The sequence below is a fragment of the Coregonus clupeaformis genome, unplaced genomic scaffold (genome assembly GCF_020615455.1).
Source record: "Coregonus clupeaformis isolate EN_2021a unplaced genomic scaffold, ASM2061545v1 scaf0096, whole genome shotgun sequence".
Classification (NCBI taxonomy): domain Eukaryota; kingdom Metazoa; phylum Chordata; class Actinopteri; order Salmoniformes; family Salmonidae; genus Coregonus; species Coregonus clupeaformis.
In genome coordinates this window covers 347550-419638 of record NW_025533551.1, presented here as the reverse complement: position 1 = coordinate 419638, position 72089 = coordinate 347550, and the positions used below count along the sequence as shown (strand labels likewise).

Genomic DNA, 72089 nt, shown 5'->3' with positions numbered 1-72089 from the left:
AAATACACAAGGGGGAAACAAGGCACAGGTGACCTGGATCAAGCTAATTAGGACACATGAGGAAGAACTAAGGCAGAGGGGAACACAGATGACCTCTAGAGGCCCGGAGACAAACAGGAGGCAGGAAGCTGACACACACGAGGAAGAACTAAGGCAGAGGGGAACACAGATGACCTCTAGAGGCCCGGAGACAAACAGGAGGCAGGAAGCTGACATCACTTTGACATTATGTGGTATTGTGTGTAGATTGGTGAGATTATTATTATTTTTTAATACATTTTCAATACAGGCTGTAACACAGCAAAATGTGAATAAGTCAAGGGGTATAAAAACTTTCTGAAGGCATTGTATATTTCCACACTATAAGGTTGTAATAATACTGTGAAATTGTAAAACATTTTGTGTAAGAGCTGTTTAAAAAGATCGCCTGAAATTTCAGCCTGCTTTGGAGGGATGGCGTTTTGGCCTGCCTGGGTCAATATGAGGCAGAGATGTCGAGAACTTACTTGTTGTGAGTAACAATATATTAATTATCTGGAGGTACAGTTTTCATGGGAGGTTTTATTAACATTCTGAGAACAACAATTATAGGTTATTTGAAAGTAATTAAATAATCAATCAATCAATCAATCAAATTGTATTTATAAAGCCCTTTTTACATCTACAGATGTCACAAAGTGCTATACAGAAACCCAGCCTAAAACCCAAAACAGCAAGCAATGCAGATGTAGAAGCACGGTGGCTAGGAAAAACTCCCTAGAAAGGCAGAAACCTATGAAGAAACCTAGAGAGGAACCAGGCTCTGAGGGGTGGCCAGTCCCCTTCTGGCTGTGCCGGGTGGAGATTATAATGTTCTGTGAACATGCTTCAATAATACTTTTAATAACACTGCTAGCTTAGGTTAATGGTTTTGAACTCCAAGCAAAAATAGGACACATGAAAATTAATTTGGTCAGACATTGATCACGCAAACAGATTTGTTTTATTTGTGGCATGGCGTCAGTGAGATTCAGGTGTGGTCAATTAGTGGGCGTGGCCATCACACCTGAACACACTTCAAAAGATAGAGGATAAAGAGAATGTTGTTGACGTTGAGAACGGAATGTATAATGTATGTTTTTCAATAACATTGTTAAAATGTTCTTTGAACGTTACTAATGTTTTCTTGTGGTTTTTATAGAAAGGTTTCTTAATGTTCTGAAAACATTACTTTAAATAGAGCCATGAGGAAAACCTGCAGAAAACGTTATACTGCTGAAATTCCAACAGAAGAACTTTGTTTCTTAACTTTCTCTGAACGTTCTGAGACATGACTTTAAATAGAACCATGAGGAGCATGCATCCTATTTGCAGGAAGGCCAAAATGCAAAGCGTTACATTTGGGTCAAAGCCAACACAACATTTAATTGAGTAACCCTCCAAATGTCCAAGCATGGTGATGGCTGCATCCTCTTATGGCTGTCATTGGCAGGGAGCAGAGGAGTTTTGTCAGCATCAAAGGGCAGGTATGGAGTGAAGCAAAGGTCTTAGGCCTGCTTCAGTCTGCATGAGACCTGACACTGGGAGAGAAAACAGTTTCTTACCAAGTCAAGACGGTGGAAACTCCTGAGTGTGACTAGGATTTAACTCCTTTTTATTTTTGCATTTGCTGTTATAAAATCAGTGTTTTCCTATCGCCAATGACAAAGGACAGATTTAATTACAGGAAATACAACAGCATACATAAAAATGAATAAAAATCGTATTCACAATGGGGCTGTCACATTTTTGACTGCAATGATCCGCAAAGTGTGCAAAGTTGGTAGAGGCCTATCCTAAAATAAAATAATATTTATTTGACATTTATTTTTATTTTGAAATTGTGAAGGTTTTGCAGAACATGGAGCAGTGAAACAAGTTAATGAATTTTAATTCCAGGATGTAAGACCACAGAAAACAAAATTTTACAAATGGTATGTGTTGCAACAGAACACTGTATTCAAAGCTCAGTTATTGAACTCAGTGGATTTCAATAGCTCTGTGAGTGTGTGAATGCTTCTAGACAAAACATACCACACCTCTAAATGATCACAGATAAATGCTGTAACTCAACACACCCTATATCATTTCACCTCCTTCAGCTCCAAGTCAAAATGTACCTTTTTGTACCCATCCTCGTGAGTGTGCTTCTTCCCAAAGGTAAGAGGACTATCTAGGCCATAGCCTACGTTTAACATGCTTTTCGATTATAATTTATTTTAAATGTCAAAATAGTACACAAAGAAAATCTCTAAATATGGCTATAGCCCATATCATTTTTGTATTACTTAGGCTACCTTTGGCTGCATTTGGATTAATTCTGCTTTGAAGATCAAGTTCAGCAATTATTATACTTTTTTTTTGCAATTTCAATTTAGCCTATAGCCCACAGTTTAGAACTATAATGAAGAATAAATAAATATATAACTCAATTTACCTTTTGAATGACAAATGCATTTCAGCCAAAGAAAACATTGTCCACGTTTTAGTCTATTATATCCCTGATAATTTATGAATGGAATTTCTAATAATGGGATGGTGTAACTTTTCACCTTCTCAGCATATTCACTCAAGTGCTTTGAGTGCATACCGGGAGTCTCGGGAACATGCACGGATAAGCAGATTGACTGTCCTAATCCAACCCAATGTGGAAACACGCGGATTACATCCTATGCGGGTAAATTAATGGAAGGTTAATTTAGCTCATAAATGTTAGCCAAACGATAAAACAAATATTTTTGGTTCATTTTATTACGTTTTAAAACTTTTTTTTCTTTTTCTTGACTCAACCTCTTCTTTCCATTTCCAGGTGATACAAAAGTAGTAGATGTCAACGCGAAGTCTTGCGCCGTGCCAACTGAGTGTTTCAGTGCAGCAGTGAACTTCGGAATCTCGCGCACTACGATCACCAGCAAATGCTGCAATACGGACCTCTGCAACTCCCAAAGCGTCCCTGGTAACTATCTCAATGAGAATGTATAGGCTATGTTAGTTTATAATAAATGCTACTATTAAAACATTCGATTTGATAGCATGTTGAAAGGTTGAACTGAAATTAATATTTTTAATTGATAGTTCTATGAGGAAAGTTTTAGTTGATGAATTAGACTAACTCAATTCTTAAATTGAAATACAACCAACAGATTTATTTAGCATAATTATTTAACGGCTGCCAAGTGTTTTCAACATAGAGGAAGAAGAATACTCGAAATAGGCAATTATAAGGAATAGAATGAATCTATTTTGATTTTGGTTTGTGGTGAGGTGGGAGTGAAAAGTGCAATCACTTATCCTGTAGAGTCCACTAAACCCACTCCTAATGGCAAGAAGTGCTTCACCTGCACCGGAACGGACTGCACGAGCGCTCTGAGCTGCTTGGGAGACGAGGACCGCTGCATCTCAACAACAGGTAGTGTGTCAGATTAATCGCGCACCGTTACCTGCACATTCTTTACATTCCTAAAGCCTATTTCTTTAGTCTCTAAGACTGGTATCATAGACTAGACATAACATAGTAAACGTAAATCCGGGACACTCAAATTAGTATGATATGTTATGTTTGGTTTAGTTACATCAGATAGAAGGTTAATTAAGGCAAAAACGTAAGGAGGGTGGTTGGTCAGGGTGGATGGGTGGGCATATAATGCTAATGTCTAGCAACCCAAAGGTTGCATGTTTGTAACTCATACAACTTTAGCATTTTAGATCCCTTCCCCTAACTTTTTAGATAACCCTTGCCCTAACTCCTAACCTTAACCCTAACTGCTAACACTAACCCTTACTGCTAGCTAACGTTAGTGTTAACCATCTAGCCACATAGCTAATGTTAGCAACAAATATTTTGGAATTGAAATCAAATCAAATTGTATTGGTCACATACACATGTTTAGCAGATGTTATTGTGGGTGAAGTGAAATGCTTGTGCTTCTAGATCCGACAGTGCAGTAATATCTAACAAGTAATATCTAACAATTTCACAACATATACCCAATACACACAAATCTAAGTAAGGAATTAATTAAGAATATATACATATATGGACGAGCGATGTCAGAGCGGCATGGACTAAGATACAGTAGAATAGTTTAGAATACAGTATATACATATGAGATCAGTTATGCAAGATTTGTAAACATTATTAAAGTGACTAAGATACAGTAGAATAGTATAGAATACAGTTTATACATATGAGATGAGTAATGCAAGATTTGTAAACATTATTAAAGTGGCTAGCATTCCATTTCTTAAAGTGGCCAGTGATTTCTAGTCAATGTCCATAGGCAGCAGCTAGTGTGCTAGTGATGGCTGTTTAAGAGTCTGATGGCCTTAAGATAGAAGCTGTTTTTCAGTCTCTCGGTCCCAGCTTTGATGCACCTGTACTGACCTCGCCTTCTGGATGATAGCGGGGTGAACAGGCAGTTGCTCAGGTGGTTGATGTCCTTGATGATCTTTTTGGCATTCCTGTGATATCGGGTGCTGTAGGTGTCCTGGAGGGCGGGTAGTTTGCCCCCGGTATTGTGTTGTGCAGACCGCACCACCCTCTGGAGAGCCTTGCGGTTAGGGGTGGTGCAGTTGCCGACTCAGGCGGTGATACAGCCCGACAGGATGCTCTCAATTGTGCATCTGTAAAAGTTTGTGAGGGTTTTAGGTACCAAGCCAAATTTCTTTAGCCTCCTGAGGTTGAAGAGGCTCTGTTACGCCATCTTCACCACACTGTCTGTGTGGGTGGTCCATTTCAGTTTGTCAGTGATGTGTATGCCAAGGAACTTGAAGCTTTCCACTTTTTTACACTGCGGTCCCGTCGATGTGGATAGGGGGGTGCACCCTCTACTGTTTCCTGAAGTCCACGATCATCTCCTTTGTTTTGTTGACATTGAGTGAGAGGTTGTTTTCCTGGCACCACACTCCCAGTAGGCTGTCTCGTCATTGTTGGTAATCAAGCCTACTACTGTTGTGTCGTCTGCAAACTTGATGATTGAGTTGGAGGCGTGCTTGGCCACACAGTCATGGGTGAACAGGGAGTACAGGAGTGGGCTGAGCATGCACCCTTGTGGGGCCCCAGTGTTGAGGATCAGCGAAGTGGAGATGTTGTTTCCTACCTTCACCACCTGGGGGAGACCCGTCAGGAAGTCCAGGACCCAGTTGCACAGGGCGGGTTTCAGACCCAGGACCTCAAGCTCAATGATGAGCTTGGAGGGTACTATGGTGTTGAATGCTGAGCTATAGTCAGTGAACAGCATTCTTACATAGGTATTCCTCTTGTCCAGATTGGATAGGGCAGTGTGCAGAGTGATGGAGATTGCATCGTCTGTGGATCTGTTGGGGCGGTAAGCAAATTGAAGTGGGTCTAGGGTGACAGGTAAGGTAGAGGTGATACGATCCTTGACTAGTCTCTCAAAGCACTCCATGATGACAGAGGTGAGTGCAACGGGCGATAGTCGTTTAGTTCAGTTACCTTTGCTTTCTTGGGTACAGGAACAATGGTGGCCATCTTGAAGCATGTGTGGACAGCAGACTGGGATAGGGAGAGATTGAATATGTCCGTAAACACACCAGCCAGCTGGTCCATGCATGCTCTGAGGACATGGCTAAGGATGCCATCTGGGCCGGCAGCTTTGCGAGGGTTAACACGTTTCAATGTTTTACTCATGTTGGCCACAGAGAAGGAGAGCCCACAGTCCTTGGTAGCGGGCCACATCGGTGGAACTGTGTTATTCTCAAAGCGGGCGAAGAAGGTGTTTAGCTTGTCCGGAAGCAAGACGTCGGTCTCAGCGACGTGGCTGGTTTTCCTTTAGTAGTCTGTGTTTGTCTGTAGACCTTGCCACATACAATGGGGAGAACAAGTATTTGATACACTGCCGATTTTGCAGGTTTTCCTACTTACAAAGCATGTAGAGGTCTGTAATTTTTTATCATAGGTACACTTCAACTGTGAGAGACGGAATCTAAAACAAAAATCCAGAAAATCACATTGTATGATTTTTAATTTACAGTTGAAGTGTACCTATGATAAAAATTACAGACCTCTACATGCTTTGTAAGTAGGAAAACCTGCAAAATCGGCAGTGTATCAAATACTTGTTCTCCCCACTGTACGTCTCGTGTCTGAGCCGTTGAATTGCAACTCCACTTTGTCTCTATACTGACGTTTTGCTTGTTTGATTGCCTTGCGGAGTGAATAACTACACTGTTTATATTCTGCCATATTCCTAGTCACCTTGCCATGATTAATTCGTAACTTATCGTACGTTTTGCAATTTGTAACATATCATATGAATTGTAATTCGTAACTTATCATACGAAATGGATTATGGACATCCACAAATTAATACATACAATACGAAATGTAACATATCATACTAAATGGAGTTCCCAGAATTTACGTACAGAATAATACGAAATGCTCTGAGACCACGTTGCAGAGTCTGCACATCTCATATGTATGCTAATATGCGTACTCTGAGGAATTATTGATATTCTGTGTGTTTATATAGTCCTGGCCTCTGATAGCATGCAGTTACCCTGAGCAAGTAATAACTGAATGTAGAGTATTTTAATTGAATGTGTCCTGCACTGCAATGAAAAGTTTCCCAATCTCCAAATAAACCTCCAACCTGTGGCATAACTGCAGCAACATAATTACTCCATGGCCCAACGTTTTAATTACGCCATGTGGTGATGTATCTTGGCTGTCAGTCAAACTCCTTAAAAGTGAAACTAACATGTAAGTTTAGGCATTCATTCCCAATGGTTAAGGTTAGGGCTAAGGGAGGGTTAAACTTAAGTTTAGGCATTAATTCAGAGTGGTTAAGTTAAGGGTTAAGGTTTGGGAAAGGCTTAAAACAAAAAAACAAAAATCAAGTGCCTAGCACTGGGATTGAACACGCGACCGTCTGAGCCAGAGACTGCGGCTTAAACGCCCTATCCCCCATCACAACAACCTAGCAACCCTACTAGATGGTAATAGGTGCTCACATTGCCCCTAGTGGACAGTATAGCTTCACATTTCGCCAGGTCCAAATGTAATCTGGTACCTACAGAATCAGCACCTCCTGGAGTATTCCATAAGAGAATGGGCTGAAAGTTTTATCCAATGTGCACTTATCAGGAGTTGACTGGACTTGCGAAGCATTGAGTCTTGTGAATATCAGTAACATTGTCTTTTGTGTGCTGCTAGTGAACGTGGGTGGCGAGAAGATGACAATGAAGGGATGTGCCTCCAAGATAATCTGTATGGGAGAAGTGTCAGGAGCTCTGGGGCCCGCCATGGGCGTGGACATGAAGTGCTGCGAGGGCAACCTGTGTAACAGTGCCCAGGGCATCGGACTGAGCCTCCTGCTCCTGGTGACATCCATGGTCTCTGTCGCCCTGTTCCACTGAGAGGCACCATGCTTTCACCTCCTCTCCTCTCCTCTCCTGGCCATGGCCGCGTACTGTTTACTAGTTTCATCGTAACTGGAGCCTCCCTGTCATTGTACACCCCCAGCCCATCTCCCCACTCCCCAGCTCCAGTCTCCACTATTCACCTGTTGTGTGTGTTAATAATGGATGTTATTGAATAGCCCCCTTTCACTAGACGCTTCACATTGTGTAGGGTTAACTCAACCTCTCCACCTCCACTAGCCACCTGTGGAATGCACTATAGTCATTTCATTTTAGGGACAGCTCTCGCAAAAAAATACACCCACAACAACCCACACCCACACCTACATCCATCCCATAACCCCTACACACACCCACACCTGTCCTCTTCTCTCCTCAAGGTCCTATGAGTCAGTGAGGCATGGATGTTTGGCGAGGCATTTGCCAATCTAAACAAGTGTTGTACATTGCTTCAAATCATTGGCATTGCTAGCTTTCACATGTTGCTAACATTCTGAATAATGTAAAAAAGGCTATTGAATCCCATTTTTAACCTGGCAGAAATATATTTTAAATGAAATATGTCACTGGATGTGTACGGTGTTATTGTATTTGCTATGCCTAATTGATGAACAAGATGAATTCTGCAAATTAAAAAGATTAAAAGTATATGAATTACTGTATAGATTTTCTGACTCTTTATTCTCACAACCTCCTGCTTCCAAGTCCAATGAGGCAATTAATAAAAATTTAATAAAATAAATTCCACAATATTATTTACAAGATTTAGTTGAGGTTTAGGATTTAGTGAATGGTTTGTCCCAAATACAAGGCTTTCAGTTTTTGAAATACTTATAACTATCTTATTACTTGCCACCCATTCTAAAACTGACTGCAGCTCTTTGTTAAGTGTTGCAGTGATTTCACTTGCAGGGGTAGCTGATTTGCATAATATTGAGTCATCAGCATACATAGACACACATGCTTTACTCAGTGTAGGTCATTAGTAAATATTGAGAAAAGTAAGCGGCATAGAAATCTGCCCTGGGGAATGCCCTCCTTTACCTGGATTATGTTAGAGAGTTTTCCATTAACATGCTATTTACAGAAAGTTGTGGCTTGAGCAACTTATTTACAAGTAATAACTTTGAGAACTCTGCACCATTGGCATTTCACACTTTAGTTGATCACATTACAGTAATACATTTACATTTCAATAAAATGTGTAATGCGTAATGTGTAATTAATAGTACAACATTGTTCAGTTTTAAAATGAACATCAAAACATTTGAATAAGCTAAATATGAGGAACAATATCATATTATATATCAAAACTTCAGCTGCAGAAAAGGATGATGGGAAATATGCAATTTTTTGTGCACATGTGTTTTTGAAAGTATACTGTAAATATATTTTGTGGACATTTAAGTTAAATATACTTTTTTTAAAGAAATGAAAGATATGAAAAAGGATACTCTCAAGAAGCATGTTCCTCAACTGTGCAATAAACAATCGTTATCATTGTCAACTTTCTCTGCACTCTTCTGAACAGCAATTCAGAAAATACTTCAAAACTCATTATTGGCAATGAAACTAAAGTGCCTTGCAAAAGTATTCACACCCCTTGGATTTATTCACATTTTGTTGTTACAAAGTGGAATTAAAATGGATTTAATTGTCATTTTTTGTCAACAATCTACATCAAATACTCTATCAAAGTGGAAGATTTCTATAATTGTTTTGGAAAAGATTGATAGAAATGAAATAACTAAAATACAGTCGTTGCATAAATATTCAGCTCCCTGAGTCAATTCATGCTAGAAACATTGTTGGCAGCGATTACAGTGGGGAGTCTTCTTGGGTAAGTCTCTAAGAGCTTTACACACCTGGATTGTGCAATATTAGCCCTTTAATGTTTTCATAATTCTTCAAGTTCTGTCAACATGTTGGTGCTCATGGCTAAACAGCCATTTTCAAATCTTGCCATAGGTTTTCAAGCAGATTTAAGTCAAAACTGTTACTTGGCCACTCAGGAACATTCACTGTCTTCTTGGTAAACAACTCCAGTGTAGATTTGGCCTTGTGTTGTAGGTTATTGTCCTGCTGAAAGGTGAATTCTTCTCCCAGCAGGTTTTCCTCTAGGATTTTGCCTGTGCTTAGCTCCATCCCATTTATTTTTATCCTGAAATACTCCCCATTATTTGTCGATGTCAAGCATACCCATACCATGATGCAGGCACCACCATGCTTAAAAATAAGGCGGCAGTTACTCAGTGATATGTGGTGTTGGATTTGCCCCAAATATAAGGCTTTGCATTTAGGCTAAAACTTTTTTTAGCAGTATTACTTTTGTGCCTTGTTGCATACAAGATGTATGTTTTGGAATATTTTTTCTTCTGTATATTTGTATTGCTATTTTCACTCTGCCATTTAAATCATTATTGTGGAGTCACTACAATGTTGCTGATCCATCCTCAGTTTTCTCCCATCACAGCCATTGAACTCTGTAGCTGTTTTACAATCACCAATGGCCTCATGGTAACATCCCTGAGCAGTTTCATTCCTGTCCTGCAGTTCAATTCAGAAGGACAACTGTATCTTTGATGTGTCTGGGTAGTTTAATACATAATCCACAGCAGAATTATTCACTTGACCATGCTTAAAGATATATTCAATGTCTGATTTGATATTGTTACCGATCTACTAATCACTGCCCTTTTATGAGTCTTTCAAAAGGCTGTCCTGGTCTTTGAAGTTGAATCTATGCTTGAAATTCAACAGTTGACTGAGGGACCTTACAGATGTTGTATGTATGGGGGACAGAGGAAGGATTAGTCATAAAAAAATAATGTCAACCCCTATTATTTCTATGATTTGTTAAGCCACATTTTTATCCTGAACTATACTGAACAAAAATATAAACACAACATACAACAATTTCTAAGATTTTACTGAGTTCATCAGTCAATTGAAATAAATTCATTAGGCCCTAATCTATGGATTTCACATGACTGGGCAGGGGTGCAGCCATGGGTAGGCCCGGCCTACCCACAGCAAAGCCAGCCCCAGCCAATCACAATGAGTTTTTCCCCACAAAAGGGCTTTATTACAGACAGAAATGTTAAAGTGCACCTGTGTAATGATCATGCTGTTTATTCAGGTTCTTGATATACCACACTTGGATGGATTATCTTGGAAAGGAAAAATGCTCACTAACAGGGATGTAAACAAATTAGTGCACAATTAGTGTATATTTTTTTCAGTATAATTTAGGCTTGCCTAAACAATACTGAATACTTATGCAAAGACTATATTTGAGTTGTTATCTAAATCTTATTCATCTTTATTTTATAAATCTTATTCATCTTTATTCATCTTTATTTTGACAAATTAAAATTAAATCAAATTTAATCCCAAATTTGTAACACAATAAAATGTGAAGAAATCCAAGGGGTATGAATACTTTACAAGGCACTGTATACTTACAGTGTACTTGATCACTCACAAGTAGAGTTTCATTTAAAGAAATCAATACTTCAATTTAAAATCAACTCCAAGTTTAATTTGAATGAATATACTAAATTAAATATACTAAATCACAATTAAAGCGTTTGAAATTGAAGTACAGTTTTAACGAGTGTGATCAAGTTTAATGATAGTGAACATATAGTATTCTTAAAGACTGAAAAACAAATAATTTAAAGTACACTTCTAATAAGTGTATAGAAGGTTAATCATAGTATATTTATAAAACTCTAAAAGACTGAAAAAAAGTTCACCTTTAATACGTGTATTGAAGTGTGATGATATTGTATTTATAGTATACTTAAGATATACTAGAAAAATACATCTCGTATTTGAAGTATATTATTATAATTTTTTGTATATTTAAGTATACTTTAGTATACTTATAATATATTAAAATATATAAATTTTTTCCTCTTGGGGCAGGATGACTAATATCTGACAACACCTTTTTAATTCTATGTGTTATGCATTTTGCTAGGATTTTTGCATCACAATACTGACGTGTAAAGGGCCTCCAGTCTTTTAGATAGCCTGGATCTTTATACTTACCACCTGGGTCCTATTTCAGTAATAGTGAAACCAAACATTCTTGCAGAGGACCTGATAGTTTTCCATTTCTATAGGTGGTTAAAAGGTTTTATATACTGTACCTCAACTGGTATGTTTTCCCTGGCTTAAAGGCTTTACTTGCATCAAGAAGTTCCTCCTCTGCAATTTGGCCTTTACACAAGTCTTTCTGTACAGCTGTTCATTAAAAAAACTTCATTCAAACATATGTTTAAAGTACTTTGCTTCCTCTTTCAAAAGATAATTTGGTGAATCATGGTGAATCATTTCGAACAAGTTTCTGTAAATTGTTTTTGGTAGCATTTCTATGTTGAAGATAAAAAAAGTATTTGGTGCCCGATGTTACCTTACAGCCTTATTCTAAAATGTATTAAATAAAACTGTTTCCTCATCAATAAAAAAAAAAGGGAAAAGTGAAGAGACTATAAATATGTGTATTTTATACAAAAAAACAACAACTAAACAGTACATGTTGGATATTATTACTAGGTTTGTTTTGTTAGTGAATTGACAGCTACTGTCCTATTTTATAAAAGGCAAGATGTTATGGGTGTAAGATGGCACATTGATGCCATCTCTTGGTAAATGTTAATTACTGCAACACCAGAGTTTTTACCGGTGTGCTTGATATACCCGGATGAATTACAATGTGCTGAACAAGACTGGTTACTCTCATCAATGACTCTGTCTCGTCATTTAACATCCAAACAGCTACTGGTGTTACACATCTGGCTAAAAGACTACTGTGGCTCTGTTGGCATAACTTTTATAGATCACTTTGACACCTTTTGGAAACAGAAGATGCTCTACAGGAATGACGGAGTCCATCCAAATCATCTTGGTGCCTGGACCGTGCATTTCAAGGCTGCATTGAGACAATGACTTAGCAATGACCCAAGCCCTGCTCAGATAATCCCTACCATTGTGTCACTGAGTCGTAGTGCTGCTGCAAATGTACATTGTCCGAGGGGTGTTGAAAGTCATAATGTAAGAAACCTAATTTATGTTCCTCTAACTCACCTGAATGCCTCTGTCAATCCAACAGCTATTGCCAGCAGTAATCATGCACCTATGAATCATATCTTGGAAAACCAAAGTTCCAAAGGCTGGGCCTAATATAATGTATAAGAGATCATACAAGAGGTTTTGTAGTGATTTCTATGTTGAAAATGTAAATCATATTTGCTAGTCTGTTGTGTGTAATGAGGAGCAACCAGACTTTGCACTTGACGTATTTATGAAATGGCTTATTACAGTTACTAATAAGCATGCACCCATTAAGAAAATGACTGTAAAAACTGTTAAATCCCAGTGGATTGATGAGGAATTAAAAATGTGTATAGTTGAGAGGGATGAGGCAAAAGGAATGGTAAATAATGCTGGCTGCACAGCCGATTGGAAAACTTACTGTAAATTGAGAAATAATGTGACTAAACTAAACTAAAAGAAGAAGAAACTGTACTATGAAACAAAATAAATGATATAAAGAATGCTAGTAAAAAGCTTTGGAGCACCTTAAATGAAATCTTGGGCAAAAGGGCAAACTCAGCTCCATCCTTCATTGAATCAGATGGCTCATTCATCACAAAAACCACTGATATTGCCAACTACTTAAGGATTTTGCATTGGCAAGATTAACAAATTTAGGCATGACATGACAACAACAAACTCTGAACCTACTAATCCATTCATAACTGACCAAATTATGAAAGACAAGCATTGTAATTTTGAATTCCGTAAAGTGAATGTGGAAGAGGTGAATAATTGTTGTTTATCAACAATGACAAGCCACCTGGGTCTGACAACTTGGATGGAAAATTACTGAGGTTGATAGCGGACTATATTGCCACTCCTATTTGCCATCTCTTCAATCTAAGCCTACAGGAAAGTATGTCCCCTCAGGCATGGAGGGAAGCAAAAGTCATTCCGCTACCCAAGAATAACAAAGAACCCTTTACTGGCTCAAACAGTTGACCAATCAGCCTGCTACCAACCCTTAGTAAACTTTTTGTTTTACCAGATACAATGCTATTTCACAGTAAACAAATTAACAACTGACTTTCAGCACGCTTATAGGGAAGGGCACTCAACATGTACAGTACTTACACAAATTACTGGTGATTGGCTGAAAGAAATTGATAATCAAAAACTTGTGGGAGCTGTTTCATTGGATTTCAGTGCAGCTTTTGACAGGATCATTTATAATCTACTGCTGGAAAAATGTATGTGTTATTGCTTTACATCCCCTGCAATGTTGTGGATCGAGAGTTACCTGTCTAACAGAACACAGAAGGTGTCCTTTAACATTGGCTGAGAAGATGCCTTGGTCAATCAATGTAATCTATACATGGCTAATTACAATAGCTAATGTGGTTAATGAGTTGGACTGTATTTGTAAAAGTATTCTTGAAATATTATAAATTCACTTTTTTTGTAAAGAAAATGCAGGAATTCAAATTCAAATACCATTTAAATACCACATAAAATGTACTTAAGATGTATTCAAAGTATACTTGTTTTTGTCTTTATCTAATATACTAAGAATAGTACATAAAGTGTCCCAATTTAGATAGTTTTAAATGTATTTAATATACTTAAATGCCAATCAAATACAAATTAAATTGACAGATGCATTAAATCAATAAATAATTGTTCCAATTTAGGTAATTTAAAATATACTTAAAATATGTTAATGAAGTATTATTTTAGTATATTTAAAATATATATGTTCTGCTTGGGTGATCAGACAGGTTTTTGACATGGAAGATACATTGGAGACAATATAAGACAAGTACACTATGAAAAATATAGGAAACTAGGTCTGGTATTCATAGCAGATTTTGAAAAGGCTTATGATAAAGTATGAGTAGAATTTATATATAAATGCCTGGACTATTTTAATTTAGGAAAATCTCTTATACAATGGGTTAAAGTTATGTATAGTAACCCCAGGTGTGAAATAATAAATAATGGTTATTTCTCAGAGAGTATTCAACTGTCAAGAGGAGTAAAACAAGGTTGTCTACTGTCGACATATCTATTTATTATGGCCATCAAAATGTTAGCTATTCAAATCAGATCCAACAATAATATAGAGGGGCTAGAAATCCAGGGCTTAAAATCAAAGGTGTCATTGTACACTGACGACTCAAATGTCCTTATTCTAAAATGGATTAAATAAATGTTTTCTGTCTTTTATTTTTAATAAATGTGCAAACATGTCTTAACCTGTTTTTGCTTTGTCATTATGGGGTGTAGATTGAGGAGGAAAATTGTTTATTTAATCAATTTTTTTAAAGGCTGTAACGTAACAAAATGTGTAAAAAGTAAAGGGGTCTGAATACTTTCCGAATGCACTATAGAATCTGATGGGATGTATAATGTACTGTATATAATAGGTAGAGTTACAGGACTGGAAAAATACAGAGCCTCAATCATCAATAAAATTCAAGTACTCAAGAATCTGAAGGTCAAGTAATTATTAGTCACAAATGAGCTGCTGTCTCCGCTGGTCAACCTCTTCTCAGGAACGTTTGTCATCTGCAAGTCACCACAGTTCCACCTGTTGGTTTGTACAAGGAATTATAAATTTACATTTTGAATGGATACAAACTAAGCACCAGATTTTGTCTGAATAGTCTAGATCATTTCATTGGGGATTAGGATCAGATTCTGGTAACACAGTAGTAAAATTAAGTATATTCAATTAAGTATTCTAATTCCTAATTATATGGTAGTAAGCCTGTCTGGAGAACCTATCCAAGTGAAAGTGGTATTTTTGAATTAGGCATGAAAATGGAAGACACAAACGTGTGCACGCACATGTCAACCAATTCCTTCTTTACTCTTTGGGGCTTGATTCAATCCGTATTGTGGAAGGTCAGCATTTTAGCACGATTGAAATTTAAAGGTATTTTCAAATTGAGCCGTTATATGCAGCGTTTACCATGTAGCAGGAATGCACGTTTGACATGTAGCAGGAAGCAAATGTTTAACACACACATGCATATGTTTGTGCCTTACATCTGTCTTGCCTAATTCAATAACACCACTTTCCTTTTAATTTGGATAGATTCTCCAGACAGGCTTCTGTGTTACCAAATGTTTTGTCTGTTTTGCTAATCCAGCTCGCAGCAGGGTGCTCTCTAAACAGTGTCTCTCTCACTGGATTCCCTGGCATATAACAGCAAGGGTTACCTACCGGTGTCGGAGCCCACTCCAGGGTTCTGGCAGCGTCTTGGGCATTTTTCAAAGGGTTGACTATAGGAGATTTGCGCTGCATCGAGTTGGGCATCACCACACACTTTTGTGAGGTTTTATTGCTTGGATGTCAATGCTTCCAGTGAGCCCCAAAGCATGCTTACGGCTGGAACAAGGGAAAGTCACTAAGCAGTGCACCATGTGCGCAATACCCAGACTGCCGCATCTGGCGGGGTCAGGTTTGGGTGGTCTGCCATGGGCCGTTTCATTTAGTATCCTTTGTGGTCGACTTGGGGCGTGATTCACCATAGTATGTTGTACCGAAGTTGACCGACTGAAACGTAATGTTATGACTATAACTGCTTTTCCCTGATGAAGGCAAACGAGGTACAACACCTGTTTGGCCCCCCACCGCCCGTTCCTGGGCTCGGTGAAGAGTGGTATTATATTGAATGAATGAATCCGAGCCTCACACTGATCACCTGTGGAAAGTGTGATTTCCAGCGAGGTGCAGATCTCTTTGGCCTTGTCAGGCGTGATTGTATATCCTTCAACCGAAGTCGCGAGAGTGCGACTCCTCATAGTATGTTGTACCTCGTTTGCCTCCTTCAGGGACCAGTAGTTATAGTCATAATGTTACATTCGTTGGTACAGCCCAAATCATCCTCATACATTTCTGGAGGGTCTATTGGGAGAATATGGAATGATTAGTTTACAGCCACACACAGAATATTTCCCACGCCACTTTGCACATGGAAGTCAGGCTTTCCTCTTGAACATATGACTACAGTACCCAGAATATGAATATATCAGATGTTACATAGACATACCATGAGAGGGAGCAAGGGGTGGTGTGAAAAGAGAAGACTTACACAAGGCCTTCGGTTTGATTCACTACTGTTCTCTCCATAGAGTGTACTCACTCACTCCCCAACAATACATAGAATTATGAAGACACATCCTGTGTAGGCTACTACATGCAACGCATAGCCACTGAAAGAGTGATAGCATTGAAGGGTCAGGCTACACTCAGGAGTGTAATAAAAGTGTTGCAGCATTTGTGTTGAGCACATTCTTTGCTTGTAATCTGTTAATTATTCACTGTTACATTTCACACTTTATCATGTTAATAGATGTGTGATGGATATTTTTATCATGTGTCTTAGTGTCATAAATAATCATTGGTTCCTGCCTGTGCTTGGTAAAGATATGAGGTAACCAGTATATAAGGGATCTAACGGGACTGCCCCGGAAGAGCTCCTGACCGACATGTGTACTTGGTGCACTGAGTTGGTTGGAACCTCTCCAGCGCGCTGATAATAAAGAATGATTCCTTTAAGATTGACTTTCAGTGTCCCTGTGTAGAATTCCCACAACACATGTTTTAGTTGATGCATTCAGGTGCTATAACCAGGGGTAAGCCCAGTGAAAGTTGCACCCCTGGCTATAACCAATATCTATGTATGAGGTCCTACAGTTAGACCACTTGCTACTTCCTGACTGAGTCACTGCTCAACTTGAGCAGAAATGCCATACATGACAAGCGAGGGAGGGGCACTCTAAGTTGATTAAGTTGCAGCCAAATGGACAAAAGGCATGTGTCATCGCTGAATGGCCATGGAAACAGTTTAATCTGTTTTAAAAACATCACAATCAAAGGTGTGCAAGCGCAATATAATATTATCTTCCTGGAGCAAAGTCCCTCAGCCTTACAGCAAACAGACTGTCAGGAGTGCTGTATGTGGAATGTGTGGGAATCAGGCGCAGGACACAGAAGCTTTGTTCAACAGTCTTTAGTAGATCAATACGAGCAAAAGTGCCCGGAGACGAGCGATACGCACACAGGCGTAAACGAACAGGAAAAATACTAACGCGCACAACAAGTGCGAAAACCTCTCCTAAAACACAAGGAGGGAAAACCAGTACAGACACGAAGACAGGAAGCTCAATAACACACAACACATGACTAACAAAACGAGAACTTATAGGACACATAATCAACGCTAACTAACCACAGGTGTACAACAATCAGACAAAAGCAAACGAACATAGAAACATACAACGGTGGTAGCTAGTACTCCGGGGACGACGACCGCCGAAACCTGCCCGAGCAAGGAGGAGGAGCAGCCTCGGCAGATTCCGTGACACAGACCATGCATACTGCCCCTGCCTGGAAGTGTACTCATCACTATAATTACATGAGGTTATAAACCTGGTCAAAGGCCAGACTGTTGCTTAGCAGAGATGCCAGGAGATATAGCCTACCTTGGCTCTGGTGCTATGTCAACTATTATAATCATATAGTTATTATAACTGCATACACTGTGATGAGACTATCTGTGATTATTATCATTACATTATTCTCTTCAGTATTATACAATGCTGATATTTACTATCCGGATCAGGATCTCTGATAGCCAGACAAGCTACGATACAATACAAGTAGCCCAGTGTGCAGCTCTTTTTACTCAAAATGGCAGAATCAAAGGAATAAAAGCAGGCCAGTCACTTATCTGTGCACCTGCAGTATGTCGATATCGTCAATAATGGATGTACTATACATTGGTATTACATATTAGCCTGTAGCTCAGCTGGTAGAGCACGGCGCTTGTAACGCCAGGGTAGTTGGTTCGATCCCCGGGACCACCCATACACAAAAATGAATGCACGCATGACTGTAAGTCGCTTTGGTTAAAAGTGTCTGCTAAATGGCATATTATTATTCATATCAGATAAACAAATGTACTATGGAAGCTATGAAAACAGAAATACATGACAGTTAAATGCATGACATGACAGTGCATAGTACCTGGATTCCTTCTGGTCCCCCTCCATTGGCAGAGCTTTTACCTGCTGAGAAGACAAACAAACAGCAGTTAGAGATGGAGCTGTAGTTTACAGTATTTAGGCTTCACAATTATGAAGCACTAATCTACTTTGATTGTCTATACTCACACCTTCATTGAAAGCATTGCCTTAGATTACAGGCATGATGCTTAACATGCACTCATGACTGTAAGTCGCTTTGGATAAAAGCGTCTGCTAAATGCCATATTATTATTATTATTATTAGTTTAGTTGTCAATTCAACATCTATTCCACGTTGTTTCAACGTAATTTCATTGAAATTACTAGGCTATGATGGCGCCGGAGGGGATGGCTGCCGTTTTATGGACTCTTAACCAACCATGCTATTTTGTTTGTTTTTTCGCATTGTTTGTAACTTATTTTGATTTGCTCCAGACACCGACAGGGTCCTCATCCTCATCATTTGCAGTAGAAAGAAAAGGAGATATCGCGGCAGGAGATCAGGGTGCTTGGTAAGGAGCCGGCGACGAGTGGCTAATCTGCCTTTGCCTTCGATACTATTGGCCAATTTACAATCGCTAGATAATAAAATGGACGAACTACAGGCACGAATATCCTGCAAACGGGACATTAAAAACTGTAATATATTATGTTTCACCGAGTCGTGGCTAAACGATGACATGAATAACATACAGCTGGTGGGTTATACACTGTATCGGCAGGATAGAACAGCAGCCTCTTGTAAGACAAGGGGTGGCGGTCTATGTATATTTGTAAACAACAGCTGGTGCACAATATTTAAGGAAGTCTCAAGGTTTTGCTCATGATAAGCTGTAGACCACACTATCTACCAAGATAATTTTCATCTATATTCTTCGTAGCTGTCTATTTACCACCACAAACCGATGCTCGCACTAAGACCGCACTCAATGAACTGTATTACGGCCATAAGCAAACAGGAAAACGCTCATCCAGAGTCGGCGCTCCTAGAGGCCGGGGACTTTAATGCAGGGAAACTTACATCCGTTTTACCTAATTTCTACCAGCATGTTAAATGTGCAACCAGAGGGAAAAAACTCTACACCACCTTTAACTCCACACACAGAGACGCGTACAAAGCTCTCCCTCGCCCTCCATTTGGCAAATCTGACCATAATTATATCCTCCTGATTCCTGCTTATAAGCAAAAACTAAAGCAGGAAGCACCAGTGACTCGGTCAATAAAAAAGTGGTTAGATGAAGCAGATGCTAAGCTACAGGACTGTTTTGCATTGAGGAGTACACCACATCAGTCACTGGCTTCATCAATAAGTGCATCGATGACGACGTCCCCACGGTGACTGTACGTATATACCCCAACCAGAAGCCATGGATTACAGGCAACATCCGCACTGAGCTAAAGGGTAGAGCTGCCGCTTTCAAGGAGCGGGACTCTAACCCGAAGCGTATAAGAAATCCCGCTATGCCCTCTGACGAACCATCAAACAGTCAAAGAGTCAATAAAGGACTAAGATCGATTCGGTACAACACCGGCTCGAAACTCGTCGGATGTGGCAGGGCTTGCAAACTATTACAGACTAGAAAGGGAAGCACAGCTGCGATCTTCCCAGTGACACGAGCCTACCCGACGAGCTAAATTACTTCTATACTCGCTTCGATGCAAGTAACAATGAAACATGCATGAGAGCATCAGCTGTTCCAGATGACTGTGTGATCACGCTCTCCGTAGCCGATGTGGATAAGACCTTCAAACAGTTGAACATTCACAAGGACGCAGGGCCAGACGGATTACCAGGACATGTACTCCGAGCATGCGCTGACCAACTGGCAAGTGTCTTCACTGACATTTTCAACCTCTCCCTGTCTGTCTGTAATACCAACATGTTTCAAGCAGACCTACAGTGCTATGAAAAAGTATTTGCCCCCTTTCTAATTTTCTCTACTTTTGCATATTTGTGATACTGAATGTTATCAGATCTTCAACCAAAACCTAATATTAGATAAAGGGAACATAAGTGAACAAATAACACAACAATTATATATTTATTTCATAAACAAAGTTATGCAACACCCAATTCCCCTGTGTGAAAAAGTAATTGCCCCCTTACACTCAATAACTGCTTGTGCCACCTTTAGCTGCAATGACTTCCTGTAGTTGTTGATTAGTCTCTCACGTCGCTGTGGAGGAACTTTGGCCCACTCTTCCATGCAGAACTGCTTTAACTCAGTGACGTGTGGATTTTCAAGCATGAACTGCTCGTTTCAAGTCCTGCCACAACATCTCAATTGGGATTAGGTCTTGACTTTGACTAGGCCATTCCAAAACATCACATTTGTTGCTTTTTAGCAATTTTCATGTAGACTTGATTGTGTGTTTTGGATCATTGTCTTGCTGCATGACCCAGCTGCGCTTCAGCTTCAGCTCACAGACGGATGGTCTGACATTCTCCTGTAGAATTCTCTGATACAAAGCAGAATTCATGGTTCCTTCTATTAAGGCAAGTCGTCCAGGTCCTGAGGCAGCAAAGCATCCCCAAACCATCACATCACCACCACCATGCTTGACCTTTGGTATGATGTTCTTACTGTGGAATGCAGAGTTTGGTTTTCGCCAGGCATTACTGTGCATAGTCCTCTCTCGGGATACTCTGTCGGAATCAGTCCAGCCAGAGGGATTCTCAGTTCATCACGCAGATAGGAAAAAATATCTCTCCGGGAAGCAGAAGGGCAGAGGTGTGTGTTTCATGATTAACGACTTATGGTGTAATTGTAGTAACATACAGAAACTCAAGTATTTTTGTTCATCCGACCTAGAATATATCACAATCAAATGCAGACCGCATTATCTCCCAAGACAATTTTCCTCCATTATAACCACGGCCCTCAAATAAGTTATTCACTCTGCAAGGCAATCAAACAAGCAAAACGTAAGTATAGAGACAAAGTGAAGTCGCAATTCAACAGCTCAGACACGAGACATCACAGACTACAAAAGGAAAACCAGCCATGTCGGCGAGACAGACGTCTTACTTCCAGACAAGCTAATCACCTTCTTCGCCACATTGAGGATAACACAGTCGTACCGACGTGGCCCGCTCCCAAGGACTGTGGGCTCTCCTTCTCCGTGGCCAACATGAGTAAAACATTTAAACGTGTTAACCTGCCCAGACGGCATCCCTAGCCACGTCCTCAGAGCATGCGCAGACCAGCTGGCTGGTGTGTTTACGGACATATTCAATCTCTCCCTATCCCAGTTTGCTGTCCCCACATGTTTCAAGATGGCCACCATTGTTCCTTTACCCAAGAAAGAAAAGGTAACTGAACTAAACGACTATCGCCCTGTCATCATGAAGTGCTTTGAGAGACTAGTCAAGGATCATATCACCTCTACCTTAACTGCCACCCTAGATCCACTTCAATTTGCTTACCACCCCAATAGATCCACAGACGATGCAATTGCCATCACTCTGCACACTGCCCTATCCCATCTGGACAAGAGGAATACCTATGTAAGAATGCTGTTCATTGACTATAGCTTAGCATTCAACACCATAGTACCCTCCAAGCTCATCATTAAGCTCGAGGCCCTGGGTCTGAACCCCGCACTGTGCAACTGGATCCTGGACTTCCTGACGGGCTGCCCCCAGGTGGTGAAGGTAAGAAACAACATCTCCACTTCACTGATCCTCAACACTGGGGCCCCACAAGAGTGCATGCTCAGCCCACTCCTTTACTCCCTGTTCAACCATGACTGCGTGGCCAAGCATGCCTCCAACTCAATCATCAAGTTTGCAGACGACACAACAGTAGTAGGCTTGACTACCAACAATGACAAGACAGCCTACAGGGAGGAGGTGAGGGCTCTGGGAGTGTGGTGCCAGGAAAATAACCTCACTCAACGTCAACAAAACAAAGGAGATGATCGTGGACTTCAGGAAGATTCAAGTTCCTTGGCGTACACATCACTGACAAACTGAAATGGACCACCCACACAGACAGTGTGGTGAAGAAGGTGCAACAGAGCCTCTTCAACGTCAGGAGGCTAAAGGAATTTGGCTTGGCACCTAAAACCCTCAGAAACTTTTACAGATGCACTATTGAGAGCATCCTGTCAGGCTGTATCACTGCCTGGTACGGCAACTGCACCGCCCGCAACCGCAAGGCTCTCCAGAGGGTGGTGCGGACTACACAACGCATTACCGGGGGCACACTACCCGCCCTCCAGGACACCTACAGCACCCGATGTCACAGGAAGGCCAAAAAGATCATCAAGGACATCAACGACCTGAGCCACTGCCTGTTCACCCCGCTATCATCCAGAAGGCGAGGTCAGTACAGGTGCATCAAAGCTGGGACCCGAGAGACTGAAAAACAGCTTCTATCTCAAGGCCATCAGACTGTTAAACATTAGAGGCTGCTGCCTAAAGACATAACTAGAAATCACTGGGCACTTTAAGAAATGGAACTCTAGCGACATTAATCATGTTAACATATCTTGCATTACTCATCTCATATGTATATACTGAATTCTATACTATTCTACTGTATCTTAGTCCATGCCGCTCTGACATCGCTCGTCCATATATGTATATATTCTTAATTCATTCCTTACTTAGATTTGTGTATATTGTTGTGAAATTGTTAGATATTACTTGTTAGATATTACTGCACTGTCGGAGCTAGAAGCACAAGCATTTTGCTACACCTGGAATAACATCTGCTAAACACGTGTATGTGAGCAATAAAATCTGATTTGATTTGTTTTGACTCTGTGCCATTACCCCCTGTATATAGCCTCGCTATTGTTTTTTTACTTCTGCTCTTTAAATATTTCTTATTTTGATTTCTTATTTTTGTAGGTATTCTTTCTTAAAACTGCATTGTTGGTTAAGGGCTTGTAAGTAAGCAAGTAAGGTCTACACCTGTTGTATTCGGCGCATGTGACAAATAAAATTTGATTTGATAGGGCTCTATCACAGTAAATGGTCTCTAAACAGATGGTGACAATGTAGGAATTCATAATTGACTACCCAACTTTAGAAATCTCTCTCAATGGCCTCTAAACGTATAAGTTCCATGAGTTAAAGTCTGTTAGGAATCAGGCAGCCTCACAATTGACAAACATCTGTTTTAGTTTCAGCTATGGGTCAGAGAGACATGTAAACATGTGGGTCAGAGATCAGGGAGATATGCCTCAAAGCTAATATATTCCCCCTTTCTTCCTGTTTATATTGCATACAGTTGTGGTTTCCCTCTGTGAGTTGTGACTAGTAAACCATTAACCGCATTGAAATTTAGAACTGATTCTCCTTCAGATACTAATGGGCCTGCATTGTTTTTCTATGTACTACTACTGTTATACTCTGTTTCTAAAATGATCCTTACTATCCACCTCAGATTTGGCCCTTAGCTTAGCTACCAAATGCTTTGTGCCATAGACAGACTGATTTACAGGTGGGTGATACTACACAGAATTGAGCAACAAACAAATGAGACTTCATTGGTTTACTGTACTGTATCTTAAAAGAACTGCTAACTATTTGGTTGGCTGACAAAACAGCATTGAGCTGGTAAAGCTATTTCAAAACGAAACCAATCAATTTAAGCCAAATACGCCATACAGAGCAAGGACATGTGGGACAGATAGTAAGTATGCACAGACCCACAATTCAGGCTGTTTTACCCTTTTTCTTCAAGAAGTAGACTGCCACAACAACTGCCACTCCCACAACCAGCAACACTATACTCACAATCCCAGCGATGGCATCAGCAGACAGACCTGGAGTTAGAGAGCCCTCCGCTGCAGAGACCAGGAGAGACCCATAGAGAGATGAGAGAAAGGCTACACACAGTGAACAATCAGTACTGCACATTACAGTGCATCTAGGTGACAATTACAACACAGTAAATACACCTAAAGGCATGAAATGCAAAACTTATACGAATTAATCCTCTTGCATCAAGTTTTCTGTATGGAACATTCTTACACAGCATATCAGCAGCAGGTTTTGAAATAGATATCATTATGCAGATTACATATTTACATAGTCAAATAGCCTACTGTATGCTATGCAAGTTGGAGATCAATAAACATGTAATTATTATCTACTTACTATGTTCATATGTGTGATGTTGGAGTCATAATGGTTGGTGTAAAGTTTGTGTTCATTCAATGTTATATTATTTTCACGTGCACATGTTGATGGTACATTGGGTACATTTATCTGGTACATTTATCCCCAGGCTTATAGGAAAGTACTTACAGATTACATTCACAGTGTCACTGGCATTTGTAGAGCTGACAGGGTTTCTGACTCTACACAGGTATTCTCCACTGTCTGTTCTCTTCAGGGTTTATGGACAGCACTCTCTTATCCTCAGAGACGATGATATTGTCACCAGCAGACAGAAGCTGACCATCCTTTTTCCACTCTCTGCTGATGATGGAGCCAGAAGCATCACAGGTAAAGTTGACAGAGCTCCCCTCGATAATTGGAGGGTTTGGGAAGCTGTAATGGTAGCAACAGATATTAGTTATGTGAAGGATAATGGTTATATGAATCAGATAGGTTGGTTTGATAATACAGATTGTAGCCTAGATTACAATGTAGATTATATATTATATTGTCAAACAGTAACAGTTGCCTGAAAACACAAAGCAAATTATTACGTTTAGAAGTATAATAGGGGCAGAAGAGCTCTCAAAGCTATGACAACATCTTCATTCAGGTTGGCTCGCGTCACTGGGCAGCTCGCGCTGGGTTTCCCTTTGTAATGCGTGATAGTTTGCAAGCCCAGCCACAACCGACGAGCGTCAGAGCTGGTGTAGTAGGATTCGATCTCTCCTGTATTGACAATTTGCCTGTTTGATGGTTTGTCGGAGGGCACAGCAGGATTTCTTATAAGCGTCCAGATTAGTGTCGCGCCCATGAAAGCGGCAGCTATAGCCTTTAGCTCAGTGCTGATGTTACCTGCAATACATGGCTACTGTTTGGGATATGTACTGTATGTACAGTCATTGTGGGGACAACGTCATCGATGCACTTACAAATGAAGCCGGTGACTGAATGACATCGGATGAATCTGGGAACATATTCCAGTCTGTGCTGGAAAAAAAGTCCTGTAGTTTAGCTCACGCTTCATCGGACCACTTCCATATTAAGCGCGTAGAAATTCTTGCAAATGTATAAAAAAGAAAAACCTGAAATACCTTATTTACATAAGTATTCAGACCCTTAACTCTGAGACTCGAAATTGAGCTCAGGTGTATCCTGTTTCCGTTGATCATCCTTGAGATGTTTCTACAACTTGAATGGAGTCCACCTGTTGTAAATTCAATTGATTGGACATGATTTGGAAAGGCACACACCTGTCTATATAAGGTCCCACAGTTGACAGTGCATGTCAGAGCAAAAACCAAGCCATGAGGTTGAAGGAATTGTTCGTAGAGTTTCGAGACAGGACTGTGTCAAGGCAAAGATCTGAGGAAGGGTACCAAAACATTTATGCAGCATTGAAGGTCCCCAAGAACACAGTGGCCTCCATCATTCTTAAATGGAAGAAGTTTGAAACCACCAAGACTCTTCCTAGCGCTGGCCGTCCAGCCAAATGAAGCAATCGGGGAGAAGGGCATTGGTCAGGGAGGTGACCAAGAACCCGATGGTCACTCTGACAGAGCTCCAAAGTTCCTTCCAGAAGGACAAACATCTCTGCAGCACTCCACCAATCAGGCCTTTATGGTAGAGTGGCCAGACGCAAGCCACTCCTCAGTAAAAGGCATATGACAGCCCGCTTGGAGTTGGACAAAAGGCACCATTCCAAGCATCACATCTGGAGGAAACCTGGCACCATCCCTATGGTGAAGCATGGTGGTGGCAGCATCACGCTGTAGGGATATTTTTCATTGGCAGGGACTGGAAGACTAGTCAGGATCGAGGGAAAGATGAACGGAGGAAAGTACAGAGAGATCCTTGATGAAAACCTGCTCCAGAGCGCTCAGGACCTCAGACTGGGGCGACGGTTCACCTTCCAACAGGACAACGACCTTAAGCACACAGCCAAGAACGCAGGAGTGGCTTGGGGACAAGTCTCTGAATGTCCTTGAGTGGCCCAGCCAGAGCCCGGACTTGAACCCGATCGAACATCTCTGGAGAGACCTGAAAATATCTGTGCAACGACGCTCCCCATCCAACCTGACAGAGCTTGAGAGTATCTGCAGAGAAGAATGGGAGAAACTCCCCAAATAAAGGTGTGCCAAGCTTGTAGCGTCATACCCAAGAAGACTTGAGGCTGTAATCGCTACCAAAGGTGCTTCAACAAAGTACTGAGTAAAGGGTCTGAATACTTATGTAAATGTGACATTTCAATTTTTTTGTTCTCCTCGCATCCGCCAAACCCAGATTTGTCCGTAGGACTGCCAGATTGTGAAGTGTGATTAATCACTCCAGAGAACGCGTTTCCACTACTCCAGAGTCCAATGGCGGCGAGCTTTACTCCAGCCGATGCTTGGCATTGTGCATGGTGATCTCAGGCTTGTATGCGGCTGCTTGGCCATGGAAACCCATTTCATGAAGCTTCCGACTAACAGTTCTTGTGCTGACGTTGCTTCCAGAGGCAGTTTGGAACTCGGTAGTGATTGTTGCAACCGAGGACAGATGATTTTTACGCACTACGCGCTTCAGCACTTGGCGGTCCCGTTCTGTGAGCTTGTGTGGCCTACCACTTCGCGGATGAGCTGTTGTTGCTCCTAGACATTTACAATTCAAAATAACAGCACTTATAGTAGATTGGGGCAGCTCTAGCAGGGCAGAAATTTGACAAACTGACTTGTTGGAAAGGTTGCATCCTATGACGGTGCAACGTTGAAAGTCACTGAGCTCTTCAGTAAGGCCATTTCACTGCCAATGTTTGTCTATGGAGATTGCATGTTGTGTGCTCGATTTTATATACCTGTCAGCAACGGGTGTGGCTGAAATAGCCAAATCCACTAATTTGAAGGGGTGTCCACATACTTCTGTAAATACAGTACATTGTATCTACCTCAGTTACCTCGTACCCCCTGCACATCGACTCGGTACTGGTACCCCGGGTATATAGCCAAGTTATTGTTACTCATTGTGTATTTATTATTACTTTTATTATTACAGGTTTTATTTTTCTATTATTTCTCTATTTTCTTTCTCTCTGCATTGTTGGAAGGGCCCGTAAGTAAGCATTTAACAGCTGTTGTTTAAGAACCATGTGACAAATAAAATTGTATTTGATTCTGACAATACATTTTCATCCTCATCATATGGACACTATTCAACAAGGCCATTAAATGGTATCAAAGAGGTGATCATGTTGGGGGGTTTGCTATTTCTTCACCGCATGACAGAGCATTTGTCACGATCGTCAAAAGGAGGAGACCAAAGCGCAGCGTGTTGAGCGAACATCGTAGACTTTATTATAAAGAAACCACGATCAAAACAACAAACCAAATATGACGAAAGTGAAGTTCAATACTGATAATGACTAACAGCAACAAGGAAACAAAAACCCACAAAACCAAGGTGAAACCACACAGTATAAATATGGCTCCCAATCAGAGATAACGAGCCGACAGCTGACACTCGTTACCTCCGATTGGGAGTCATATGACTAAATCAACATCAAAACCAAACATAGAAATGAAACAACTAGATCCCACATAGAACTACACCCAAATGAAAATGACAACCCTGGCTCACTACTAAGAGTCCCGGAGCCAGAACGTCACAGTACCCCCCCCTAAAGGCGCGGACTGCGACCGCGCCTCACAACCCCACAATAGGGGAGGGCTGGGTGGGTGTTGCTCCCCGGAGGCGGTTCCGGCTCCGGGCTTGACCACCACCCCACTATAGTTACTACCCGCTTTCTTAACCTCCTCCCAATGACCACCCTCCACTTAAACCCACCTGGATTAAGGGGCAGCACCGGACTAAGAGGCAGCACCAGGCTGAGGGACAGCACCGGACTAAGGGGCAGCACTGGACTAAGGGGCAGCACTGGACTAAGGGGCAGCACCTGACTAAATGGCGGATCTGGCTGCTCATGGCTGGCTGACGGATCTGGCTGCTCATGGCTGGCGGAAGGCTCTGGCTGCTCCTGGCTGGCGGAAGGCTCTGGCTGATCCGGTCTGACGGAAGGCTCTGGCTGCTCCTGTCTGGCGGAAGGCTCTGGCTGATCCTGTCTGGCGGAAGGCTCTGGCTGATCCTGTCTGGCGGAAGGCTCTGGCTGATCCTGTCTGGCGGAAGGCTCTGGCTGATCCTGTCTGGCGGAAGGCTCTGGCTGATCCTGTCTGGCGGAGAGCTCTAGCGGCTCCGGTCTGGCGGACGGCTCTGAAGGCTCATGGCAGACGGGCGGCTTTGCAGGCTCAGTACAGACGGGCAGTTCAGACGGCGTTGGGCAGACGGACAGTTCAGACGGGCGTTGGGCAGACGGGCAGTTCAGGCGCCCGTTGGGCAGACGGGCAGTTCAGACGGCGTTGGGCAGACGGACAGTTCAGGCGCCGTTGGGCAGACGGGCAGTTCAGACGGCGTTGGGCAGACGGACAGTTCAGGCCCCGTTGGGCAGACGGGCAGTTCAGACGGCGTTGGGCAGACGGACAGTTCAGGCCCCGTTGGGCAGACGGCAGACTCTGGCCGTCTGAGGCGCACCGTAGGCCTGGTGCGTGGTGCCGGAACTGGAGGTACCGGGCTGAGGACACGCATCTCAGGGCTAGTGCGGGGGAGAAGCAACAGGGCATGCTTGGCCCTGGGGACGCACCCGTAGGCCTGATGCGTGGTGCCGGAACTGGAGGTACCGGGCTGAGGACACGCATCTCAGGGCTAGTGCGGGGAGAAGCAACAGGGCATGCTTGGCCCTGGGGATGCACCGTAGGCCTGATGCGTGGTGCCGGAACTGGAGGTACCGGGCTGAGGACACACATCTCAGGGCTAGTGCGGGAAGCAGCAACAGGGCATGCTTGGCCCTGGGGACGCACATAAGGCCTAGTGCGGAGAGCAGCAACAGGGCATGCTGGACCCTGGGGACGCACATAAGGCCTAGTGCGGAGAGCAGGAACAGGCCGGGCTGGGCTGGCGACGCGCACCGTATCTCTGGTGCGAGAGGCCGGAACAGGCCGGGCCGGGCTGGCGAAGCGCACCGTATCCCTGGTGCGTGGAGTAGGAACAGGCCGGGCTGGGCTGGCGACGCGCACCGTATCCCTGGTGCGTGGAGTAGGAACAGGCCGGGCTGAGCTGGCGACGCGCACCGTATCCCTGGTGCGAGTGGCCGGAACAGGCCGGGCCGGGCTGGCGGCGCACCCTATCCCTGGTGCGTGGAGCAGGAACAGGCCGGGCTGGGCTGGCGACGCGCACCGCATCCCTGGTGCGAGTGGCCGGAACAGGCCGGGCCGGGCTGGCGTAGCACACCGTGGACCTGGTGCTTGGAGTAGGAACAGGCCGGTCCCCACCGGGAACACACACCACTGGCCTCAACCGAGGATCAGGAACGGGCCGGACCGGACTGGCAACACACATCAGTCTTTCACGCCGTGCCACACACACTTCCCTCCCTCTACTCGCCAATGGCTCCCGTACTCCGTTAGCCTTCTCTCCTTTTCTCCCTGTGGCAGCCTCCTGCTGCCCAGCCGCCCAAGCCATGTGCCCCCCCCAAAAAATTTTTTGGGGGTTGCCTCCCGTCCTTCCGACGATGGCCCTGCCGATGCCGTTGCTCCTCCTCGCCGTCGCCTCTCCACCGTCTCGTTCCATGGTCGGCGATCCATACCATCCAGGATCTCCTCCCAAGTCCAGGACCCTTTACCGTCCAACAGTTCCTCCCATGTCCAGACCCTTTGCTCCTGGACGCGCTGCTTGGTCCTTTTATGGTGGGTTTTTCTGTCACGATCGTCTGAGGAAACGGACCAATACGCAGCGTGTTGAGCGAACATCGTAGACTTTATTATAAAGAAACCACGATCAAAACAACAAACCAAATATGACGAAAGTGAAGTTCAATACTGATAATGACTAACAGCAACAAGGAAACAAAAACCCACAAAACCAAGGTGAAACCACACAGTATAAATATGGCTCCCAATCAGAGATAACGAGCCGACAGCTGACACTCGTTACCTCCGATTGGGAGTCATATGACTAAATCAACATCAAAACCAAACATAGAAATGAAACAACTAGATCCCACATAGAACTACACCCAAATGAAAATGACAACCCTGGCTCACTACTAAGAGTCCCGGAGCCAGAACGTCACAGCATTGACCAGCTACAACATACAATGTAGCTCCAATATAAAATATCCTCACAACCACAGCAACTTGACAACAAACGCTACATGGAATCAGCATGTAGATAATGGAAAAGAGTTAGACATGTAAGTTAGAGACTCACATGTGATGTTTAAGGTTAGTATCTGGTTGTTCAAGTTGACAGGGTTTGACACTATGCACATGAAATGCCCCCGGTTATATCAAGTCACATTGGCTATGGTGAGAGTGCTGTTCCCATCACCAAGCTGAACTCCATCACTGGCTGTGACATCTGAGCTGCCATTCAGCCAGTGGTAAGAGAAGGGGGAGGAGCCAGAGGAGGAGCAGGACAGACTGACAGAGCTGTTGAACTCCACTAAGTCTGTGTTGTTGGGAGTTATCATCACATTAGAGACTGGCTCTGTGGGTTTAAAACACAATAACAACTCTGTTCTTATCTTAATCCAAAACTACACACAAACCATTAAAACAGCTGAATGAATTATTTCAGAATAAGCACCATGCAAACTAGCTTGACATTAACCAAGTTGAAAATAGCAACAATCTCATCCATTTATTAAACCATTGGGCAGAAATAGAGCCATAATATCTTGAAAGCTAAGTAGAGCATCACAAGCTGATCATGTTAATCTTCCTTGTTTGATGTTAAAGGAGACCATTTACTTACTGCTTCTCGAACACCTGTACTTTATAAATGATGCAGAGGACAAATCTAAAGTGTACATTAAAGTGGAAATTCTGGATTTCAAATGATTGATATAAAGCCAAAAGTTTGGACATCCCTTTAAACATGGGTCAAAAAAATATTTTCCTAACATATTGATAACTAATTGTTAGGAATTAATTACAATTGTATGATATAGGTTTCTGTAATATATCCAGTGGTGGAAAAAGTACTCAATTGTCATTCTTGAGTAAAAAGTAAACATACCTTAATAGAAAATGACTCAAGTAAAAGTGAAAGTCACCCAGTAAAATACTACTTGAGAAAAAGTCTAAAACTATTTGGTTTTAAATATACTTAAGTATCAAAAGTAAATGTAATTGCTCAAATGTACTTAAAGTAAAAGTATAAACCATTTCAAATTCCCTATATTAAGCAAACCAGACGGCAAACGTACATTTTTATTTATTTATTGACGGATAGCCAGGGGCACACTCCAACACTCAGACATAATTTACAAACGAAGCATTTGTATTTAGTGAGTCCGCCACATCAGAGGTAGTTGGGATAACCAGGGATGTTCTCTTGATAAGTGTGTCAATTGGACCATTTTCCTGTAAAAATGTAACGAGTACATTTGGGTGTCAGGGAAGATGTACAGTGGGGAGAACAAGTATTTGATACACTGCCGATTTTGCAGATTTTCCTACTTACAAAGCATGTAGAGGTCTGTCATTTTTATCATAGGTACACTTCAACTGTGAGAGACGGAATCTAAAACAAAAATCCAGAAAATCACATTGTATGATTTTAAGTAATTAATTTGCATTTTATTGCATGACATAAGTATTTGATACATCAGAAAAGCAGAACTTAATATTTGGTACAGAAACCTTTGTTTGCAATTACAGAGATCATACGTTTCCTGTAGGTCTTGACCAGGTTTGCACACACTGCAGCAGGGATTTTGGCCCACTCCTCCATACAGACCTTCTCCAGATCCTTCAGGTTTCGGGGCTGTCGCTGGGCAATACGGACTTTCAGCTCCCTCCAAAGATTTTCTATTGGGTTCAGGTCTGGAGACTGGCTAGGCCACTCCAGGACCTTGAGATGCTCTTACGGAGCCACTCCTTAGTTGCCCTGGCTGTGTGTTTCGGGTCGTTGTCATGCTGGAAGACCCAGCCACTACCCATCTTCAATGCTCTTACTGAGGGAAGGAGGTTGTTGGCCAAGATCTCGCGATGCATGGACCCATCCATCCTCCCCTCAATACGGTGCAGTCGTCCTGTCCCCTTTGCAGAAAAGCATCCCCAAAGAATGATGTTTCCACCTCCATGCTTCACGGTTGGGATGGTGTTCTTGGGGTTGTACTCATCCTTCTTCTTTCTCCAAACACGGCGAGTGGAGTTTAGACCAAAAAGCTAAATTTTTGTTTCATCAGACCACATGACCTTCTCCCATTCCTCCTCTGGATCATCCAGATGGTCATTGGCAAACTTCAGATGGGCCTGGACATGCGCTGGCTTGAGCAGGGGGACCTTGCGTGCGCTGCAGGATTTTAATCCATGACGGCGTAGTGTGTTACTAATGGTTTTCTTTGAGACTGTGGTCCCAGCTCTCTTCAGGTCATTGACCAGGTCCTGCCGTGTAGTTCTGGGCTGATCCCTCACCTTCCTCATGATCATTGATGCCCCACGAGGTGAGATCTTGCATGGAGCCCCAGACCGAGGGTGATTGACCGTCATCTTGAACTTCTTCCATTTTCTAATAATTGTGCCAACAGTTGTTGCCTTCTCACCAAGCTGCTTGCCTATTTTCCTGTAGCCCATCCCAGCCTTGTGCAGGTCTACAATTTTATCCCTGATGTCCTTACACAGCTCTCTGGTCTTGGCCATTGTGGAGAGGTTGGAGTCTGTTTGATTGAGTGTGTGGACAGGTGTCTTTTATACAGGTAACAAGTTCAAATGAGTTCAATTGGTGGCTGACTAAAAAAGTATTTAGTCAGCCACCAATTGGCAAGTTCTCCCACTTAAAAAGATGAGAGAGGCCTGTAATCTTCATCATAGGTACACGTCAACTATGACAATAATCTTTTTAAGTGGGAGAACTTGCACAATTGGTGGCTGACTAAATACTTTTTTCCCCCACTGTATATATATATATATATATATATATATATACAGTGCCTTGCAAAAATATTCATCCCTCTTGGTGTTTTTCCTATTTTGTTGCATTACAACCTGTAATCTAAATGGATTTTTATTTGGATTTAATGTAATGGACATACACAAAATAGTCCAAATTGGTGATATGAAATGAAAAAAAATGACTTGTTTAAAAAAATTAGACAAAATAAATAACGGAAAAGTTGTGCGTGCATATGTATTCACCCCCTTTGCTATGAAGCCACTAAAAAAGATTTGGTGCAACCAATTACCTTCAGAAGTCACATAATTAGTTAAATAAAGTCCACGTGTGTAATCTAAGTGTCACATGATCTCAGTATATACCTGTTCTGAAAGTGGAGAAGTACCGATCAGGGTTGGGTTATATAAAAATATCAGAAACTTTCAACATCCCACGGAGCACCATTAAATCCATTATTAAAAAATTGAAAGAATATGGCACCACAACAAACCTGCCAAGAGAGGGCCACCCACCAAAACTCATGGACCAGACAAGGAGGGAATTAATCAGAGAGGCAACAAAGACATCAAAGAGAACCCTGAAGGAGCTGCAAAGCTGCACAACGGAGATTGGAGTATCTGTCCATAGGACCACTTTAAAGCCGTACACTCCGCAGAGCTGGGCTTTACGGAAGAGTGGCCAGAAAAAAGCCATTGCTCAAAGAAAAAATAAGCAAACACGTTTGGTGTTCGCCAAAAGGCATGTGGGAGACTCCCCAAACATATGGAAGAAGGTACTCTGGTCAGATGAGACTAAAATTGAGCTTTTTGGCCATCAAGGAAAAAGCTATGTCTGGCGCAAACCCAACACCTCTAATCACCTCGAGAAGACCATCCTCACAGTGAAGCATGGTGGTGGCAGCATCATGCTGTGGGAATGTTTTTCATTAGCAGGGACTGGGAAACTGGTCAGAATTGAATGAATGATGGATGGCGTTAAATACAGTGAAATTCTTGAGGAAACCTGTTTCAGTCTTAAAGAGATTTGAGACTGGGACGGAGGTTCATCTTCCAGAAGGACAATGACCATAAGCATACTGCTAAAGTGGTTTAAGGGGAAACATTTAAATGTCTTGGAATGGCCTAGTCAAAGTCCAGACCTCAATCAAATTGAGATTCTGTGGTATGACTTAAAGATTGCTGTACACCAGAGGAACCCATCCAACTTGAAGGAGCTGGAGCAGTTTTGCCTTGAAGAATGGGGGGTGAGTAGTTATGCACGCTCAAGTTTTCTGTTTTTTTGTCTTATTTCTTGTTTGTTTCACAAAAAACAATATTTTGTGTCTTCAAAGTGGTAGGCATGTTGTGTAAATCCAATGATACAACCCCCCCAAATCAATTTCAATTCCAGGTTGTAAGGCAACAAAATAGGAAAAATGCCAAGGGGGGTGAATACTTTCGCAAAGCCACTGTATATATATATGAATATATTTTTTTAATTCCAACTTTTCAGGGGGTGCTGCAGCACCCTACTTCCTCGGCTATGGACATAACACCCCAATCATTTTAGTGGTTAGTTTTAACCTTCTTCATAACAGTATTGTTCAGTCAATAGTTTTTACTTTCATCATTAATTTGTATTCAAGAACAAGATCCCTAGTCTATCTGCTTTTTTGGTCAACTTACATACTCTGTAATAATGATAGGGTAGTATAAAATGTAGGTTAATGAACTTGGAATGATTATGAATGGTTGAAAGGGTGAAGTTGGCACTGCCAGGGTAATGTGCTTTGAAAAAACATTAATTCTCACACAACCACAGAGCAGCCAATTTCCCTAAATTGTCTTTTACAGGAGGAAAAAAAACTGTAAAACGCCCTCAGGCACAGGCTGACATTTGAAGGTTTCGTCCTAACTCACACCAATCTGCACTACCATCTTATTTCACTAGACCTTTACAGAGCGTTTTGTTAGGATAACACATGTTCTGACACTTGGAACATTCTTCTCAGGGCTTTAGGAGGTGTGTTCCTCTGACTGGGATCCAGATTGTTTTCCCGGATTCAAACAATAACAAATAGGTGCAACACAGACAGAGCCCGCTATTTTTTGCGGGAAGTTGTGAAACAGGCTCATGACACAAAACATAACTGAGAGAAACAGAACCTTAAAAAGATGTGGATTATAGACCACACAATGGAAGAAATGAAAGTGGGTCAGGCTTTATCAATTAAAAGGTAGAGCTTGTCACGTGGTTCGGTTTGAGGTTTTGACAGGAAATGTAATGAAAGGAATAGAAACTTAAGGGCTCATTTGCAGAGGAAATGAAAGTAAAAACAGGAGTGTGACAAACTAATATCACCAACCAAATCAATTGTAAATCATTTGTAAATCTTTTACATATAACCTTCAGTTCAAGGGCAAAGTCTTGTATGCGTTTGTGTTACTTGGCTTCCTGTCCCGTTTCTTTGTCCCCTCATCACTCATTAGGATGCAATAGTGTGCATATTCTGTGTATGCTTTGCACAGACACTCCAATGACATTGTTGCAATCACATGAAAAATGTTGTATCAAAAGAGTCTGTTAAATTCTGTTCTATTGGACAAATTACATTTACATTTGAGTCATTTAGCTGACACTCTTATACAGAGGGACTTACAGTGCCTTGCAAAAGTATTCATCCCCCTTGGCATTTTTCCTATTTTGTTGCATTACAACTTGTAATTTAAATGGATTTTTATTTGTATTTCATGTAATGGACATACACAAAATAGTCCAAATTGGGGAAGTGAAATGAAAAAAAATAACTTGTTTCAAAAAATGCAAAAAATTAATAACGGAAAAGTGGTGCGTGCATGTGTATTCACCCCTTTGCTATGAAGCCCCTAAATAAGATCTGGTCAAATCAAATCAAATCAAATCAAATTTTATTGGTCACATGCGCCGAGTACAACAGGTGCAGACATTACAGTGAAATGCTTTCTTACAGCCCTTAACCAACAGTGCATTTATTTTAAACAAAAAAAGTAAGAATAAAACAACAACAAAAAAAAGTGTTGAGAAAAAAGAGCAGAAGTCAAATAAAGTGACAGTAGGGAGGCTATATATACAGTAAAATAAAGTGACAGTAGGGAGGCTATATATACAGGGGGGTACCGTTGCAGAGTCAATGTGCGGGGGCACCGGCTAGTTGAGGTAGTTGAGGTAATATGTACATGTGGGTAGAGTTAAAGTGACTATGCATAAACACTTAACAGAGTAGCAGCAGCGTAAAAAGGATGGGGTGGGGGGGCAGTGCAAATAGTCCGGGTAGCCATGATTAGCTGTTCAGGAGTCTTATGGCTTGGGGGTAGAAGCTGTTGAGAAGTCTTTTGGACCTAGACTTGGCACTCCGGTACCGCTTGCCGTGCGGTAGCAGAGAGAACAGTCTATGACTAGGGTGGCTGGAGTCTTTGACAATTTTGAGGGCCTTCCTCTGACACCGCCTGGTATAGAGGTCCTGGATGGCAGGGAGCTTTGCCCCAGTGATGTACTGGGCCGTACGCACTACCCTCTGTAGTGCCTTGCGGTCAGAGGCCAAGCAGTTGCCATACCAGGCGGTGATGCAACCAGTCAGGATGCTCTCGATGGTGCAGCTGTAGAATTTTTTGAGGATCTGAGGACCCATGCCAAATCTTTTTAGTCTCCTGAGGGGGAATAGGCTTAATTGGTGCAACCAATTACCTTCAGAAGTCACATAATTAGTTAAATAAAGTCCACCTGTGTCAATCCAAGTGTCACATGATCGTGTGTAATCTAAGTGTCACATGATCTCAGTATATACCTGTTCTGAAAGTGGAGAAGTACCGATCAGGGTTGGGTTATAAAAAAATATCCAAAACTTTGAACATCCCACGGAGCACCATTAAATCCATTATTAAAAAATGGAAAGAATATGGCACCACAACAAACCTGCCAAGAGAGGGCCACCCACCAAAACTCATGGACCAGACAAGGAGGGCATTAATCAGAGAGGCAACAAAGAGACCAAAGAGAACCCTGAAGGAGCTGCAAAGCTGCACAACGGAGATTGGAGTATCTGTCCAAAGGACCACTTTAAGCCGTACACTCCGCAGAGCTGGGCTTTACGGAAGAGTGGCCAAAAAAAAGCCATTGCTCAAAGAAAAAATAAGCAAACACGTTTGGTGTTCGCCAAAAGGCATGTGGGAGACTCCCCAAACATATGGAAGAAGGTACTCTGGTCAGATGAGACTAAAATTTAGCTTTTTGGCCATCAAGGAAAACGCTATGTCTGGTGCAAACCCAACACCTCTCATCACCCCGAGAACACCATCATCGGCAGGGACTGGGAAACTGGTTAGAATTGAAGGAATGATGGATGGCGCTAAATACAGGGAAATTCTTGAGGGAAACCTGTTTCAGTCTTCCAGAGATTTGAGACTGGGACGGAGGTTCACCTTTCAGCAGGACAATGACCCTAAGCATACTGCTAAAGCAACACTCAAGTGGTTTAAGGGGAAACATTGAAATGTCTTGGAACGGCCTCCAATTGAGAATCTGTGGTATGACTTAAAGATTGCTGTACACCCCTGGAACCCATCCAACTTGAAGGAGCTGGAGCAGTTTTGGCAAAAATCCCAGTGGCTAGATGTGCCAAGCTTATAGAGACATACCCCAAGAGACTTGCAGCTGTAACTGCGGCAAAAGGTGGCTCTACAAAGTATTGACTTTGGGGGGGGTGAATAGTTATGCACACTCAAGTTTTCTGTTTTTTTGTCTTATTTCTTCTTTGTTTCACAATAAAAAATATTTTGCATCTTCAAAGTGGTAGGCATGTTGTCTAAATCAGATGATACAAACCTCCAAAAAAATCCATTTTAATTCCAGGTTGTAAGGCAACAAAATAGGTAAAATGCCAAGGGGGGTGAATACTTTCGCAAGCCACTGTACAGGAGCAACTAGGTTAAGTGTTTAAATTAACTTATTGTTATTTGATTACATGGGTGGTCAGATTTCCTGAGTGCTTATAACATCTCTGGGAGAAATATTATTAGAGTATTCTAAACCCCAGTGATCCTTGTTTGATTGAGAACAGAAGGGAAAACTCTTGCCGTTTATTGTGAAACTGTAGGAATCTTCCCCAAATTAGAGAAGGCAGGTTTGTGTCAGAACAGACATATTTGAGTCAAGTTTAAAACTTTTAGCTGTAAGTCTTGGGAACATGGAGACCACACCTTTAGTGGAATGTATTGAAAAGTATACAAGCACATACAAGACCAATACACGTTAGTCAGCAGGGATTGAATCATGTGTCATGTACAATGCCAAGAAGTCTATGTGAGTGATAGGCACATCCTGCTGCCATCAATAAACGATATGAAGAGAAAGAGAAAGAAAGTGCTTAACGTTCGGGAGGAACGCATTGAACCAGGTGCAGGTCAAATTGAAGCACTTGGGAGCAGAATATGCCATGTGCAGGGGGTGGAGCTCATCACACATCAGCTACTACAGTGGAGAGATTACTGTTGTGCATCTAACAAACCTGAGTCAGATACATACTGTATGTTAAAGGCCTAGTGCAGTCAAAAACGTGATTTTCCTGTGTTTTATATACAGTGCCTTCAGAAAGTATTCACACCCCTGGACCTTTTCCAAATGTTGTTGTGTTACAGCCTACATTTTAAATTGATTAAATTTAGATTTTTTTTGTCACTGGCCTACACACAATACCCCATAATGTCAAAGTGGAATAATGGTTTTCCATTTAAAACAATTTTTATAAAAACATTTAAAGATGTCTTTAGTCAATAAGTTTTCTACCCCTTTGTAATGGCAAGCCTAAATAAGATCAGGTGTAAACATTTGCTTAACAAGTCACATAAGGAATTGCATGGACTCACTCTGTGTGCAGTACTAGTGTTTAACATGATTTTGAAATGACTACCTCATCTCTGTACCCCACACATACAATTATCTATAAGGTCCCTCAGTAGAGCAGTGCATTTCAACCACAGATTCAACCACAGAGACCAGGGAGGTTTTCCAATGCTTCGCAAAGAAGGGCAGCTATTGGTAGATGGGTTTTTAAAAAAGCAGACATTGAATATCCTTTTGAGCATGGTGAAGTTATTAATTACATTTTGGATGGTGTATCAATATACCCAGTCACTACAACCATTCAGGCGTCCTTCCTAACTCAGTTGCCGGAGAGGAATGAAACCGCTCAGGTATTTCACCATGAGGCCAATGGTGACTTTAAAACTGTTACAGTTTAATGGCTGTGATAGGATAACAAATGTTAGTTATTCTAACCTAATTGACAGAGGGAAAAGAAGGAAGCCTGTACAGAATAAAAAATATTCCAAAACATGCATCCTGTTTGCAACAAGGCACCAAAGTAATACTGCAAAAACAATGTGGCTAAGCAATTAACTTATTATTCTGAATACGAAGTGTATTGTTTGGGGCAAATCCAATTCAACACATTACTGATTAACACTCTCCATATTTGCAAGCATAGTGGTGGCTGCATCATGCTATGGGTATGCTTATAATCGTTAAGGACTGGGGAGTTTTTCAGGATAAAAAAGAAACGGAATGGAGCTAAGCACAGGCAAAATCCTAGAGGAATACCTGGTTCAGTCTGCTTTCCACCAGACACCGGGAGATTAATTCACCTTTCAGCAGGACAATAAACTAAAACACAAGGCCAAATCTACGCTGGAGTTGCTTACCAAGAAGACAGTGAATGTTCCTGAGTGGCCGAGTTACAGTTTTTACTTAAATCTACTTGAAAATCTATGGCAAGACCTGAAAATGGTTGTCCAACAATGATCAACAACCAGTTTGACAGAGCTTGAAGAATTTTTAAAATAATAAAGGGCAAATATTGTACAATCCAGGTGTGGAAAGCGCTTAGAGATTTACCTAGAAAGACACACAGCTGTAATCGATGCCAAACGTGCTTGTACAAAGTATTGACCCAGGGGTGTGAATACTTATGTAAATTAGATATTTCTGTATTTCATTTTCAATAAATTAGCAAAAATGTCTAAAAACATGTTTTCACTTGTCACAAGCCGGGCTAGAAACTCTGGTCTCAGATGTGGAGAGCTGGGGGTACTACCCCTTAGCCACAGAGGAGGTGTTGTAGGACCCAAATGAAACACCCAAGGCAATACTCCAGGCAAGTAGATTTAATGTTCCAAAACAGGAGGCAAAACAAAACAACTCCACGAGGGGAGAAAAACAAACTAAAGATAACTTTGAACAACTTACTAGGACAGACACGGTGGGACAAAGCAGGAGACACATAGTCAGGACGCAATAACCAAGTGAGAAACAAGGGGAAAACACACAGCTAAAATACACAAGGGGAAACAAGGCACAGGTGACCTGGATCAAGCTAATTAGGACACATGAGGAAGAACTAAGGCAGAGGGGAACACAGATGACCTCTAGAGGCCCGGAGACAAACAGGAGGCAGGAAGCTGACACACACGAGGAAGAACTAAGGCAGAGGGGGAACACAGATGACCTCTAGAGGCCCGGAGACAAACAGGAGGCAGGAAGCTGACAGGACCCCCTCCTCTAGGAACGACTCCTGACGTTCCTTCCAGAACACCCTGGCCCCAGGGTGCGAAAATCTCGGATCAAACCTGGGTCCAGGATGTCCCTGGCTGGAACCCAGGAGCGCTCCTCCGGCCCGTAGCCCTCCCAGTCCACCAGATACTGCAGAGAGTTCTGGACCCTCCGGGAGTCCAGTATCCGGCGGACTGTGTAGGCTGGCTGGCCGTCAATGATCCTGGGAGGTGGCGGGGGTCTGCGTGGGGGGCAAAGGGAGAAGACAAGACAGGTTTAAGGAGTGAAACATGGAAAGTGGGGTTAACTCTAAGGGAGCGAGGGAGAACCAAACGATACGACACAGGGTTAACCTTTCTAGCAATGCGGAAAGGCCCGATGTATCTCTGGGAAAGCTTCCTGGATTCGACCCGGAGGGGCAGGTTCTTAGTGGCCAACCAAACTCTCTGACCAGCTCGGAAACTAGGGCCGTCCCGGCGGTGGCGATTAGCCTGACTTTGGTATCTCTGGGAGGTCCGAAGGAGGGCACGCCTGGCCTTCTTCCAGGTCCGCCTACAGCGTTGGACAAAGCGCTGGGCCGAGGGAACACCAACTTGCGCCTCCTCCTCTGGAAACAATGGAGGGTTGTAACCAAACTGGCATTCGAAGGGGGACAATCCGGTGGCTGAGGACTGGAGGGTGTTGTGGGCATATTCAGCCCAAATGATATAGGTGGCCCAAGACGTGGGATTACTGGCCGCCATACACCGCAGGGTGGTCTCCAGATCCTGATTAATCCGTTCCGTTTGGCCATTAGACTCTGGATGGAACCCCGACGATAGGCTGGCTGTGGCCCCAACAAGCCTGCAGAAGGCCCCCAAAACCGGGACGAGAATTGGGGACCTCGGTCAGAGACCACGTCCAGGGGAATACCAAATATCCGGAAGACATGGTTCATGAGGAGCTCAGCAGTCTCCTTAGCCGAGGGCAGCTTGGGCAGGGGAATAAACCGGGCAGCCTTAGAGAACCGGTCTACCACCACAAGGATGACGGTGTTGCCCTGGGATAGAGGAAGTCCCGTAACAAAGTCCAGAGAAAGGTGTGACCATGGCCTTCGAGGAACAGGTAAGGGATGGAGCAGTCCCTGGGGGTCGCTGGCGTGTCGACTTTCCCTGGTTGCACACAGGGCAGGCCTCAACATAGACCTGCACGTCCTTCTTGATGGACGGCCACCAAAACCGCCGTCGGAGGAACTCCAGTGTGCGAGCACTGCCTGGATGGCATGTCAAGGGCGACTCATGGCCCCACTGCAAGACGCGGCCCCGAACAGAGAGAGGAACGTACAGGCGACCGGGCAGGACCACCGCCTGGATCGGGCTCCTGGACAAGAGCTTCCGTACCCCTCTTTCTAGTTCCCACTGAAGAGGTGCGACGATCCTAGACCTCGGAATAATCGATGCCAAGGGCTTCTCTTGTAACTCGGGAGAATAGACTCGAGACAGAGCATCCGGCTTGACGTTCTTGGTGCCAGGTCGGTAAGTCAGGAGGAACTGGAATCGATTAAAGAAAAGGGACCATCGTGCTTGCCGAGGGTTCATCCGCTTAGCCTGTTGGAGATATTCCAGGTTCTTGTGGTCTGTGAGAACCTGGAAAGGGTGCTGAGCCCCCTCAAGCCAATGGCGCCACTCTTCCAATGCCAGTTTTACCGCAAGCAACTCTAGATCCCCCACGTGGTAGTTGCGCTCGGCCTCAGACAGGCGGCGAGACATGAAGGCACACGGGTGTAATCTCCCATCCGCACCCCTCTGTGACAGGACGGCTCCCACCCCCACCTCTGAGGCGTCCACCTCCACCACGAAAGGTCTCTCTGGGTCAGGGGTCACCAGAATCGGAGCAGACGTGAAGCGGCGCTTGAGATCCTCGAAGGCCCCTGCTGCTTCCGGACCCCAGTGAATCTTGGTCCCTCCTCCCTTGGTAAGCGTCGTCAAGGGGGCTACCACCGAGCTGAAATTCTTAATGAACTTCCGATAGAAGTTAGAAAAGCCAATGAACCGTTGAACCTCCTTGACCGTGGCAGGTGTGGGCCAATCGTGGACCGCCTTGACCTTCTTGGGATCCATCTCTAGGTGCCCGGGAGTGACAATAAACCCGAGAAACTGAGTCTGAGAAACATGAAATTCACACTTCTCAGGCTTAACGTAGAGGTGATTGTCAAGGAGCCTCTGGAGAACCCTGCTAACATGCCCCTCATGCTCCTTCAGTGACCTCGAGAAGATGAGGATATCGTCCAGGTACACGAAGACGAACAGATTAAGCATATCCCGGAGAACATCATTAATCAGGGCTTGGAATACTGCGGGGGGCATTGGTGAGCCCGAACGGCATCACCCGATATTCATAGTGCCCCGTGGGCGTGTTGAACGCCGTCTTCCATTCGTCTCCTTGCCGGATCCGCACGAGATGGTAAGCATTGCGGAGATCCAGCTTAGTAAAAATGGAAGCCCCTTGAAGCAGCTCAAAAGCAGTGGCCATGAGAGGAAGGGGGTATCGATTCCGAACCGTGATCTTGTTGAGTCCCCGGTAATCAATACAAGGCCTAAGACCCCGTCTTTCTTTTCAACAAAAAGAAGCCCGCCCCAGCCGGGGAAGTAGAGGCATAGATGAGGCCGGCTGCCAAGGACTCCTTAATGTAGGTGTCCATAGCTGCGTGCTCGGGGAGGACAAGGAAAAGATCCGACCTCTAGGAGGGCAGCACCCAGGGAGTAGATCAATGGCACAGTCATACGTGCGATGAGGCGGTAAGGAAGTAGCCCGGGCCTTGCTGAACACTGCCTTGAACCGATGGTAAACACTGGGGACTCGGGAGACGTCAACAGACTCTTGAAACTGGGTACTAGGGGCTGAGGGACTCTGTAGCATGCAGGTGAGTTGGCAGGCGGGACCCCAGCTTAGAATGGTGCCCGTAGGCCAGTCGATCTGGGGATTATGTCTGCATAGCCAAGGGTGACCCAGGATAATAGGATACTCGGGAGAGTCAATGAGATAGAAGGTCTCCTCCTGCTGGTGTTGAGAGATGGTAAGTCGCAGGGACTGAGTCGCCTCGGTAACCTTTCCTGGTTCCAGAGGTCTGCCATCTAAGGCTGTAACTGCCTGGGGTTGAGGAAGTAGTTGGGTAGGGATCTTAAGTTCCTTAGCCAAGGTTACATCCAGGGAAATCACCTGCGGCACCGGAATCGATCATAGCCTGGACCCGATGCTGGTGGCCCCCCAGGACAGAGTGGCTGGAATAGCCAGGACAGCGTTAGTAGGAGGCGCTCTAACTCTCCCCATCACAGCCCTCCTGTAGCTGGGCGGGGACAGGCGTTTCCCAAAGCTCGGGGCAAGCGGAGCGGAAGTGGCCGGCAACCCCGCAGTAGAGGCACCGACGTTCCCTCATGCGACGTTCCCTTTCGTTGGGAGAAAGCCTGGAACGGCCTAACTGCATGCTCTCCGGGAATCCTGGAGCAGTTCAGGAGCCGGGGAAGCTCTGAATGACGGAGTCCAAACAGGAGAAACAGAGCTGCTCAGAGGAACTTGGGAATGAGACACCTGACGGCGAGCCGTTCTCCGCTCTCTTAGACGATTGTCCAGGCGGATGGCCAAGGCTATGAGGGACTCGAGATCACCAGCTGGTTCTCGGGTGGCTAACTCATCTTGAAGGGGCTCAGATAACCCTCCCTGAAAGCAGACCCTCAGCGCTTCATCATTCCATCCGCTCCTTGCTGCTATGGTCCGGAAATCAATGGCAAAATCTGCCGTGCTTCGGGGCCCCTGACGGAGAGACAGTAGGCGCTTGGAAGCCTCCCGCCCACTGACAGGATGATCGAACACCCGCTTGAACTCTTCTACAAATGCAGCGTGGGAGTCACAACAGGCCTCCTGGGACTGCCACACCGCAGAAGCCCAGGCGAGCGCCTTGTCTGAAAGAAGGGTAATGATGTAGGCAATCTTGGAACGGTCTGTGGGAAAACTTGAGGGTTGGAGCTCGAAGGTAAGGGAGCATTGGGTGAGGAAACCCTGGCAAGAGCTTGGATCCCCAGAAAAGGGCTTGGGAGGTGGTAGTCGGGGCTCCGCCAACCGAGACGACCTGTCGTCACTGGGGGTGACCTGGGGGAAGGGAGAGGACCAGGGAGGCGTTCAAAGACCTGGCGGAGGGAACTCATCATTTCGGCCAGGAGTTGAGAATGACTAGCCATCAGCTCCTCTTGTCGGCTGAGAACGGCTTCATGGCGCTGGAAAGAAGCCTCATGTCGAGTGATCACCGCCAACAGGTCCGGGGAACTGAGTGTTTCTGGGTCCATGATTGACTTGGTTATTCTGTCACAAGCCGGGCTAGAAACTCTGGTCTCAGATGTGGAGAGCTGGGGGTACTACCCCTTAGCCACAGAGGAGGTGTTGTAGGACCCAAATGAAACACCCAAGGCAATACTCCAGGCAAGTAGATTTAATGTTCCAAAACAGGAGGCAAAACAAAACAACTCCACGAGGGGAGAAAAACAAACTAAAGATAACTTTGAACAACTTACTAGGACAGACACGGTGGGACAAAGCAGGAGACACATAGTCAGGACGCAATAACCAAGTGAGAAACAAGGGGAAAACACACAGCTAAAATACACAAGGGGAAACAAGGCACAGGTGACCTGGATCAAGCTAATTAGGACACATGAGGAAGAACTAAGGCAGAGGGGAACACAGATGACCTCTAGAGGCCCAGAGACAAACAGGAGGCAGGAAGCTGACACACACGAGGAAGAACTAAGGCAGAGGGGAACACAGATGACCTCTAGAGGCCCGGAGACAAACAGGAGGCAGGAAGCTGACATCACTTTGACATTATGTGGTATTGTGTGTAGATTGGTGAGATTATTATTATTTTTTAATACATTTTCAATACAGGCTGTAACACAGCAAAATGTGAATAAGTCAAGGGGTATAAAAACTTTCTGAAGGCATTGTATATTTCCACACTATAAGGTTGTAATAATACTGTGAAATTGTAAAACATTTTGTGTAAGAGCTGTTTAAAAAGATCGCCTGAAATTTCAGCCTGCTTTGGAGGGATGGCGTTTTGGCCTGCCTGGGTCAATATGAGGCAGAGATGTCGAGAACTTACTTGTTGTGAGTAACAATATATTAATTATCTGGAGGTACAGTTTTCATGGGAGGTTTTATTAACATTCTGAGAACAACAATTATAGGTTATTTGAAAGTAATTAAATAATCAATCAATCAATCAATCAAATTTTATTTATAAAGCCCTTTTACATCTGCAGATGTCACAAAGTGCTATACAGAAACCCAGCCTAAAACCCAAAACAGCAAGCAATGCAGATGTAGAAGCACGGTGGCTAGGAAAAACTCCCTAGAAAGGCAGAAACCTATGAAGAAACCTAGAGAGGAACCAGGCTCTGAGGGGTGGCCAGTCCCCTTCTGGCTGTGCCGGGTGGAGATTATAATGTTCTGTGAACATGCTTCAATAATACTTTTAATAACACTGCTAGCTTAGGTTAATGGTTTTGAACTCCAAGCAAAAATAGGACACATGAAAATTAATTTGGTCAGACATTGATCACGCAAACAGATTTGTTTTATTTGTGGCATGGCGTCAGTGAGATTCAGGTGTGGTCAATTAGTGGGCGTGGCCATCACACCTGAACACACTTCAAAAGATAGAGGATAAAGAGAATGTTGTTGACGTTGAGAACGGAATGTATAATGTATGTTTTTCAATAACATTGTTAAAATGTTCTTTGAACGTTACTAATGTTTTCTTGTGGTTTTTATAGAAAGGTTTCTTAATGTTCTGAAAACATTACTTTAAATAGAGCCATGAGGAAAACCTGCAGAAAACGTTATACTGCTGAAATTCCAACAGAAGAACTTTGTTTCTTAACTTTCTCTGAACGTTCTGAGACATGACTTTAAATAGAACCATGAGGAGCATGCATCCTATTTGCAGGAAGGCCAAAATGCAAAGCGTTACATTTGGGTCAAAGCCAACACAACATTTAATTGAGTAACCCTCCAAATGTCCAAGCATGGTGATGGCTGCATCCTCTTATGGCTGTCATTGGCAGGGAGCAGAGGAGTTTTGTCAGCATCAAAGGGCAGGTATGGAGTGAAGCAAAGGTCTTAGGCCTGCTTCAGTCTGCATGAGACCTGACACTGGGAGAGAAAACAGTTTCTTACCAAGTCAAGACGGTGGAAACTCCTGAGTGTGACTAGGATTTAACTCCTTTTTATTTTTGCATTTGCTGTTATAAAATCAGTGTTTTCCTATCGCCAATGACAAAGGACAGATTTAATTACAGGAAATACAACAGCATACATAAAAATGAATAAAAATCGTATTCACAATGGGGCTGTCACATTTTTGACTGCAATGATCCGCAAAGTGTGCAAAGTTGGTAGAGGCCTATCCTAAAATAAAATAATATTTATTTGACATTTATTTTTTATTTTGAAATTGTGAAGGTTTTGCAGAACATGGAGCAGTGAAACAAGTTAATGAATTTTAATTCCAGGATGTAAGACCACAGAAAACAAAATTTTACAAATGGTATGTGTTGCAACAGAACACTGTATTCAAAGCTCAGTTATTGAACTCAGTGGATTTCAATAGCTCTGTGAGTGTGTGAATGCTTCTAGACAAAACATACCACACCTCTAAATGATCACAGATAAATGCTGTAACTCAACACACCCTATATCATTTCACCTCCTTCAGCTCCAAGTCAAAATGTACCTTTTTGTACCCATCCTCGTGAGTGTGCTTCTTCCCAAAGGTAAGAGGACTATCTAGGCCATAGCCTACGTTTAACATGCTTTTCGATTATAATTTATTTTAAATGTCAAAATAGTACACAAAGAAAATCTCTAAATATGGCTATAGCCCATATCATTTTTGTATTACTTAGGCTACCTTTGGCTGCATTTGGATTAATTCTGCTTTGAAGATCAAGTTCAGCAATTATTATACTTTTTTTTTGCAATTTCAATTTAGCCTATAGCCCACAGTTTAGAACTATAATGAAGAATAAATAAATATATAACTCAATTTACCTTTTGAATGACAAATGCATTTCAGCCAAAGAAAACATTGTCCACGTTTTAGTCTATTATATCCCTGATAATTTATGAATGGAATTTCTAATAATGGGATGGTGTAACTTTTCACCTTCTCAGCATATTCACTCAAGTGCTTTGAGTGCATACCGGGAGTCTCGGGAACATGCACGGATAAGCAGATTGACTGTCCTAATCCAACCCAATGTGGAAACACGCGGATTACATCCTATGCGGGTAAATTAATGGAAGGTTAATTTAGCTCATAAATGTTAGCCAAACGATAAAACAAATATTTTTGGTTCATTTTATTACGTTTTAAAACTTTTTTTTCTTTTTCTTGACTCAACCTCTTCTTTCCATTTCCAGGTGATACAAAAGTAGTAGATGTCAACGCGAAGTCTTGCGCCGTGCCAACTGAGTGTTTCAGTGCAGCAGTGAACTTCGGAATCTCGCGCACTACGATCACCAGCAAATGCTGCAATACGGACCTCTGCAACTCCCAAAGCGTCCCTGGTAACTATCTCAATGAGAATGTATAGGCTATGTTAGTTTATAATAAATGCTACTATTAAAACATTCGATTTGATAGCATGTTGAAAGGTTGAACTGAAATTAATATTTTTAATTGATAGTTCTATGAGGAAAGTTTTAGTTGATGAATTAGACTAACTCAATTCTTAAATTGAAATACAACCAACAGATTTATTTAGCATAATTATTTAACGGCTGCCAAGTGTTTTCAACATAGAGGAAGAAGAATACTCGAAATAGGCAATTATAAGGAATAGAATGAATCTATTTTGATTTTGGTTTGTGGTGAGGTGGGAGTGAAAAGTGCAATCACTTATCCTGTAGAGTCCACTAAACCCACTCCTAATGGCAAGAAGTGCTTCACCTGCACCGGAACGGACTGCACGAGCGCTCTGAGCTGCTTGGGAGACGAGGACCGCTGCATCTCAACAACAGGTAGTGTGTCAGATTAATCGCGCACCGTTACCTGCACATTCTTTACATTCCTAAAGCCTATTTCTTTAGTCTCTAAGACTGGTATCATAGACTAGACATAACATAGTAAACGTAAATCCGGGACACTCAAATTAGTATGATATGTTATGTTTGGTTTAGTTACATCAGATAGAAGGTTAATTAAGGCAAAAACGTAAGGAGGGTGGTTGGTCAGGGTGGATGGGTGGGCATATAATGCTAATGTCTAGCAACCCAAAGGTTGCATGTTTGTAACTCATACAACTTTAGCATTTTAGATCCCTTCCCCTAACTTTTTAGATAACCCTTGCCCTAACTCCTAACCTTAACCCTAACTGCTAACACTAACCCTTACTGCTAGCTAACGTTAGTGTTAACCATCTAGCCACATAGCTAATGTTAGCAACAAATATTTTGGAATTGAAATCAAATCAAATTGTATTGGTCACATACACATGTTTAGCAGATGTTATTGTGGGTGAAGTGAAATGCTTGTGCTTCTAGATCCGACAGTGCAGTAATATCTAACAAGTAATATCTAACAATTTCACAACATATACCCAATACACACAAATCTAAGTAAGGAATTAATTAAGAATATATACATATATGGACGAGCGATGTCAGAGCGGCATGGACTAAGATACAGTAGAATAGTTTAGAATACAGTATATACATATGAGATCAGTTATGCAAGATTTGTAAACATTATTAAAGTGACTAAGATACAGTAGAATAGTATAGAATACAGTTTATACATATGAGATGAGTAATGCAAGATTTGTAAACATTATTAAAGTGGCTAGCATTCCATTTCTTAAAGTGGCCAGTGATTTCTAGTCAATGTCCATAGGCAGCAGCTAGTGTGCTAGTGATGGCTGTTTAAGAGTCTGATGGCCTTAAGATAGAAGCTGTTTTTCAGTCTCTCGGTCCCAGCTTTGATGCACCTGTACTGACCTCGCCTTCTGGATGATAGCGGGGTGAACAGGCAGTTGCTCAGGTGGTTGATGTCCTTGATGATCTTTTTGGCATTCCTGTGATATCGGGTGCTGTAGGTGTCCTGGAGGGCGGGTAGTTTGCCCCCGGTATTGTGTTGTGCAGACCGCACCACCCTCTGGAGAGCCTTGCGGTTAGGGGTGGTGCAGTTGCCGTACCAGGCGGTGATACAGCCCGACAGGATGCTCTCAATTGTGCATCTGTAAAAGTTTGTGAGGGTTTTAGGTACCAAGCCAAATTTCTTTAGCCTCCTGAGGTTGAAGAGGCTCTGTTACGCCATCTTCACCACACTGTCTGTGTGGGTGGTCCATTTCAGTTTGTCAGTGATGTGTATGCCAAGGAACTTGAAGCTTTCCACTTTTTACACTGCGGTCCCGTCGATGTGGATAGGGGGGTGCACCCTCTACTGTTTCCTGAAGTCCACGATCATCTCCTTTGTTTTGTTGACATTGAGTGAGAGGTTGTTTTCCTGGCACCACACTCCCAGTAGGCTGTCTCGTCATTGTTGGTAATCAAGCCTACTACTGTTGTGTCGTCTGCAAACTTGATGATTGAGTTGGAGGCGTGCTTGGCCACACAGTCATGGGTGAACAGGGAGTACAGGAGTGGGCTGAGCATGCACCCTTGTGGGGCCCCAGTGTTGAGGATCAGCGAAGTGGAGATGTTGTTTCCTACCTTCACCACCTGGGGAGACCCGTCAGGAAGTCCAGGACCCAGTTGCACAGGGCGGGTTTCAGACCCAGGACCTCAAGCTCAATGATGAGCTTGGAGGGTACTATGGTGTTGAATGCTGAGCTATAGTCAGTGAACAGCATTCTTACATAGGTATTCCTCTTGTCCAGATTGGATAGGGCAGTGTGCAGAGTGATGGAGATTGCATCGTCTGTGGATCTGTTGGGGCGGTAAGCAAATTGAAGTGGGTCTAGGGTGACAGGTAAGGTAGAGGTGATACGATCCTTGACTAGTCTCTCAAAGCACTCCATGATGACAGAGGTGAGTGCAACGGGGCGATAGTCGTTTAGTTCAGTTACCTTTGCTTTCTTGGGTACAGGAACAATGGTGGCCATCTTGAAGCATGTGTGGACAGCAGACTGGGATAGGGAGAGATTGAATATGTCCGTAAACACACCAGCCAGCTGGTCCATGCATGCTCTGAGGACATGGCTAAGGATGCCATCTGGGCCGGCAGCTTTGCGAGGGTTAACACGTTTCAATGTTTTACTCATGTTGGCCACAGAGAAGGAGAGCCCACAGTCCTTGGTAGCGGGCCACATCGGTGGAACTGTGTTATTCTCAAAGCGGGCGAAGAAGGTGTTTAGCTTGTCCGGAAGCAAGACGTCGGTCTCAGCGACGTGGCTGGTTTTCCTTTAGTAGTCTGTGTTTGTCTGTAGACCTTGCCACATACAATGGGGAGAACAAGTATTTGATACACTGCCGATTTTGCAGGTTTTCCTACTTACAAAGCATGTAGAGGTCTGTAATTTTTATCATAGGTACACTTCAACTGTGAGAGACGGAATCTAAAACAAAAATCCAGAAAATCACATTGTATGATTTTTAATTTACAGTTGAAGTGTACCTATGATAAAAATTACAGACCTCTACATGCTTTGTAAGTAGGAAAACCTGCAAAATCGGCAGTGTATCAAATACTTGTTCTCCCCACTGTACGTCTCGTGTCTGAGCCGTTGAATTGCAACTCCACTTTGTCTCTATACTGACGTTTTGCTTGTTTGATTGCCTTGCGGAGTGAATAACTACACTGTTTATATTCTGCCATATTCCTAGTCACCTTGCCATGATTAATTCGTAACTTATCGTACGTTTTGCAATTTGTAACATATCATATGAATTGTAATTCGTAACTTATCATACGAAATGGATTATGGACATCCACAAATTAATACATACAATACGAAATGTAACATATCATACTAAATGGAGTTCCCAGAATTTACGTACAGAATAATACGAAATGCTCTGAGACCACGTTGCAGAGTCTGCACATCTCATATGTATGCTAATATGCGTACTCTGAGGAATTATTGATATTCTGTGTGTTTATATAGTCCTGGCCTCTGATAGCATGCAGTTACCCTGAGCAAGTAATAACTGAATGTAGAGTATTTTAATTGAATGTGTCCTGCACTGCAATGAAAAGTTTCCCAATCTCCAAATAAACCTCCAACCTGTGGCATAACTGCAGCAACATAATTACTCCATGGCCCAACGTTTTAATTACGCCATGTGGTGATGTATCTTGGCTGTCAGTCAAACTCCTTAAAAGTGAAACTAACATGTAAGTTTAGGCATTCATTCCCAATGGTTAAGGTTAGGGCTAAGGGAGGGTTAAACTTAAGTTTAGGCATTAATTCAGAGTGGTTAAGTTAAGGGTTAAGGTTTGGGAAAGGCTTAAAACAAAAAAACAAAAATCAAGTGCCTAGCACTGGGATTGAACACGCGACCGTCTGAGCCAGAGACTGCGGCTTAAACGCCCTATCCCCCATCACAACAACCTAGCAACCCTACTAGATGGTAATAGGTGCTCACATTGCCCCTAGTGGACAGTATAGCTTCACATTTCGCCAGGTCCAAATGTAATCTGGTACCTACAGAATCAGCACCTCCTGGAGTATTCCATAAGAGAATGGGCTGAAAGTTTTATCCAATGTGCACTTATCAGGAGTTGACTGGACTTGCGAAGCATTGAGTCTTGTGAATATCAGTAACATTGTCTTTTGTGTGCTGCTAGTGAACGTGGGTGGCGAGAAGATGACAATGAAGGGATGTGCCTCCAAGATAATCTGTATGGGAGAAGTGTCAGGAGCTCTGGGGCCCGCCATGGGCGTGGACATGAAGTGCTGCGAGGGCAACCTGTGTAACAGTGCCCAGGGCATCGGACTGAGCCTCCTGCTCCTGGTGACATCCATGGTCTCTGTCGCCCTGTTCCACTGAGAGGCACCATGCTTTCACCTCCTCTCCTCTCCTCTCCTGGCCATGGCCGCGTACTGTTTACTAGTTTCATCGTAACTGGAGCCTCCCTGTCATTGTACACCCCCAGCCCATCTCCCCACTCCCCAGCTCCAGTCTCCACTATTCACCTGTTGTGTGTGTTAATAATGGATGTTATTGAATAGCCCCTTTCACTAGACGCTTCACATTGTGTAGGGTTAACTCAACCTCTCCACCTCCACTAGCCACCTGTGGAATGCACTATAGTCATTTCATTTTAGGGACAGCTCTCGCAAAAAAATACACCCACAACAACCCACACCCACACCTACATCCATCCCATAACCCCTACACACACCCACACCTGTCCTCTTCTCTCCTCAAGGTCCTATGAGTCAGTGAGGCATGGATGTTTGGCGAGGCATTTGCCAATCTAAACAAGTGTTGTACATTGCTTCAAATCATTGGCATTGCTAGCTTTCACATGTTGCTAACATTCTGAATAATGTAAAAAAGGCTATTGAATCCCATTTTTAACCTGGCAGAAATATATTTTAAATGAAATATGTCACTGGATGTGTACGGTGTTATTGTATTTGCTATGCCTAATTGATGAACAAGATGAATTCTGCAAATTAAAAAGATTAAAAGTATATGAATTACTGTATAGATTTTCTGACTCTTTATTCTCACAACCTCCTGCTTCCAAGTCCAATGAGGCAATTAATAAAAATTTAATAAAATAAATTCCACAATATTATTTACAAGATTTAGTTGAGGTTTAGGATTTAGTGAATGGTTTGTCCCAAATACAAGGCTTTCAGTTTTTGAAATACTTATAACTATCTTATTACTTGCCACCCATTCTAAAACTGACTGCAGCTCTTTGTTAAGTGTTGCAGTGATTTCACTTGCAGGGGTAGCTGATTTGCATAATATTGAGTCATCAGCATACATAGACACACATGCTTTACTCAGTGTAGGTCATTAGTAAATATTGAGAAAAGTAAGCGGCATAGAAATCTGCCCTGGGGAATGCCCTCCTTTACCTGGATTATGTTAGAGAGTTTTCCATTAACATGCTATTTACAGAAAGTTGTGGCTTGAGCAACTTATTTACAAGTAATAACTTTGAGAACTCTGCACCATTGGCATTTCACACTTTAGTTGATCACATTACAGTAATACATTTACATTTCAATAAAATGTGTAATGCGTAATGTGTAATTAATAGTACAACATTGTTCAGTTTTAAAATGAACATCAAAACATTTGAATAAGCTAAATATGAGGAACAATATCATATTATATATCAAAACTTCAGCTGCAGAAAAGGATGATGGGAAATATGCAATTTTTTGTGCACATGTGTTTTTGAAAGTATACTGTAAATATATTTTGTGGACATTTAAGTTAAATATACTTTTTTTAAAGAAATGAAAGATATGAAAAAGGATACTCTCAAGAAGCATGTTCCTCAACTGTGCAATAAACAATCGTTATCATTGTCAACTTTCTCTGCACTCTTCTGAACAGCAATTCAGAAAATACTTCAAAACTCATTATTGGCAATGAAACTAAAGTGCCTTGCAAAAGTATTCACACCCCTTGGATTTATTCACATTTTGTTGTTACAAAGTGGAATTAAAATGGATTTAATTGTCATTTTTTGTCAACAATCTACATCAAATACTCTATCAAAGTGGAAGATTTCTATAATTGTTTTGGAAAAGATTGATAGAAATGAAATAACTAAAATACAGTCGTTGCATAAATATTCAGCTCCCTGAGTCAATTCATGCTAGAAACATTGTTGGCAGCGATTACAGTGGGGAGTCTTCTTGGGTAAGTCTCTAAGAGCTTTACACACCTGGATTGTGCAATATTAGCCCTTTAATATTTTCATAATTCTTCAAGTTCTGTCAACATGTTGGTGCTCATGGCTAAACAGCCATTTTCAAATCTTGCCATAGGTTTTCAAGCAGATTTAAGTCAAAACTGTTACTTGGCCACTCAGGAACATTCACTGTCTTCTTGGTAAACAACTCCAGTGTAGATTTGGCCTTGTGTTGTAGGTTATTGTCCTGCTGAAAGGTGAATTCTTCTCCCAGCAGGTTTTCCTCTAGGATTTTGCCTGTGCTTAGCTCCATCCCATTTATTTTTATCCTGAAATACCCCCCATTATTTGTCGATGTCAAGCATACCCATACCATGATGCAGGCACCACCATGCTTAAAAATAAGGCGGCAGTTACTCAGTGATATGTGGTGTTGGATTTGCCCCAAATATAAGGCTTTGCATTTAGGCTAAAACTTTTTTTAGCAGTATTACTTTTGTGCCTTGTTGCATACAAGATGTATGTTTTGGAATATTTTTTCTTCTGTATATTTGTATTGCTATTTTCACTCTGCCATTTAAATCATTATTGTGGAGTCACTACAATGTTGCTGATCCATCCTCAGTTTTCTCCCATCACAGCCATTGAACTCTGTAGCTGTTTTACAATCACCAATGGCCTCATGGTAACATCCCTGAGCAGTTTCATTCCTGTCCTGCAGTTCAATTCAGAAGGACAACTGTATCTTTGATGTGTCTGGGTAGTTTAATACATAATCCACAGCAGAATTATTCACTTGACCATGCTTAAAGATATATTCAATGTCTGATTTGATATTGTTACCGATCTACTAATCACTGCCCTTTTATGAGTCTTTCAAAAGGCTGTCCTGGTCTTTGAAGTTGAATCTATGCTTGAAATTCAACAGTTGACTGAGGGACCTTACAGATGTTGTATGTATGGGGGACAGAGGAAGGATTAGTCATAAAAAAATAATGTCAACCCCTATTATTTCTATGATTTGTTAAGCCACATTTTTATCCTGAACTATACTGAACAAAAATATAAACACAACATACAACAATTTCTAAGATTTTACTGAGTTCATCAGTCAATTGAAATAAATTCATTAGGCCCTAATCTATGGATTTCACATGACTGGGCAGGGGTGCAGCCATGGGTAGGCCCGGCCTACCCACAGCAAAGCCAGCCCCAGCCAATCACAATGAGTTTTTCCCCACAAAAGGGCTTTATTACAGACAGAAATGTTAAAGTGCACCTGTGTAATGATCATGCTGTTTATTCAGGTTCTTGATATACCACACTTGGATGGATTATCTTGGAAAGGAAAAATGCTCACTAACAGGGATGTAAACAAATTAGTGCACAATTAGTGTATATTTTTTTCAGTATAATTTAGGCTTGCCTAAACAATACTGAATACTTATGCAAAGACTATATTTGAGTTGTTATCTAAATCTTATTCATCTTTATTTTATAAATCTTATTCATCTTTATTCATCTTTATTTTGACAAATTAAAATTAAATCAAATTTAATCCCAAATTTGTAACACAATAAAATGTGAAGAAATCCAAGGGGTATGAATACTTTACAAGGCACTGTATACTTACAGTGTACTTGATCACTCACAAGTAGAGTTTCATTTAAAGAAATCAATACTTCAATTTAAAATCAACTCCAAGTTTAATTTGAATGAATATACTAAATTAAATATACTAAATCACAATTAAAGCGTTTGAAATTGAAGTACAGTTTTAACGAGTGTGATCAAGTTTAATGATAGTGAACATATAGTATTCTTAAAGACTGAAAAACAAATAATTTAAAGTACACTTCTAATAAGTGTATAGAAGGTTAATCATAGTATATTTATAAAACTCTAAAAGACTGAAAAAAAGTTCACCTTTAATACGTGTATTGAAGTGTGATGATATTGTATTTATAGTATACTTAAGATATACTAGAAAAATACATCTCGTATTTGAAGTATATTATTATAATTTTTTGTATATTTAAGTATACTTTAGTATACTTATAATATATTAAAATATATAAATTTTTTCCTCTTGGGGCAGGATGACTAATATCTGACAACACCTTTTTAATTCTATGTGTTATGCATTTTGCTAGGATTTTTGCATCACAATACTGACGTGTAAAGGGCCTCCAGTCTTTTAGATAGCCTGGATCTTTATACTTACCACCTGGGTCCTATTTCAGTAATAGTGAAACCAAACATTCTTGCAGAGGACCTGATAGTTTTCCATTTCTATAGGTGGTTAAAAGGTTTTATATACTGTACCTCAACTGGTATGTTTTCCCTGGCTTAAAGGCTTTACTTGCATCAAGAAGTTCCTCCTCTGCAATTTGGCCTTTACACAAGTCTTTCTGTACAGCTGTTCATTAAAAAAACTTCATTCAAACATATGTTTAAAGTACTTTGCTTCCTCTTTCAAAAGATAATTTGGTGAATCATGGTGAATCATTTCGAACAAGTTTCTGTAAATTGTTTTTGGTAGCATTTCTATGTTGAAGATAAAAAAAGTATTTGGTGCCCGATGTTACCTTACAGCCTTATTCTAAAATGTATTAAATAAAACTGTTTCCTCATCAATAAAAAAAAAAGGGAAAAGTGAAGAGACTATAAATATGTGTATTTTATACAAAAAAACAACAACTAAACAGTACATGTTGGATATTATTACTAGGTTTGTTTTGTTAGTGAATTGACAGCTACTGTCCTATTTTATAAAAGGCAAGATGTTATGGGTGTAAGATGGCACATTGATGCCATCTCTTGGTAAATGTTAATTACTGCAACACCAGAGTTTTTACCGGTGTGCTTGATATACCCGGATGAATTACAATGTGCTGAACAAGACTGGTTACTCTCATCAATGACTCTGTCTCGTCATTTAACATCCAAACAGCTACTGGTGTTACACATCTGGCTAAAAGACTACTGTGGCTCTGTTGGCATAACTTTTATAGATCACTTTGACACCTTTTGGAAACAGAAGATGCTCTACAGGAATGACGGAGTCCATCCAAATCATCTTGGTGCCTGGACCGTGCATTTCAAGGCTGCATTGAGACAATGACTTAGCAATGACCCAAGCCCTGCTCAGATAATCCCTACCATTGTGTCACTGAGTCGTAGTGCTGCTGCAAATGTACATTGTCCGAGGGGTGTTGAAAGTCATAATGTAAGAAACCTAATTTATGTTCCTCTAACTCACCTGAATGCCTCTGTCAATCCAACAGCTATTGCCAGCAGTAATCATGCACCTATGAATCATATCTTGGAAAACCAAAGTTCCAAAGGCTGGGCCTAATATAATGTATAAGAGATCATACAAGAGGTTTTGTAGTGATTTCTATGTTGAAAATGTAAATCATATTTGCTAGTCTGTTGTGTGTAATGAGGAGCAACCAGACTTTGCACTTGACGTATTTATGAAATGGCTTATTACAGTTACTAATAAGCATGCACCCATTAAGAAAATGACTGTAAAAACTGTTAAATCCCAGTGGATTGATGAGGAATTAAAAATGTGTATGGTTGAGAGGGATGAGGCAAAAGGAATGGTAAATAATGCTGGCTGCACAGCCGATTGGAAAACTTACTGTAAATTGAGAAATAATGTGACTAAACTAAACTAAAAGAAGAAGAAACTGTACTATGAAACAAAATAAATGATATAAAGAATGCTAGTAAAAAGCTTTGGAGCACCTTAAATGAAATCTTGGGCAAAAGGGCAAACTCAGCTCCATCCTTCATTGAATCAGATGGCTCATTCATCACAAAAACCACTGATATTGCCAACTACTTAAGGATTTTTGCATTGGCAAGATTAACAAATTTAGGCATGACATGACAACAACAAACTCTGAACCTACTAATCCATTCATAACTGACCAAATTATGAAAGACAAGCATTGTAATTTTGAATTCCGTAAAGTGAATGTGGAAGAGGTGAATAATTGTTGTTTATCAACAATGACAAGCCACCTGGGTCTGACAACTTGGATGGAAAATTACTGAGGTTGATAGCGGACTATATTGCCACTCCTATTTGCCATCTCTTCAATCTAAGCCTACAGGAAAGTATGTCCCCTCAGGCATGGAGGGAAGCAAAAGTCATTCCGCTACCCAAGAATAACAAAGAACCCTTTACTGGCTCAAACAGTTGACCAATCAGCCTGCTACCAACCCTTAGTAAACTTTTTGTTTTACCAGATACAATGCTATTTCACAGTAAACAAATTAACAACTGACTTTCAGCACGCTTATAGGGAAGGGCACTCAACATGTACAGTACTTACACAAATTACTGGTGATTGGCTGAAAGAAATTGATAATCAAAAACTTGTGGGAGCTGTTTCATTGGATTTCAGTGCAGCTTTTGACAGGATCATTTATAATCTACTGCTGGAAAAATGTATGTGTTATTGCTTTACATCCCCTGCAATGTTGTGGATCGAGAGTTACCTGTCTAACAGAACACAGAAGGTGTCCTTTAACATTGGCTGAGAAGATGCCTTGGTCAATCAATGTAATCTATACATGGCTAATTACAATAGCTAATGTGGTTAATGAGTTGGACTGTATTTGTAAAAGTATTCTTGAAATATTATAAATTCACTTTTTTTGTAAAGAAAATGCAGGAATTCAAATTCAAATACCATTTAAATACCACATAAAATGTACTTAAGATGTATTCAAAGTATACTTGTTTTTGTCTTTATCTAATATACTAAGAATAGTACATAAAGTGTCCCAATTTAGATAGTTTTAAATGTATTTAATATACTTAAATGCCAATCAAATACAAATTAAATTGACAGATGCATTAAATCAATAAATAATTGTTCCAATTTAGGTAATTTAAAATATACTTAAAATATGTTAATGAAGTATTATTTTAGTATATTTAAAATATATATGTTCTGCTTGGGTGATCAGACAGGTTTTTGACATGGAAGATACATTGGAGACAATATAAGACAAGTACACTATGAAAAATATAGGAAACTAGGTCTGGTATTCATAGCAGATTTTGAAAAGGCTTATGATAAAGTATGAGTAGAATTTATATATAAATGCCTGGACTATTTTAATTTAGGAAAATCTCTTATACAATGGGTTAAAGTTATGTATAGTAACCCCAGGTGTGAAATAATAAATAATGGTTATTTCTCAGAGAGTATTCAACTGTCAAGAGGAGTAAAACAAGGTTGTCTACTGTCGACATATCTATTTATTATGGCCATCAAAATGTTAGCTATTCAAATCAGATCCAACAATAATATAGAGGGGCTAGAAATCCAGGGCTTAAAATCAAAGGTGTCATTGTACACTGACGACTCAAATGTCCTTATTCTAAAATGGATTAAATAAATGTTTTCTGTCTTTTATTTTTAATAAATGTGCAAACATGTCTTAACCTGTTTTTGCTTTGTCATTATGGGGTGTAGATTGAGGAGGAAAATTGTTTATTTAATCAATTTTTTTAAAGGCTGTAACGTAACAAAATGTGTAAAAAGTAAAGGGGGTCTGAATACTTTCCGAATGCACTATAGAATCTGATGGGATGTATAATGTACTGTATATAATAGGTAGAGTTACAGGACTGGAAAAATACAGAGCCTCAATCATCAATAAAATTCAAGTACTCAAGAATCTGAAGGTCAAGTAATTATTAGTCACAAATGAGCTGCTGTCTCCGCTGGTCAACCTCTTCTCAGGAACGTTTGTCATCTGCAAGTCACCACAGTTCCACCTGTTGGTTTGTACAAGGAATTATAAATTTACATTTTGAATGGATACAAACTAAGCACCAGATTTTGTCTGAATAGTCTAGATCATTTCATTGGGGATTAGGATCAGATTCTGGTAACACAGTAGTAAAATTAAGTATATTCAATTAAGTATTCTAATTCCTAATTATATGGTAGTAAGCCTGTCTGGAGAACCTATCCAAGTGAAAGTGGTATTTTTGAATTAGGCATGAAAAATGGAAGACACAAACGTGTGCACGCACATGTCAACCAATTCCTTCTTTACTCTTTGGGGCTTGATTCAATCCGTATTGTGGAAGGTCAGCATTTTAGCACGATTGAAATTTAAAGGTATTTTCAAATTGAGCCGTTATATGCAGCGTTTACCATGTAGCAGGAATGCACGTTTGACATGTAGCAGGAAGCAAATGTTTAACACACACATGCATATGTTTGTGCCTTACATCTGTCTTGCCTAATTCAATAACACCACTTTCCTTTTAATTTGGATAGATTCTCCAGACAGGCTTCTGTGTTACCAAATGTTTTGTCTGTTTTGCTAATCCAGCTCGCAGCAGGGTGCTCTCTAAACAGTGTCTCTCTCACTGGATTCCCTGGCATATAACAGCAAGGGTTACCTACCGGTGTCGGAGCCCACTCCAGGGTTCTGGCAGCGTCTTGGGCATTTTTCAAAGGGTTGACTATAGGAGATTTGCGCTGCATCGAGTTGGGCATCACCACACACTTTTGTGAGGTTTTATTGCTTGGATGTCAATGCTTCCAGTGAGCCCCAAAGCATGCTTACGGCTGGAACAAGGGAAAGTCACTAAGCAGTGCACCATGTGCGCAATACCCAGACTGCCGCATCTGGCGGGGTCAGGTTTGGGTGGTCTGCCATGGGCCGTTTCATTTAGTATCCTTTGTGGTCGACTTGGGGCGTGATTCACCATAGTATGTTGTACCGAAGTTGACCGACTGAAACGTAATGTTATGACTATAACTGCTTTTCCCTGATGAAGGCAAACGAGGTACAACACCTGTTTGGCCCCCCACCGCCCGTTCCTGGGCTCGGTGAAGAGTGGTATTATATTGAATGAATGAATCCGAGCCTCACACTGATCACCTGTGGAAAGTGTGATTTCCAGCAGGTGCAGATCTCTTTGGCCTTGTCAGGCGTGATTGTATATCCTTCAACCGAAGTCGCGAGAGTGCGACTCCTCATAGTATGTTGTACCTCGTTTGCCTCCTTCAGGGACCAGTAGTTATAGTCATAATGTTACATTCGTTGGTACAGCCCAAATCATCCTCATACATTTCTGGAGGGTCTATTGGGAGAATATGGAATGATTAGTTTACAGCCACACACAGAATATTTCCCACGCCACTTTGCACATGGAAGTCAGGCTTTCCTCTTGAACATATGACTACAGTACCCAGAATATGAATATATCAGATGTTACATAGACATACCATGAGAGGGAGCAAGGGGGTGGTGTGAAAAGAGAAGACTTACACAAGGCCTTCGGTTTGATTCACTACTGTTCTCTCCATAGAGTGTACTCACTCACTCCCCAACAATACATAGAATTATGAAGACACATCCTGTGTAGGCTACTACATGCAACGCATAGCCACTGAAAGAGTGATAGCATTGAAGGGTCAGGCTACACTCAGAGTGTAATAAAAGTGTTGCAGCATTTGTGTTGAGCACATTCTTTGCTTGTAATCTGTTAATTATTCACTGTTACATTTCACACTTTATCATGTTAATAGATGTGTGATGGATATTTTTATCATGTGTCTTAGTGTCATAAATAATCATTGGTTCCTGCCTGTGCTTGGTAAAGATATGAGGTAACCAGTATATAAGGGATCTAACGGGACTGCCCCGGAAGAGCTCCTGACCGACATGTGTACTTGGTGCACTGAGTTGGTTGGAACCTCTCCAGCGCGCTGATAATAAAGAATGATTCCTTTAAGATTGACTTTCAGTGTCCCTGTGTAGAATTCCCACAACACATGTTTTAGTTGATGCATTCAGGTGCTATAACCAGGGGTAAGCCCAGTGAAAGTTGCACCCCTGGCTATAACCAATATCTATGTATGAGGTCCTACAGTTAGACCACTTGCTACTTCCTGACTGAGTCACTGCTCAACTTGAGCAGAAATGCCATACATGACAAGCGAGGGAGGGGCACTCTATGTTGAACCAAAACTTTCTCACCATACCCAAATCTCCTTAAAGACTAGACATTGTTATAAGGTAAAGACCATTTTAAGAATTGTATAGTGTAGTAGGATATATGCAGTATTTTTTTTGTGAACTTTTACTGTATTTAGAATTGGGAGTGACTAATGACCTTTATCAATATCAAAGGACAGATTAGTGAAATATGTCTTCGCAGTCACAGCCATAGAAATCCTATTAAATTACTAGAGGGGCTATGTCATAAACCTCCAAGTTCCAGAACGGTATTAAAATGGAAGCCATTGTGGTCAGGGAGAAATCCAACCCAGTCTATTTGGAATGAATGGCAGCAGAGGCATAGGTGATGCATTTCCTGCTTTTCCTTGTGCATGGAAATAAAAGTAAGGCATGTGATGTATCAGAAATTGTGTAACAGAATTATTGCTAAACTACTGTAAATATGATTAAATATACAGTCCCAGTCAAAGGTTTGGACACACCTACTCATTCAAGGGTTTTTCTTTATTTTGTACTATTTTCTAAATTGTAGAATAATAGTAAAGATATCAAAACTATGAAACAGCACATATGGAATCATGTAGTAACCTAAAAACTGTTAAACAAATCAAAATATATTTTAGATTTTAAAGTAGCCACCCTTTGCCTTGATGACAGCTTTGCACACTCTTGGCATGCTCTCAACCAGCTTCACCTGGAATGCTTTTCCAACAGTCTTGAAGGAGTTACCACATATGCTGAGCACTTGGTGGTTGGTTTTCCTTCACTCTACGGTCCAACTCATCCCAAACCATTTCAATTGGGTTGAGATCAGGTGATTGTGGAGGCCAGGTCATCTGATATAGCACTCCATCACTCTCCTTCTTGGTCAAATAGCCCTTATACAGCCTGGAGGTGTGTTGGGTCATTGTCCTCTTGAAAAACAAATTATAGTCCTACTAAGCGCAAACTAGATGGGATGGCGTATCGCTGCAGAATGCTGTGGTAGCCATGCTGGTTAAGTGTGCCTTGAATTCTAAATAAATCACAGACAGTGTCACCAGCAAATCACCATCACACCTCCTCATCCGTTCACCTACTTTACGTCTCACAAAGACACAGCAGTTGGAACCAAAAATATCACATTTGCACTCATCAGACCAAAGGACAGATTTCCACCGGTCTAATGTCCATTCCTAGTGTTTATTGGCCCAAGAAAGTCTCCTATTCTTATTGGTGTCCTTTGGTAGTGGTTTCTTTGCAGCAATTCGACCATGAAGGCCTTATTCACGCAGTCTCCTCTGAACAGTTGATATTGAGATGTGTCTGTTACTTGAACTCTGTGAAGCATTTATTTGGGCTACAATTTCTGAGGCTGGTAACTCTAATGAACTTATCCTCTGCAGCAGAGGTAAGTCTGGGTCTTCCTTTCCTGTGGCAGTCCTCATAAGCTTGATGGTTTATGCGACTGCACTTGAAGAAACTTTCAAAGTTCTTGAAATGTTCCGGATTGGCTGACCTTCATGTCTTAAAGTAATGATGCACTGTCATTTCTCTTTGCTTATTTGAGCTGTTTGTCTTTTACCAAATAGGGCTATCTTCTTTATACCACCTCTACCTTGTCACAACACAACTGATTGGCTCAAACGAATTAAGAAGGAAAGAAATTCCACAAATTAACCTTTAAGAAGGCACACCTGTTAATTGAAATGCATTCCAGGTGACTACCTCATGAAAATGGTTGAGAGAATGCCAAGAGTGTGCAAAGCTGTCATCAAGGCAAAGGGTGGCTACTTTGAAGAATCTTGTTCAACAATTTTTGGTTACTACAGTTGAAGTCGGACATTTACATACACCTTAGCCAAATACATTTAAACTCAGTTTTTCACAATTCCTGACATTTAATCCTAGTAAAAATTCCCTGTCTTAGGTCAGTTAGGATCACCACTTTATTTTAATAATGTGAAATGTCAGAATAATAGTAGAGAGAATGATTTATTTCAGCTTTTATTTCTTTCATCACATTCTCAGTGGGTCAGACGTTTACATACACTCAATTAGTATTTGGTAGCATTGCCTTTAAATTGTTTAACTTGTGTCAAACGTTTCAGGTAGCCTTCCACAAGCTTCCCACAATACGTTGTGTGAATTTTGGCCCATTCCTCCTGACAGAGCTGGTGTAACTGAGTCAGGTTTGTAGGCCTCCTTGCTCGCACATGCTTTTTCAGTTCTGCCCACACAGTTTTTATAGGATTGAGGTCAGGGCTTTGTGATGGCCACTCCAATACCTTGACTTTGTTGTCCTTAAGCCATTTTGCCACAACTTTGGAAGTATGCTTGGGGTCATTGTCCATTTGGAAGACCCATTTGCGACCAAGCTTTAACTTCCTGACTGATGTCTTGAGATGTTGCTTCAATATATCCACATCATTTTCCTTCCTCATGATGCCATCTATTTTGTGAAGTGCCCCAGTCCCTCCTGCAGCAAAGCACCCTCACAGCATGATGCTGCCACCCCCGTTCTTCACGGTTGGGATGGTGTTCTTTGGCTTGCAAGCCTTCCCCTTTTTCCTCCAAACATAACGATGGTCATTATGGCCAAACAGTTCTATTTTTGTTTCATCAGACCAGAGGACATTTCTCCAAAAAGTACGATCTTTATCCCCATGTGCAGTTGCAAACTGTAGTCTGGCTTTTTTATGGCGGTTTTGGAGCAGTGGCTTCTTCCTTGCTGAGCGGCCTTTCAGGTTATGTTGATATAGGACTCGTTTTACTGTGGATATAGATACTTTTGTACCTGTTTCCTCCAGCATCTTCACAAGGTCCTTTGCTGTTATTCTGGGACAGATTTGCACTTTTCGCACCAAAGCACGTTAATCTCTAGATGACAGAACGCGTCTCCTTCCTGAGCGGTATGATGGCTGCATGGTCCCATGGTGTTTAGACTTACGTACTATTGTTTGTACAGATGAACGTGGTACCTTCAGGCATTTGGAAATTGCTCCCAAGGATGAACCAGACCTACAATTATTTTTTTTGAGGTCTTGGCTGATTTCTTTAGATTTCCCCATGATGTCAAGCAAAGAGGTACTGACTTTGAAGGTAGGCCTTGAAATACATCCACAGGTACACCTCCAATTGACTCAAATTATGTCAATTAGCCTATCAGAAGCTTCTAAAGCCATGACATCATTTTCTGGAATTTTCCAAGCTGTTTAAAGGCACAGTCAACTTAGTGTATGTAAACTTCTGACCCACTGGATATAAATAGCCTCTAAAAAATCAGTAAACAGACCATAGAGGTTTCAATGTTTGTTTTCTTAGAAAGCTGTGAGTGTTATACAGGTAATTCTGCAAGTCTTCAGACCCCTTCACTTTTTCCACATTTAGTTACGTTACAGCCTTATTCTAAAATTGATTAAATAATTGTTCCCCTCATCAATCTACACACAGTACCCCATATTGACAAAGTGAAAACAGATTTTTAGACATTTTTGCAAATATAAAAAACAACAACAACAGAAATACCTTATTTATATAAGTGCTCAAACCCTTTGCTTTGAGATTCAAAATTGAGCTCAGGTGCATCCTGTATCCATTGATCATCCTTGAGATGTTTCTACAACTTGATTGGAGTCTACCTGTGGTAAATTCAATTGATTGGACATGATTTGGAATGGCACACACCTGTCTGTATAAGGTCCCACAGTTGACAGTGCATGTCAGAGCAAAAACCAAGCCATGAGGTTGATGGAATTGTCAGTAGAGCTCCAAGACAGGATTGTGTCGAGGCACAGATCTGGGTATGGGTACCAAAAAATGTCTGCAGCATTGAAGGTCCCCAAGAACAAAGTGTCCTCCATCATTCTTAAATGGAAGAAGTTTGGAAACACCAAGACTCTTCCTAGAGCTGGCCATCCGGCCAAACTGAGCAATCAGGGGAGAAGGGCATTGGTCAGGGAGGTGACCAAGAACCTGATGGTCACTCTGACAGAGCTCAAGAGTTCCTCTGTGGAGATGGGAGAACCTTCTAGAAGGACAACTATCTCTGCAGCACTCCACCAATCAGGCCTTTATAGTAGAGAGGCCAAACGGAAGCCACTCCTCAGTAAAAGGCACATGACAGACCGCTTGGAGTTTGCCAAATGGCACCTAAATACTCTCAGACCATGAGAAACAAGATTCTCTGGTCTGATGAAACCAAGATTGAACTCTTTGGCCTGAATGCCAAACGTCACGTCTGGTGGTGGCAGCGTCATGCTGTGGGGATGTTTTTCAGTGGCAGGGACTGGGAGACGAGTCAGATCGAGGGAAAGATGAATGGATCAAAGTACAGAGAGATCCTTGATGAAAACCTGCTCCAGAGCGATCAGGACCTCAGACTCGGGCAAAAGATCCACCTTCGAACAGGACAACGACCCTAAGCACACAGCCAAGACAACTCAGGAGTGGCTTCGGCACAAGTCTCTGAATGTCCTTGAGTGGCCCAGCCAGAGCCCGGACTCGAACCCAATCGAACATCTCTGGAGAGACCTGAAAATAGCTGTGCAGCGACGCTCCCCATCCAACCTGATAGAGCTGGAGAGGATCTGCAGAGAAGAATGGGAGAAACAGGAAGCAACGTCAGCACGAGACCTGTTCGTCGGAAGCTTCATGAAATGGGTTTCCATGGCCGAGCAGCAGTACACAAGCCTATGATCACCATGCGCAATGCCAAGCATCAGCTGGAGTGGTGTAAAGCTCGCCGCCATTGGACTCTGGAGTGATGAATCACGCTTCACCATCTGGCAGTCTGACTGACAAATCTGGGTTTGGCGGTTGCCAGGAAAACGCTACCTGGCCCAATGCACAGTGCCAACTGTTACGTTTGGTGGAGGAGGAATAATGGTATGGGGCTGTTTTTCATGTTCAGGCTCCTTAGTTCCAGTGAAGGGAAATCGTAACGCTACAGCCTACAATTACATTCTAGAAGATTCTGTGCTTCCAACTTTGTGGCAACAGTTTGGGGAAGGCCCTTTCCTGTTTCAGCATGACAATGCCCCCATGCACAAAGCGAGGTCCATACAGAAATGGTTTGTTGAGATCGGTGTGGAAGAACTTGACTGGCCTGCACAGAGCCCTGACCTCAACCCCATCAAACACCTTTGGGATGAATTGGAATAATATGACTGCGAGCTAGTTCTAATTGCCCAACATCAGTCCCCGACCTCACTAATGCTCTTGTGGCTGAATGGAAGCAAGTCCCTTCAGCAATGTTCCAACATCTAGTGGAAAGCCTTCCCAGAAGAGTGGAGGCTGTTATAGCAGCAAAGGGGGGACCAACTCCATATTAATGTCAATGATTTTGGAATGAGATATTCGACGAGCAGGTGTCCACATACTTTTGGTCATGTAGTGTATGTTGGTATAGACCCCTTTCTGTGTTTACAAATATTGCCGCACGAGGGCGATGCGTGCATGTTGCTGTCAGAACAAGGGGAGATCTTATAGAACGGCAGCAAAAAAAATCCTCTATTTACATGTTGCTTATGAGTACATTTCATACTACTTTTGGATTATAATTGGATTTTATGGCTAGTATGAATGTCCTGCTTAATGCCGCCAAGAGTCGTGCACATCTGTACGTGACGTCAGTGTGTCGTATACTGAAAAAGGGTATATTGTACTTCAAACTATGTGTAGGCAGGTTGCTTAGGATTCAAACCTTCTCAAACAGCCTAATTCATCCCCCCCTCCCCCTTTTTGTTGTTGAGAGGTGTGTTGTGTACTTCTAATCAAGTTGATTTGTGAATTTTCATAGAGATTGGTGTCATATTGGCTTAGTTATGGTGAGCTTCATCCAATCCCTATAATATACGTGATTATCATCATATCTATAATGGTCACAGCACAGATCATGATACAGGATGTGAAAGACTTGATCACAAATATATTGTTTGAAGGAAATTGTGAATTCCAATGCATATGACAAAAAGTTAGATTGAATCATGTGGTTTTAGTGGTACTAACTGAGTGTGAGTAATAGCCCTGACTAAAGTTAACATGGGGGAAAGGTACAGTAACAATCATAAGGGAAGAGCTAACTACAGGAATTTCAAAAATAAAGAAATCACGTTATATGTGAAATGGGTAGCGTGAGCAGGATGGTAATATTTTCTTTATATGTCAATGCCATTAGTCTCTGAAGGAGGGTGTTTATCAGACTACAGCAAGAAAGACAAAAGTAAGCAAGTAATTTGATTTTAGACATTGAAAGTCTCATATGTAATGTTAAATATTCTATGGAGAGTTACTTTTTCCTTTTTCCTGCAGGTCCAGCACTGAGAGGAAGTGATGGGGATTGAAAAATTACCATGCATTTTCTTACTCACTGCTTTTGGCATGGAGGTATGGCATATATACTGTATATAGTAAATAATTTGAATTTGCTAGTATTTGTTAAAACTAACCAGTGTGGTCAGTTGAATGTCTAACTGTCTAACACCTCTTACTAAAATGTTTCCCACTGCTATTTGAGTGATGGGAGTTGATGCCTCGTCATGGACTGCTGAGGTGCCCAGCTCAGTATCCGGCCTGCAGGGCTTGTGCATTATTGTGCATTATGGTTCAAAGACACTGATGATGTTATATACCACCCAGACAGTTCCAAAGTAATCGTAGACTATAAGGGTCGTACAGAGCTGGTGGGAGACCTCCGGCAGAAGAACTGCTCACTCAGAATCGACACCCTCCATTGCATTGACAAGAGCCCTTTTATTTCAGGGTTGAAATCAAAGACCATGACAAGTATTCCTACATACCTGACACAGTCTCCATTGCAGTGAGCAGTACGTTCCCAGGGGAAGAATTGACAAGGAGAATTTCAAATGTTGTATTATAGTTTCCCATTATTTATCCTAATGATAGCTATAGCTTCTTGTAGATTTAAATTATAGTGCTGAAAGGACAGACCTAATAACTGGTGGAAGCACACCTGAAAATAACTGCAATAACTATTCTCTTCTCTTTGTTGATTTCATGCTCTCCACAGCCTGGATTTGGCAAACTTCCATTTTGAAATCTAAATAGATTTAAAGCATGTGGTTGATCTACTGAATTTGTCCTAAGATGTTTATTACATAGTAATAGCATTCTTACTAATGATGTTATTCATAGATGCCCCAGTGGATGTGAAGGTTGAGGGAGTGTCCAGCGTGAAGGAAGGAGACTCTGTAGAGCTGAGATGCTCCAGTGACAGTAACCCTGCTGCCCACAGCTACCGATGGCACAACAGCAGAGGGCCTCTGCCCACCACAGGACCTACCATCACACTGGAGAATGTGACCAGACTCACTGAAACCCTCTTCTGCACTGCCATCAGCACAGAGGGACAAGGCCAATCCAGTCCACTGAAACTCAATGTAGAGTGTAAGTAGATGCCGCCATTCTGTCAATAAGAAACGTGCCCTTTCTGTGTATATAATATGAAGACAATATTCTTCAGGATGTAGCACTACATGTTCATTCTCATCCCAAACACCCCTGAGATCAAATTGGGCTCCGCCTGCACTTCAGACATCTCCATGGTAACCTGTCTGTGCATTGTGGATTCGGAGCCCCCCGGCACCGTGGAGTGGTCTCTTCCATCCAGAAAGGGTTATTCTATCTGTGATAAAAATGTATACATCCTGCTGAGTTGCTAAAGACCATTAGCTTACATTCACTCTTATTGTGTCTGATCGTATGAAGAGAATGCATCTGAGAGTGGCCCTAACTCTATCCAAAGGAAAGTGCAGAAAGACACCAGCAATGAAATCCACACAAACTACTTCACCAACGATCACCTATATGGCAACATGGAGGTATGTACTGTAGGCCTACTGCAGACATTTACAGTAGATATCTGAGATCTGAGAAGAACTTTGCACTAAATACAAAGGATATAAAAAACTATAGAGGTGTGGTTGTTGTTGACGATATCTCTTATCTGGTTTCCTGTAGGCTGCAGAGGTTGGCGACCCATACCAGTGTGATGGTGGAGATGATGCAGTCTATGCTAACGTGTGAACACAACAAGAAGAATGTGGAAGTCAGCTGGCTCAGAGGCCATGGTACTCAGTCTGTCAAAGGTTCCAGCAAAATATTAACATTTTAACCCAATGTAGCAGAACAGGTGACTGCTTATATTTGTTAGCTTAATGTAGCTGTATGGTTCTTATTATGGCTGTGGCTTTGTGTTTGGCTTTTACAAGGCGTTTGTTTATTATCTTTGGCTTCGGAGATTCAGAGGGGTTTTTACTAAATATTAAATATGCACAATAAAATAACCAGTATTTAACAATGGCTTGTTTCACACTTCGCCAGCTGTCTGTTGCAATTGTGTCTTGAGGGTAATCTGAGGATACAATACGAGTGTGGGACTTTCAGTGTTTCTCCACTTGGGGTTGCTCTTTCATTTATTGAGATTTTCAACGTCTGTTTATTTCCATAGGGTTTGAGCTATTTCACAATACTGATTGGTTTCTTTGACCCTCTCTATAAGAACATACCAGTAACAGGAATACAAATCAAAATACAGACAGTGATGAATTTTTATTAGGTTTTGATTGTAGCTCTGTAAACATGATCAAATCTGAATAATAAAAAATAGTTTGTTTCACAAAACATTTTTTTGAACAAATCCTTCATATGATTTGAAAGGCATAGAAATGTATAAATGGATTCAGTGTATTGAAGTGTGGGCTGGGTGTGTTCTCCTACCTACATCATTGAGAGGGTGAGAAACATAGAGATCCTATTCAATTATTCTAATATTCAGGAAATGCCCCTGTTAACTTGTCATGACAACCAAAACTAGTAGGAAACATTAATCTGTGTATCCAGTTATAGGAAGTGCTTGTTAATTGACTCTACCTGCCTAAAGCAGAAGCTGGGTAATATACGTTGTAAAGGCTTGGTCTTTATAATCTGCTGTGATTGTCCATTCTCTGGACGTTTTGGCTGTTTTATCTAGTGAAAACTCTTCTCAGGTCGTGGTGGCCTCTTTAAATTGCCACGTCTCCTTCTGTTGGTTTGTAGAAGGTATTACATCATATGTTTATGTGACATAGGAATGACGA

General features: G+C 41.9%; 2 protein-coding genes and 1 long non-coding RNA gene across 3 annotated transcripts; 2 read left to right on the top strand and 1 right to left on the bottom strand.

Annotated features, from left to right (window-relative positions):
- The first annotated feature begins 2086 nt into the window (after positions 1-2086).
- Positions 2087-8063, top strand: LOC123483373 (urokinase plasminogen activator surface receptor-like). Its single transcript, XM_045213315.1, has 5 exons — positions 2087-2178; positions 2579-2695; positions 2828-2974; positions 3317-3427; positions 7196-8063. The coding sequence occupies exons 1-5, from the start codon at positions 2133-2135 to the stop codon at positions 7396-7398; spliced, it is 624 nt and encodes a 207-aa protein (XP_045069250.1). The 5' UTR covers positions 2087-2132; the 3' UTR covers positions 7399-8063.
- A 10436-nt stretch (positions 8064-18499) lies between these two features.
- Positions 18500-24917, bottom strand: LOC123483372. Its single transcript, XR_006658214.1, has 3 exons — positions 24747-24917; positions 24234-24283; positions 18500-18528 (listed from the first exon to the last, which is right to left on the bottom strand). It is a non-coding gene; the product is annotated as an uncharacterized LOC123483372 (long non-coding RNA).
- Positions 24918-47858: 22941 nt separating this feature from the next.
- On the top strand, positions 47859-53832 carry LOC121586128 (urokinase plasminogen activator surface receptor). The gene is made up of 5 exons (XM_041902626.2): positions 47859-47950; positions 48351-48467; positions 48600-48746; positions 49089-49199; positions 52966-53832. Exons 1-5 carry the CDS (start codon positions 47905-47907, stop codon positions 53166-53168), a joined length of 624 nt encoding a protein of 207 aa, XP_041758560.1. The 5' UTR covers positions 47859-47904; the 3' UTR covers positions 53169-53832.
- Positions 53833-72089: the final 18257 nt, after the last annotated feature.

Bases quoted from the DNA above. Each gene is read 5' to 3' on its own strand.
- LOC121586128 (XM_041902626.2), top strand. From the start codon at position 47,905: ATGTACCTTTTTGTACCCATCCTCGTGAGTGTGCTTCTTCCCAAAG. The intron at 47,951-48,350 runs GTAAGAGGACTA...TCACCTTCTCAG, and splicing joins GAGTGTGCTTCTTCCCAAAG to CATATTCACTCAAGTGCTTT. The intron at 49,200-52,965 runs GTAGTGTGTCAG...GTGTGCTGCTAG, and splicing joins CCGCTGCATCTCAACAACAG to TGAACGTGGGTGGCGAGAAG.
- LOC123483373 (XM_045213315.1), top strand. From the start codon at position 2,133: ATGTACCTTTTTGTACCCATCCTCGTGAGTGTGCTTCTTCCCAAAG. The intron at 2,179-2,578 runs GTAAGAGGACTA...TCACCTTCTCAG, and splicing joins GAGTGTGCTTCTTCCCAAAG to CATATTCACTCAAGTGCTTT. The intron at 2,696-2,827 runs GTAAATTAATGG...TTCCATTTCCAG, and splicing joins GCGGATTACATCCTATGCGG to GTGATACAAAAGTAGTAGAT.